General features: G+C 47.0%; 2 protein-coding genes and 1 pseudogene across 3 annotated transcripts; 2 read left to right on the plus strand and 1 right to left on the minus strand.

The window, feature by feature from the left end:
• The first annotated feature begins 23,452 nt into the window (after positions 1-23,452).
• LOC149326109 (uncharacterized) lies at positions 23,453-26,210 on the plus strand. 2 transcript variants are annotated; one of them, XM_089563397.1, is made up of 6 exons: positions 23,453-23,778; positions 24,139-24,251; positions 24,533-24,589; positions 24,702-24,852; positions 24,969-25,119; positions 25,497-26,210. In XM_089563397.1, the coding sequence occupies exons 3-6, from the start codon at positions 24,544-24,546 to the stop codon at positions 25,518-25,520; spliced, it is 372 nt and encodes a 123-aa protein (XP_089419523.1). In that variant the 5' UTR covers positions 23,453-23,778; positions 24,139-24,251; positions 24,533-24,543; the 3' UTR covers positions 25,521-26,210. The 2 variants fall into 2 exon arrangements, with proteins under 2 accessions (XP_089419523.1, XP_089419521.1); XM_089563395.1 differs by lacking the exon at positions 24,139-24,251 and having other exon boundaries at positions 23,458-23,778.
• Positions 26,211-36,123: 9,913 nt separating this feature from the next.
• On the minus strand, positions 36,124-43,843 carry LOC149326110 (uncharacterized). The gene is made up of 10 exons (XM_089564480.1): positions 42,955-43,843; positions 42,128-42,187; positions 41,944-42,060; positions 41,761-41,860; positions 40,719-40,896; positions 39,121-39,484; positions 38,508-38,678; positions 38,221-38,407; positions 37,791-37,934; positions 36,124-36,353 (listed from the first exon to the last, which is right to left on the minus strand). Exons 1-10 carry the CDS (start codon positions 43,252-43,254, stop codon positions 36,124-36,126), a joined length of 1,851 nt encoding a protein of 616 aa, XP_089420606.1. The 5' UTR covers positions 43,255-43,843.
• A 12,476-nt stretch (positions 43,844-56,319) lies between these two features.
• On the plus strand, positions 56,320-57,268 carry LOC149326111 (uncharacterized; annotated as a pseudogene).
• The last annotated feature ends 14,180 nt before the right edge of the window (positions 57,269-71,448 follow it).

The raw sequence follows: 71,448 nt of genomic DNA on the forward strand, positions 1-71,448 counted from the left end.
GACTTGTTTTTTTTCACACAAATTCCTTCGTGAAGAAACATTCCGCAAACAGTTCTTGATTGCCATGAAGGAAACTTTGTGGTCGGAGAAATAGATGGATATATGCTCGACTTGCTGCACCAATGCCTGGTTCTCAAAGACGAGGTCTACGCAAGTATTTCGCGAGGTTGTCACAGCCGTGGAAGGCGTTACGAGCGAAAGGAACGCGATGTTCTCCCGCATAAGTGGTGAGAAATTCCTTTTTGTCTTTATTTCTGCATTGAAGTCCCCACCCACCTCCCCGCCCTGGCAGGTGGCACTTAATGGCTGATCGCGACAGATCGCTCGCCGTTGTCAGCGCAAACCCATGCAGCCCACGTCTCTCTCTCTCTCTCTCTCATCATCCCACGTACCTATAAGCGCGATTCAGGCGTCCACTGACCCAGGGAGCGCGCTTCCTTTCCTTAAAATTATCGGAGTGTAAAGCGCGTTGTCAACGCCAACGCCAATGCACGCAATGAACGTCGACAGCCTACGGCTTCAGCGCCGCGTTCCTGGCAAAACGTTGTCAATGCCAACGCACGCAGCGCACATCTGTCACTAACGCCACGTAGCTTAAAGCACGATTGAGGTGTCCACTGCTCAGAGAGGGCAGTTATGCGCCTTTCCTCTGTTTTCTAAACTCCCGCTCCATTGGTTTCGCAGCTTAAAGTGGGACTAAGGTGTCCACTGCTGGTTGCGAGGGGCAGAGGGACAACGGCGACGGCGACGCCGCGAAACGTAGGAACGGGGGCCAAAAAGCTGCGCTCTAAAAGGAAAGCGCACCACGTTTCACTGCTAATCCAGCTTTCATGTAAAAAAAAATAAAAACGTCCGCACAAATGCTTGAAGTACAAAAAAAATGGTTTTGAGGAAAGGAAACGACGCAGTAACCCTCTCGCATATCTCGGTGGACACCCGAACCGCGCCTTAAGGGAATTTATAGAGGGAGTGAAAGAAGAAAGGAAGAAAGGTGTGCCGTAGTGGAGGTCTCCGGAATAATTTCGACCACCTGGGGACCTTTAACGTGCACTGATTTCACACAGGATACGGGCGCCTTTTGCGTTTCGCCTCCATCGAAACACGACCTTGCCTTTTCCTTCCGAACCAATGCTGTCACGTTTGCGACGTCGAAGTGCGCATGCTCAGAACGTAAAGCCCGCCTTGCGTCTTGGGTTAACATGAGCGGCGTGCGCTCAAAGGCACGGTCGGTCAACATGGCGGCGCCCGTCGAAGCGGGGCCTCTTCCTTCACCACAGATTCGTCGTCGCCGCTAGCTACGCAGTGTCCCATGTTCGCGGCAAAGTAAATATGCACGAAGCTTTCGCTTTCTCTAACTTGCATGAACGACAAAATTTGGCGATAAAACTCGTCAATGCTCCCTTGTTTACACACTCCTAGGGTTAGCGAGTACGCGTCGTTGACGTCAGAAAGCGCGGGAACTTCAAACTGATCTCCACAAACAGGTTTGCGATTTTGTTTCAGAAACTGGTGATTAAAAATTGGCAAACGAGTAACGCACTTACTTTTCTTATTTATTCGGTAATTTTTGTTTGCGCCAACGTAAACAATACTAACAAAAATCGTTAGAGGCACTTAGATATATCTTAGGTGCGGGAAGGCGAAAGCCGTTCGCGACTCATTGCACTGATTTGAATTTGCCGCGCTTGAATTCACTTCACGGGAGAAGAGACAGCGTGGCGAAAGGAAGCCGTGACGTCCCGCTGCCATGCGCAGCGCGTCGGCAGTTGCTGCCTGGCGGAGGACCGCACTTCTTTGACATCCTTTCGTGTTATGTGACGTCATCATACAGTTTTCCTCGAATTTGGGAAATTTTACCCAAGTTTATTTATTTATTTATTTATTTACCCTCAAGGCCTAGGAGGCGTTACAGAGGGGGTGGGTACAGGGGTTGAACAAAATTTCAACAAAGCAATTTGGAGAGAAAAAAAAGAGAAAGCACACGCGTACAGGCACTCCTGCTTGGGCAGCACTGCTGCCCGCAGTATTTGGAAATAAATAAAAACTGAAACATGTTGCAGGGCTTAAGAAAAGAAACAAAATGCTCCAGACACAGCAAACAAGTGACAATGAAAAAACATGAAATAAGCAGGCTAGACAGTCAAAAAAATTTTTAGCGCGTTTTTGAATGCCACAGGGTCTTGAATATAGGCAATGGAGGGGGGAAGGTGGTTCCAGTCCGTTATAGTTTTTGGCAAGCAAGAGTCAGAAAACAGATTTGTACGGCAGTGTGGGGCGCGAACTTTATATGTGTGATCGACACGCGTTGATAGGTAAGTAGGTTCAAAAAAGAGTTCACTTTTAAGTAAAGGGTTATTGAAATAAATTTTATGAAACAGGCACAAACGGGAGATCTTCCTTCGAATATGCAAGTTCGGTAGACCTAGTTGTGATTTCATTAAAGAAACACTTGCAGTACGGGCATAATTAGACAGAATGAAGCGCACTGATCGATTTTGAATTGCTTCGATGTCGTCGGTTAGTGTCGAAAGAGCTGGGTCCCATATTGCGGAGGCATATTCTAGTTTCGGTCGAATTAATGTTTGATATAATATTACTTTGAGATGATTTGGTGCTTGAGAAAAGTTCCTACGCAGATAACCGAGAGTGCGATTAGCATTGCTGGTAATATATTTCACATGAACATGCCATGAAAAGTTGTTATGTAAACACCCAGATATTTGTAAGATGTGACATTTTCGAGAGCTATGGAGTTAACTCTGTAGCTGTAAGGTATAGGCAGGTTGGTACGGCGGGATATTGTCATGGTTTTGCATTTACTAGCATTTAAAGTCATAAGCCAATCGTTACACCAGTGTGAGATCGCGTCAAGGTCGGACTGCAGGAGTATGTTGTCATTAGCGTTTGTGATTTCACGAAAAAGAACACAGTCATCGGCATAAAGCTTTATGGATGAGGAAACACAGTCAGGAAGGTCATTAATATATATTAGGAACAATAACGGGGCCAAAACAGAGCCTTGTGGGACACCTGATTTTACAGAAGAAGTATATGAAGTAAAATTGTTAGCTGTAACAAACTGGGAGCGATTAGAGAGGAAACACTCAATCCATTTTATGATGCAGGGGTCGATGTTCAGGATGCTTAATTTTAGAAGGAGCAGGTTATGGGGGACTTTGTCGAAGGCTTTTGCAAAATCGAGGAAAATGCAATCAATTATTGATCCATGGTCGAGAGAGGAGGATATGCTGTTAGTAAGAGATAATAGCTGTGTTTCACACGAGTAGTGCTTGCGAAAACCGTGTTGGACAGGAGTAAAAAATGAGTTTAATTCGAGGAATGTTATGAGGTTGGAGTAAATTATATGCTCTAATAATTTGCACGGGATGTTCGTTAATGTGATTGGTCTATAATTAAGAGGGGAATGAGCATTACTGGATTTGAAAAGCGGAACCACCTTACCCACCTTCCAGTCCTGAGGCAAAATGCAGTGCATAGATCTTTCGGTAATCTTGAGTACTAATCACGCTTAATTACACATTTTTCAATCTAATTTGACACACATCCGGCGTTTTCCCGCCCATTCTGTGTTAATTTTCACTATGCTTTGACGACACCCGGTGGATGTGACGTCACTCCGTTCCCGTCGCTATATCGACGTCCGCGCTATATTTTTTTTATTTATTTACCATACAGGCCCATGTGGGCATTACATAGGGGGAGAACATCACGTAAGATATACAAAGAACAAAATACAATAGATAAATCAAAAGATCAACCTTTCGCACCTACTATATTTAGTATACTGAAAGAAATTGGTCGCGATCGGTAGTGCGAAGTCGCAATCAGTGCGAAGCATACCGCCGGCGGTATGCTTCGCATCCTAGGCTTAACCATAAGCTAAGCCAGGCAATTTTTTTTTCTTCCGCGCGAAAAAAAAAAACGCTGCTCGCCGGTGTCCGAAGGACATGCCGAAGTAGTGGTGAGAGTCGTCTGTCGTCTGCTTGCGATTTGGTTCGTTTGGCTCTTATCGGAGAAAAAAAAATGATGCGATCTCGCAAGCGGTGGAAAATGTTTGGAGTTAGTTTATTAACTCTACGCAACTCCCCAGTTTTTTCAGCGAAACACCACGCGTACAGCACCAAGACAAATATATATGAGCATTGAAAGCTACTTTTAAAGCCGCTGAAGAAATTAGTGCTGCAGTCACAGTATTCAGGCTAATATGCACGAAATAAATAAATAAAAATTCAACATATGTAGAGTGGTAATGAATTCCGTTACCAGTGGCTTGAGACATCGGTCTTTATATAACCATTCAAGAATTAAACTAGCAAAACAATTTAAACGGCTAATAAAAACAATGAGGCCTCAAGAGCTAGCAACTGGTGAACAGAATTTTGTTTTTTCTGCTCTTTTCGTTTTCTCCGCAGTTACCTCTCTCGCCCTTTTCTCCTTTCTTCACCTGGATGGTTCCCCTTTGCATCAGCCATCCCTTCACTTCACTTTAACAGTCTTTTAGTCCCCCACTTCGTTACCCTCCCCCCCCCCCCCCCAAAAAAAAAAAATCATTTGTCGTATATCCCACGCCTAGTGCAAACACAATGCTCATTCGGAGAGCCGTTTTGGCTCGAACACCTCGTATATTGCCATATGAAATAAAACTGTCATCCGCTCTCTGTTCCTCGACAGCGGGCGCTTTTCGGGGCGCAAGACGCGTGCATCTCCAGGCGGAGAGCCACCCTACCCGCGCATCGCCGCCGCCGCCGACGACGCTCGCCAGCGCCATCTCTTGGTCGCAGCAAGCAAGCCGCGGGTGACGTGGAGCGAGCTCGCGCTATGACTGGTACGTTTTCAGTGGGGCGGGGCTCCGTCGCCGCCGCTCGACGGAAACGTAGAGCAGGACCCGGCGGCACCGGCCGCCCGATTTGGCGGGGGGGGGGGGGGGACGGTCCAAAACCAGCCCCCTCCGTCGGCTGCCGGCGTGACGGAGGCGACGGAGCAAGGGAAAAACCGGCTGTGAGAATGTGGCCCAGTGATTTGTGAGATGTAATTGGGTAACGGTGAGGAGTTTATCTGATGTCAGGTGATTGCGCTGTGAGGAGTTGTATTCATTGTTGCGCGGTTACGCTGCTTTAGAAACAATTTAAAGCCGCTGGCAGGGTGAAAACTTCAATATTACAGAGGAATGGTCAAATGTTTAGGGGAATCCCCCAAGGTGGAGTAGATTTGTAATAAGGGAGTAATTACTCATTGTCATCCACCCGAACGCAGCCATACGGCTACAAAGGAAAGCTATACAGCTTTCTCAGAAACTTCGTAGTTAAAGAAAAATTCGTCCTGGTCCGGGGTTCGAACCCGGGACCACCGCTTCACCGGAGCAGTCGCTCTACCAACTGAGCTAACCGGGACGGCAAGTTATGGTAGGGCGAGAGCGAATTTATCAATAACTCGAAGTGGGAACAGTGTTGGTCAAATGTTTAGGGGAAGCCCCCAAGGTGGAGTAGATTTGTTATAAGGGAGTAATTACTCATTGTCATCCACCCGAACGCAGCCATACGGCTACAAAGGAAAGCTATACAGCTTTCTCAGAAACTTCGTAGTTCAAGAAAAATTCGTCCTGGTCCGGGGTTCGAACCAGGGACCACCGCTTCACCGGAGCAGTCGCTCTACCAACTGAGCTAACCGGGACGGCAAGCTTATGGTAGGGCGAGAGCGAATTGAGAGAAATTGATCAATTCGCTCTCGCCCTACCATAAGCTTGCCGTCCCGGTTAGCTCAGTTGGTAGAGCGACTGCTCCGGTGAAGCGGTGGTCCCTGGTTCGAACCCCGGACCAGGACGAATTTTTCTTTAACTACGAAGTTTCTGAGAAAGCTGTATAGCTTTCCTTTGTAGCCGTATGGCTGCGTTCGGGTGGATGAAAATGAGTAATTACAGAGGAATGCGGGGCACGCCACTGGGTCCTCGCACTGCGCTCGAGTGTTCATGTTCCTGAAGTCCATATTCTCCAATGCGAGCACCCCATCTTCCCCGCACGCCTATTTTTACCGATCACCGAGAAGCGGCGCTTGCAGCCTCGACGAAAAGTGCGGCGGTCGGCTCCCATTGAGCTTGGCGCCGAGTTTGCAATCTGCCGGTGGGGGGGCAGTAAGCAGCCTCTCTCTTCTTCATTTGCCCTCGCCCCACTTCCGGGCAAGCTCCTTGGCAAGAGATATTCATATATTGAAGCGAAAGCTTCACTATGCTACGTAAAGCCAAGCTCACCGTGTCTAGAAATTTCGACTTCGTTTGACCTGCAGATAAAGCAAAGGAAAGGCAAGGTGCATCACTGGCCCCCTGAGAGAGAGAGAGAGAGAGTAAACCTTAGTTGGATGTTTGAAGTGGAAGGCTCCCTTCTGGCGCAGGTGGGTTGCTGTAGCCTCGTTTACATGAACCCCACAGCGGCGGGTCGAGTGAGGGGATCGAGTTGAGCAAGGTCAGCCCAACTCGACCACTGCGTGTTTACATGAACTCGGTTTTAGCGAGTCGAGACCGGTTCAACTGCAGCGACACCAAGCGTCGAGCAGCGCAGCGCGAGAGGGCAGTGGCAGCCTTAAAGATTGTGGCACGGCACCGCTGTCTTGGAAGCGCGACGGCGCAAGCGAAAAACAGGTTTACGTTTATCATCTCTCATTCATTAAACCGACTCTGACTCGATCCGGTTTACATGCCATCTGCCCGTGGGGTCGAGCGAGTCAACCCACCCCCTGCAACGGAGTTGACTGGACTCGCTCCTTCGACTCCCGGACCCGACTCTGCCATGTTTATATGAACGGACATTGCGGGAATCCTGGCTTTCCGCCGTCGCCTTTGCGCGGCTGTGCCGGCCTCCCGCGTTGTTTCGTTTCTCCTCTTTCCCTTGCTCCCGCCTCAGGCGGTGGAGAGGCGGCTGGGTGACTAATCACTGTCATTTAGCCACAGCTCCGCCCCGGCTCCCCAAGGGCCTTTGCCATTGGCGCCTTTTGGCGGGAATTTGGGACCCGCTTTGGGCGGCCGCGCGCCGCGCGACCGTCCGAGCGGGGCCCAGAGAGAGATCCCTCCGAGACAGCGTAAGGTGCGTACGTTACTGTGTTTGTCCGTGCCGGCCTCTGCCGTTCGCACCAGTGCATACTCGAGCTCGCCCGCACGTGTCCTCTGACCTGCAGCGGCTCGAGCCTGTCTAGCGGGGTCCAGCGACCTCCGACAGGCGTACCTTGCGTTGTTTGCCCACTCTCTCTCGCAACCAGCCCAACGGCCGACACGAGAGCGAGATCACAGCACTGCCGCGGGGACATTCTCCTGCAGCGGCGTGCTAGCGGCGCGCATTACTCGAGTCGCTTCGGGCGCGCAGCGGAGCCTCGCTCCTCGCGCGCCCCCGGGACGGGGTGACGATTGAGTGTGTTTGTACTGCTGAAGGACGACGTGAATAAACGTCTCCTTGGTGAACTTGGAGGCCTATTTCTTTGCGGTGAATCGCTCTCCTCCCAGCGGAGGTTGAGTGCACCGCATCGGTGTCCCAGTGTGTGTGTGGTGACGGCTGATCGGGGCCCTTGGCTCGCGCGAAGCTCGAACCCGCGGTGGGTGGTGGCCTGTGTCCACATAGAAACCCACAACATCTTCGACGTGTTTTAAGCTACGAAACCGATGAAGAGGGATAGCTTCGAAAGCAAAGGAAAGCCGCATAACTGGCCCCCTGGGGTAGTGGACACCTCAGGCGTGTGCTGAGATATTGTCAGTAGTGACATGTGTGCGCGCATGCGTTGGCATTGACAACTTTGTGGGTGGTGGTGGTGGTGGTGAAAACATTTATTACGAATGAACAGGAGGTATGTTTGGATCAGCCCGTAAGGGACCGATCCTTACAAACACTAGGTGGAGGTCCCTAGTATGGGACCCCAGTGGCGGTTGCCGCCGCCCGGGCGCGCCCGACTAAGGCTTGTTGGGCCTGTAAGTCGTGGCAGCCGAGCAGGGTCGCCTCCCAGTCCTCCCGGGTTGGGTTGGGGATGGGGGGAATAGCGGGGTTGGAAGGGCAGGCCCACACCATGTGATAGGTGTCACAAGACACCGCACTACAGTGTGGGCAGCTGCCGCTAAAGGAGGGGTCAAAATGTTTTAGCGCTGCCGGGCACAGAAATGTATTGGTGAGAAGGCGGAGAAGGAGCCGCTCATCCGCCTTCTTCAGGCCTTTACATGGGCTAGGGTAAAGGCGATGACAATTTTGATATGTTGTAATATCTTTTAATGTATAGATCGGATTAAAATCGGGTTCCTGATCGGATGGGGAGGAGAAAACACCCCGGTGAGAGAGCGTGCGGGCGGCTGCGTCTGCTGCCTCGTTTCCTGCCAACCCCTGATGAACAGGGGCCCATTTAAGGTAATGGTGTGCGAGGTCCGTATCCCGTATGCAATTTTGGTATATTCGATAGGCTAGGAAGGAAGTGCAGCCTTGTTCGACGTGTCCGTGATTATGTATTTTGAATTGGAATGTGAGGCCGCGAGAGCAATCGCGACCTCTTCTGCTTGTGTTGCACTGCGGGCTCTGAAAGTTAGGCCGTTAACTGTGTTGCTGTTGTGAACTACCGCGGCCGTGTACCATCCCCCGTGGTGAGGGCCGGAGGCGTCCACGTAGTATACACCTGTTTTGTTGCCATAATATCGGGCTAGCGCTTCCGCTCGTGCCAGGCGCCGACCATTATGGTCTTCATGTGACATGTTTGCTGGAAGAGGCCGCACGTGGAGGGCACGTCTCCACAGTTCCTGGATGCGAAACCTGTCTTCCATTGGAGGGGTGTGTTGGATATGGAGTCGAGCAAGAAGGCGGCGATCCGACTCCGTTAGCGACAAGCGCGTGTACTGGTTTGTAAGGTGCGCCTCCCGGAGCTCCCGGAAAGTATTCACCACCCCAAGAGCCATAAGCCGGCTGTTTGAAGTAGTGATGGGAAGGTCAAGGGCACGTTTAACAATTTTGCGAAGGATGACCTCAAGGGCGTCCTCCTCTTGTTTCCGTAGGTGGAGATAAGGAGTCGAATAGAGAATTCAACTAGTTACGAAGGCGTTTGCCAGCCGCAAGGCATCCTTACTTCGCAACCCTCCGCGTTTGTTGGAAACCCGGCGGACCATGCGGCCCACGTGGTCCCCCACCTTACGGAGTTTGGCCAATGTAGTGTCTGGCCGCCTTTGTTTGTGGATGTAGAGTCCGAGTACCCGTATCTCATCACTTTCGCGTATGGGACCACTCTCATGAGAGAGAGATATTTTAGTTGTGCACTTCTGTGAGGGGCGGAAGTGCACAAATTCCGATTTTTGAGGGGAACATTGAAGACCGCAGCGGCGGGCGTAGCTGTCTACTATCGTCGCCGCTGTTTGCAGGCTGGTTTCAATGTCTCCTGTGCTGCCCTGCGTGGCCCACAGAGTGATGTCATCGGCGTACAGGGCGTGCTGCACGCTGGCGACACCATCCAGTTGTGCCGGCAGGTGCATCATAGCCAGATTGAAGAGCAGCGGGGAAGTACCGCGCCTTGAGGGGTTCCCCACGTGCAGAGTAGGTAAGGACCATGGTCTCTATCTTGAATTCGAATGTAGGATTGACGATCCATTAAAAATTGGCTTATGTATTGGAATGTGTTGACGCCACAGTCGGTGTGACTTAGGTTAATGAGTAGGATCTCATGTGTTACATTGTCGAATGCCCCTTTAAGATCCAAGGCGAGTACTACCCGGTCATTATGGGGGCATTCGAGGGGGTCAAGGACTTCCCGATTGAGTTGCAGGAGGACATCCTGTGCGGATCTGTGTGGGCGGAATCCGAACATGGTGCTCGCAAACACCTGTTTGTGTTCAAGATATGTAGATAACCGATCACGCACCATCGTCTCCATTAGTTTGCCCACACATGAGGTGAGAGAGATGGGGCGGAGGTTATCTGTGTCAATTGGTTTGCCAGCTTTAGGAATAAAAGTGACCAAAGCCGTTTTCCATTCTATTGGCAGGGGGGTGTCCCCGCGCCAAATCGCACTGACGTATTCCAGGAGGTACTGGTATGCCAAGTCGGGCAGGTTCGTCAAAAGCTTGACGGTGACCTTATCCCGTCCTGGCGCAGTGCCCCGTTTCATTTTGGCGAGAGCCGCCCGCAGATCATGGAGCTGGAAAGGTTGATCCAGCTCCGTGTTCTCTCTGCCTGCATAAGAGTACGCAGATCCACGGGGGTCTTGGGCTGTACACAGATACTGGTCCCGAAGTTTCTGTGCCAGTTGAGTCGTGTTGCCAGGAAAAGCGTGCATGGCTCGCTGCAAATTTTTTTGTGTTTCGGTTCGTGTTTGGGTTGGGTCGATTAGGGCTCGAAAGAGACGCCACGTGTTTCGGCTGGACATTTGTCGCGCGGCCGTGTTGCATCTATCTACCCAGTTGGAGTCGGCGAGTTGGGCCGCGTACTCTGCCGCTTTCTGGGTAAGCTCGGCAATTCGAGCTTTAAGCTTTCTATTGTGTTTCTGGCGTCGCCAACGGCGGACGAGGCTGCGACGGGCTTCCCAGAGGTGTAGAAGGTGGTTATCCATGTCCGTGACCGCCTCTGAGAGCTGGATGTGTTTTTCATGCGAGGAAAGGTGTGCCAGCAGCTGTTGGGACCATGCTGTGTAGCCTTGTGCGGAAATGGGTGTATTATCAAGTGAGTTAAAATTTTGCCTGAATTTCGTCCAATCTGGGATATGGGCTTGTGTTCTGGGACGTTTGAGGGGGCGTGTGCGTAGTGTAGTGTTAATGATGCAGTGGTCGCTACCGAGGGTCTCCTCGGTGTTGAGCCAGTCTGCGTGTCGTATGTTGCGAGTGAAGGTTAAGTCCGGACACGTATCCCGTGTCACGGAATTTCCTAGCCGGGTTGGGTGGACAGGGTCCGTGTGGAGGGTGAGGCCCAACGTGGACGCAAGCTCCGCCAGCTTACGCCCGCGAGACTCCTCCTTGCGATACCCCCACTGCTCACTGGGAGCGTTAAAGTCGCCCACATTCAGCAGGGGATCGCGGCCCGCTACTCTTAGCGCGCGGCTAAAGAGGTCCGCAAAAGTCACTCGCTTTAGTTGGGAGAGCAGTACACGTTGAGTATATGCAACGGTGGGTCCCTGCGGCGGACTGGTAGGAGGGTCACCAATACATAAGAGTACTCTAGTTGGAGGTCGAGATCCACTAGGTTGGCTGTGTAGTCTTTGTGAACGAGAAGACAAGACGCGGGATCCTGTTGGAACGTAGTGTAATTTGAAATTGTGGCGCCCAGGCCTGGCTCTTGGACGGCAACCACGGCTGGTAAGGACTCGAAAGTTTCAAGGTAGAGGCGGAAATTGGCCCGCTTAGTGCGGTCCTTAAAGCCTCTACAGTTCCACTGTGTTATTGAAATTGACATGGCCGAATTGGAGATGGCGGAACTCCTTTGATTAAGGTGTCTCGCCATAATTTAAAATTTTTGGGGGGAGGAGGAGGGATTGGCTGCCTCAGAGCCAGCTACTTGCGCCATTAAGGGGGTGATGACGGAAGGAGCGGGGCAGCTGTCCTCATTGTCCGAATCAATAATCAGACGGTTGAATTTTGAAGGGCGGGATACGTCCCTAATGGGTCCCGTCCGACGGAGGAGGCGGGGGTTGTCCGAGATGTGTTTTGAGACCACCGCGGGGACGGCAGATTTGACCTTTGTCAAGATCTGGTCCATGGCGGTCTCGATCATATATCGCAATTTAGAGGTTAAGCGCTCCTCCATCGCAGAGATGGCTGTCACGAGGGCAGGCGAGATCTACGCGTCGCTCTCCATTGCGTCCGAGTTCTGCGGGCTCGGTGCGGCGGACGCCAATTTTGACTCTAAATTTTGAATTTTGTTCAGCAAAAGCTCATTCTGTGCCCGGAGCACGTCTATCTGTTTTTTGTATTCCGCGTCGAGTGCGGAGACGGTTACGGGGGAGGGTGAGGGATGGGAGGAAGAGGAGGCGATCTCAGCCCAGCTGCTCACCTGTTTGTCGTGTTGAGGCGCTGATGCCCGGACGTCGGCAGCGCCAATTGTCTTGAGGGACGGGAAGTGGCCAGTGTCTCTGCCGCTGGGCGGTGGAGGCGCCGTCTTCTTCCCGGGCGCTGGCTTCACCGACGGTGAAGAAGGTGACGATGTCTTGTGGTCGGTGCCGTGAGCACCACGCAGCGTTCCGCCACCGGCACCTGGTTTTGGATGACTTGGCTGCTTGCCAGGTCGCTGGTTTTTTGGCACCTCTGGGCGTTTAGCCTTGGGGCCATGCACCTTGAGCTGCCGGAATTTTCCCGTGCAGTCGCGGGAGTTGGTAGCGTGGGCTTGCCCACAGACTGCACAGGACAGAGTACATTCATGCGGCGCCTTGACTCCGTCGACGGTCGGCGCCGTTTGGCCACACAGGCCGCACTTTTCATCCGGGCAGGGGCAGGTGTCTGCTCGGTGACCCACAGTGCCGCACCGCACGCAGGCCGGAATGGTTCTCTTGTACGCACGCACAAGGGTCACCTCGGAGTTGTAATGCACATATCGCGGCACCACTTTTCCCACGAAGGTGAGCGACGCTACGTCGGATTTGCCAAGCTTGCGGATATCGGCAAGCTCTCCAGCACGCCACTGGATCTTGTTTTGGAGGGACTCACTCGTCTCGTGCTTGGCCATGGTGATGACGCCGCGGCACACGTCTCCAGTGAGTTTTAACTGGCCGTACATGGAGAGCTGGCCCTTCGGTGATGTTAGTTGAAAATCCCGCAGAAGCTTGTCCGCGACGTGCGGCTCTCTGGTGCCTGCGACGATCAAGTTTTGCTCCCATGTGGGGAGCAGGCTGAGGGATGCTGCGGCCTTGGCGCCCAGGTAGGCCGCGAACGAAGCTCCCAGCTCGCCATGTTGGTATACATCTCTGAGAGCGACGGTCACCCGGGGCTTCAGGATGATGACGATGTCTTCTGGATGAAGACGCGGCAGTGGCTTTGGTTTCCAAGAGGGTCCGGTCTTAGACTGAGCCCCTCCGTGAAGCGCTGCAGCGCGCGCAGCAGCATCGTGCCGTGTTGAGCGGCCTGCCGACGTGGCGTCCGCTTTCTTGGAGGCGGCGTCCCGTTTGCGGGAGCGGCGTTCCACTAATTTGAAGAGCCTCGGGTTCTCGATGGGCGCAGAATCCGGACTCTCAGGCGTTGGAGCTGAAGGGACCTCGGACCAGGCCATGGCGTCCGGGTCGTAGCCGCGTTGTACTTTTTGGGCAGCCATCTTGACACGGGTGGGCGACTCACTCACGGCCGAGCGTCGGCGTCGGCGTTAGGCCTAGCGCCGTCGCCACGAAACGCAAGTGAGGATCGGCCCTAAAATGCGTAAATGTTGCCCCACCTGTGTGTGAGTGGTGTCCACAGGTAGCTGTCGACTTCGCGAAGACAGACGCGGCTGCGTTGACGGGGTTCCGGCCGAGGAACCGTGGCTCCAGCCAAAAGTTGGCGGAGACGATGCGCTCAACTTTGTGGCAGAAACGCGGCACTGAAGCCTTACGCAGTCGGCGTTCATTGTGTTCATTCGCGTTGGCGTTGAAAATCTGTAAGGCTCCGATAATTTTAAGGAAAGGAAGAACACATAACTGGCTCCCTGGGTCAGCGGACGAGGTCTATGCAAGTATTTCGCGAGGTTGTCACAGCCGTGGGAGGCGTTACAAGCGAGAGGAACGGGATGTTCTCCCGCATAAGTGTAAGAATTTCGTGTTTGTCTTTATATCTACATTAAAGTCCCCACCCACCCTGCCACCTTGGCAGGTGGCAGTTAATGGCTGATCGCAAGAGCTCGCTCACCGTTGTCAGCGCAAACGCATGCAGCCCACATCTCTCTATCTCTCATCACCCCACGTACCTATGAGCGCGATTCAGGCGTCCACTGATGTAGGGAGATGCGCACTTCGTTTCCTTAAAATGAACGGAGTGTAAAAAATTGGCAGTGGCTTATCTGTGGTTAAGCCTGGATATACAAGCGAAAAGGTTCAGTTACTCTTGGTTCGACGTCATGGCTGTCGCAGTTCGCGCACAATGCACTGGGAGCACCACGATAACGGTGGATGCGTTCGGCCGTTCACATACTGCCTGTAACGAGGTGGAGGAGGAGACGTGCGTGTAGTGAATACGGTGCTGTCTTAGAAGGTTGCTTTGGAGACAAGTACTGTGGTATATCCTGGACTCCCTCGGCATCAGAATACCGGCCAACGACCCAACCCTCCTCGCCATCCCACGACCCCTTCACCGGGAGCTTCTCATTAGGCCGCTCCCGAGGAATATGCACCCGTCCCACCATGAGCAGCGCCGCAGAGCCCGTGCGAAGGCACTCAATCGAGCGTACGGCCCCGAGCCGGACGCCGTATGGGTGGACGCTGCCTGCACGGGTGATGAAGCGATAGCAGCTGTGGTGGACTCTTCATCCACCCACCTCACACTACCTCTCCCTCCAGACACGTCCCCAGAGGCTGCAGAGGAAGCCGCCATTGCACTTGCTATCACTGGCACGGAAGCCCGGTATATTTAAAGTGACTCTAAAGCTGCGTTTTTAAATTTTTCTCGAGGCCGAGTTCATGTCCCTGCTTTTGGCATACTGGACTCGCCCGATGCACCCCCGCCCCGCCATGTGGAGCTGATATGGGTGCCTGCGCACTCCGGGCATCCCGGAAACGAGGCTGCCAACCTTTTAGCCCGAGGTTCTTTAAACCGGGTTCAGGTGGCCTCGGATCGGGGATTCACGAAGGAGCGCATGCACACATTCAGTAAGCTGACCCAGACATACAGAGCCTCACTCCAGCTCTACCCCCCGCCCCACCCCTCCCTAGATAACAAACACGCAACACTCTGGCGCAGGCTACAGACACGCTCTCTCCCCTCACCCCTTACCCTAGCCCACTATCATCCATCCTTTCCCACTCCCGCAAGTGCCCTATGCCAAGAACCCTTCGCTTCTTCCCTCCACATCCTTTCCCTCTGCCCGGCGGACCCTCCCCCGCGGGACCTAGAGAGCCTCAAGACCTGGGAGGACTGGGAGACCCTGCTGCGCTCGGAGGACCCGGCCGTGCAGACCATCGCCACCGGCCGTGCTGCCAGTGTTATGGACCTCAGGAACATGAACACTTGAGTGCAGTGGGGTCGTGCGGGGACCCTGGGGCTAGCCCCGAATTCCCGTTGAAATAAAGTTTTCTCTCTCTCTCTCTCTCTGTCCATTCCTTTCGGGTGTACACCAAGATATGAGAGATAGACATTTCCTTTCCTTAAAAGCAATTTTATTTCATTTCATTTTCCTTGAGGCCCTTACGGCGCGTTTCGGGTATCCACCGAGACATGAGAGAGGCAGGCGTTTGCTTCCCGTAAAACCAATTTTATTTTCATTTTCCTTCCCTTATGGTGCGGTTCGGGTGCCCACCGAAATATGCGTCTTTCCTGGCGCACTGTTTGTCTTTTCTTTCTTTTTTTATTTGCGCCGCGTGTGACATCACTCGGTTTCGCGCATGGGCAGCCGTGGCAAATTTTGGCTTTGACGGCTCACGCGAAGCGCGGCTATGGTGCGAGTAGTGAAGCTTTTCGCTAAAAAAAATACAAGCTGGACGTCCACAAATGGTGATGCTTTGCAGCTGGCGCACAAAGTGAAAAGAAAAAAAATCGGTGCTCCAACATCTGCAGGCAGTTCGCCTCTCTTATGCACCACCCTATCACAAGTTGTGCATGCACTGCGCAATGAGTGCATGCTGTGTTCATCCTGGCACCTCACGCCGCCCCATCACAACCCCTTACGTTTTCAGACAAACCGCCCACACGCCGTATGTCAACAGCTCACTGAGATGTAAAAACACAGCAGTAGCCTTTGCTGACTCTGCATGCAGGTGTTTTCAAGCAGCATCATTGTAAAAACGTGCCTCACCTGCTCTTCAACACCCGGAAAGTCGTTTGGTATAGCAACACTGACGCAATCGACGCCCACAACCGCGTGTGACACTGCAGGCAAAAAAAAAACTCTGAAGCGTTTTTTAATTAACTGCATCTTCTTATTTGTATTGAAACACTGGCGTTCAACCATGACTTAATTGTTTAGCAACAAGAAGATTGTGCGCTTGAAAATAAGGACATTTCTTTTGACGCTTGCTTCCCTGGCGTTCAATGATAATAGGTGGTGTCCAATCTGAACGAGCCGCAAGGCATGCTGGGTACTCCGACTTCCGGGTCTTTCGGCAAGATGCGCGTGTACGGCGCTCTGCTTGAAATGCGGATTTGCCAAGCTTAAAATCACTCCTAATAAGATAATACGCGCGAATGAAGTCGTAAAAAAGGTCAGCATGCTCTAGTGCATTATTATACCCACGCTCGACGTTCCGTATTGGAATTAAGGGCGGAAAAGCGTTGTAAGTGCGAACGTTTCGGCATGCGTCGTCTGTTCGTGCTGAAGTTTAGGACGCTTCATTCACTCGCTGAAAAGTCCGCTTCTTGTTGCGGTTATCATATGGCTGCTACATAGTTCTCTAATATATATTAGAGTACATATTTCCTAGAGGTTTCGCGCTTCCAGGCGCTGAATATATGGACTACCAGCAACCGCAGCCTAGCATTACGTACGAGCGCACATTGTAGCAGGGTGGCTACGACGGCAAGGAGCTTGAACCGTGCAAATCCGCGGAGGACTTTGGGTACTTTTTCTATAGACCAGATTTTTGAGCCTCTCCTGGGCGCGGCCATTTTGCACCGACTGGCGCGCCGCGGTGCGGGCGTTTCGTTGGGGACTGCGGGGCTGCGGCAGTTCCGCGGCCGCGCCTGCATATAGCCCTGCTTCGGGCGCTAAAAAAACATTGTCGAACATACTTCCGCTGCGTGGCTGTGTTGCAGGAAGTATTTACGTTATCAAAGCGATAACATTGACGCGTTTTAATGACATTTAGTTTTACATTGAAGTTAATTGTGCCGGCGCTTAGGACGCGCTCGTGCTTAATCGAATTCCGTCTTGGTGCTCCACCGCAAAGAAACTTTTTATTCAATATCAAGAATTAGGTGTGCGGCTAGTATGCAGTTGCAATTCCCATGCACTCTTATTCCTTCCTGCCGGCCATAAAGCCCCCCCCCCCCTTCCACAAACGGCTTTCTTGTCGCCGCGCCAGTTTATCAACAAATTACCGCTGTGAGCTCAACTGAGTCGCAGCGCCAACAGAAAACAAATTTTGTCATGGTTTATGCAACCTGGTGCATAAAAACGTACTTCCGCTTAATTTATAAAAGCTTGAATAGATATGAGCAGCTAATCCAGCTTTCACTAATTCTGAGGTCCGAAGTCGCGTTATTTTATTCAGGAGCTCTCGCCGTGTGTAAGAGCGTTGCGTAGGCGTTTGGCTAAGTGTGGAAAATGTAATGAAATCGTGCATATTTTCCTATGAATAATGTAGATACCGCACCGCTGCGGTGGCTCAGTGTTTACGGCTCTCTGCTCTGGCCCAAAAGACGCGGGTTCGATCCCGGCCGCGGCGGCCGAATTTCGAAGGAGGCGAAATTCTAGAGGCCCGTGTACTGTGCGATGTCAGTGCACGTTAAAGAACCCCAGGTGGTCGAAATTTCCGGAGCCCTTCACTACGGCGTCCCTCATAGCCTGAGTCGCTTTGGGACGTAAAACCTTAATAAACCAAACCAAGCAAAGGTCAACAGCAGAAAGATATTATAGATAAACCTTTCCCCAGATACCTCTAACATGCGTGCCGAAAAAGCAGCTGAAATCGGTAGCGGTCGTGCTTACAATCCTCTGCATGAAATGTGTTTAATGGGAACAAGAGCAAGCTCAGCGCAAGTATGCCGAACACGTACTGGTGATTGAAAACACGCGCTCCGTCGGGACAACCTTCAGTCTGCAGCTCGCCCATCCAGTTACTACTCCACTGAGTCAAATCAATAGATCTACATTCTGATGCATAAAATTATCATAGATGATATCGCACGTAAAAGGCGACGACAAACGACACGACAGCGCAGAAATCTGCTTAGAAGTGCCGGTTTCCAGTCCGTACACTATACCTGGTCGACTACCCTCGGATGTCACGTTAACGAGTAACTACGCACAAGATAACCGCAGTACTGTCTGGAAGAGGGAAAATGTGAGTAGTGACGCACAGCACACACCCTCATACGTTAGCTGATGGAGCACAGCAACGGCAGAAGCGAACACGTAAACATGCGTTCTACGCGCGGCGCCGGCGCGACCCGCAGTCCCTCGGGCCGCGCGCGCCGACAGATGGCGACTGGCGTCGAGAGTAGGCGCGCGTCCGCAGCCTGCGTGCGAGGGTAAAAAAATCTGGTCTATAGACCAGATTTTTGAGCCTCTCCTGGGCGCGGCCATTTTGCACCGACTGGCGCGCCGCGGTGCGGGCGTTTCTTTGGGGACTGCGGGGCTGCGGCAGTTCCGCGGCCGCGCCTGCATATAGCCGCGCTTCGGGCGCTAAAAAAACATTGTCGAGCATACTTCCGCTGCGTGGTTGTGTTGCAGGAAGTATTTACGTTATCAAAGCGATAACATTGACGCGTTTTAATGACATTTAGTTTGACATTCAGGTTGATTGTGCCGGCGCTTAGAACGCGCTCGTCCTTAATCGAATTCCGTCTTGGTGCTCCACCGCAAAGAAACTTTTTATTCAATATCAAGAATTAGGTGTGCGGCTAGTATGCAGTTCCAATTCCCATGCACTCTTATTCCTTCCTGCCGGCCATAAAGCCCCCCCCCCCCCCCCCCCCTTCCACAAACGGCTTTCTTTTCGCCGCGCCAGTTTATCAACAAATTACCGCTGTGAGGTCAACTGAGTCGCAGCGCCAACAGAAAACAAATTTTGTCATGGTTTATGCAACCTGGTGCATAAAAACGTACTTCCGTTTAATTTATAAAAGCTTGAATAGATAAGAGCAGCTAATCCAGCTTTCACTAATTCTGAGGTCCGAAGTCGCGTTATTTTATTCAGGAGCTCTCGCCGCGTGTGAGAGCGCTGCGTAGGCGTTTGGCTAAGTGGGGAAAATGTAATGAAATCGCGCATATTTTCCTATGAATAATGTAGATACCGCACCGCTGCGGTGGCTCAGTAGTTACGGCTCTCTGCTCTGGCCCAAAAGACGGCGTCCCTGATTGCCCACGTGTCGCTCCTCCTCTCGAAAGTCTGTGAACTTATCAATCTTTTACAACCTTAGCAAGGGGCACAATCTGTTTTATTGTCGGTTCCTGTACTTGTCAGCTTAATTGCTTTCGTTGCATATTTGCTATGCTTTATGAAATAATTACTGCAGAAGCTGGCATTCTTAACAACTCTGTCATGTGATTTAATTTTAGTTGAACTGTAATGCAAAAATGCAACTGCATTACAAATGTTTTGAATTTTCAGCACTACTGTAGTCTTTCTGCCTGTATGAATTATGCCCCGACAAGCATGCACCGAGACTTTGTGGCTGAAAACCTCCACTTATGTGCGCCAAGAGCCCAGATGGGAAGTTATATGGCAGCTATTCCAGTAGTGAGAGGCACCCACTTATTGCAGCTTTGGTGGATGCACAAGAACTTTTCTCACGAACAAAATTAGCTATGCATAGTTATGCACTGCAACTGCACTGCAATGCATTTCACACCCTGCATGGTGGTGTGGGACATTACAAGCCATTTACATTTAACTTGCACCTCTGAATGTTAAGAATTTCTGTACTCGATTTCCCGATGCTGGTTGCTGCTTTAGGTAGATGAAAAAAATGTACAAAAATAAATGCTTTGTTTTGTGTCATCTCTTGAACATTCACTAGCTTCAAGGATGTAAAATCAATGCTGCTTCCCATGAAAGCAGAGGAGAGCCTGTAGCCATTTTGCTGTCGTGTACTTCGTGCTCTGGGCCTAGTTGAAGGAGAACCACCAGCCTGTGTACAGACAGATGTCGCCAATATGATTGGCACCTCAGCTGTTGATGCCTCGCTATGTATAGAAATGTGGAGATGTACAACTTACGCACTGTATGCACAATGTTCGAAGTAAGGTAGGTAAGTAACAACACTAGCAGCTAGGCAAAAGATGAGCTTGCCTTCTGTTTTTCCTAATAAAAACCTAAAGCCAAAGCAAGGCATCAAAGCCTGCTACAGAGCTTCACTACACGCACTACAGCACTTGTCTCTTCTCATTTCTTTGCTTGTGTTGGCATGCTTTGGTGCTGCTCCTTTTCTTAGATTCAAAACGCACCAACTAGCCCCAAAAGAAGTTTTATTGAACGTAAACAAAGTCAGGCACAAAGACAAAACAGTAAGCAACAGGAGCCAAAAATGTACAGCTTAAGTGCCAAATGTTTTGCGCTTTATTTCACACGCAAATCTTATTCGTGTTCTTTTTTTTTGTTTTGTTTTGTACACGTGTCCCCCCGCGCTGCAAGTCATGTATACGGGGGGTTCAGGCTGTTTCAAGTGGAAGTTGTTTCCACTTTTTGCCTGAACCAACCCTCATCAATTTGTGATGAAAATAAAAACGTTTGATTGATTGATTGATTGATTGATTGAAAGCAGAACAAGTTCTTGACGTGGGCAGCTTTACTGTTGAACTGCAAGAGGAGCAAGTTTCTCAGCTATTAACGAGAAACTCTTCTTGTCCTGTAGGTATAACATCATATCTTTGTCTTGCAAAACCTTTCGCAGCGCATTTTCTACAGCATGTAATAAATGAGTTTAATGCAGGAGATCTTTGTGACAAATAGTAAATTATAATAAATAGTATGGTCGAGCGTAAAAAAAATATCATGCTTCAGCTTTTACAGCACACACAGAAGCTTGATACGAGTTGTTTTCAGAATCTTCTACAAGTCCCTGTTACAAAGTCGTGTGCAATGTTGAACAAAAGGCATTTGCATCCAGTTTTAGCTTTGGCGTTAACAATGCGGCACAGCTTGCACATTGATAAACCATCCCTAAGACACTAGTGATACCAAAAAGTCTGGAATCACTGAACACAATGCGTTCCTTGGCTTTTTAATAAAAAAAACGTAATTTTATAGCATGATTATTACTCTTGATCGTTATGAACCCAATGACCACTAGACCAGCCTCTGCCTTCCTTGTAGCATCTTGCACTTCTTGAAATCACCAATGTACCTCTCAATTAGTCAATCATTAAGTGCAATATTACTACATGCAAGCATGCAATGCATCACATATGCAAGCTATAGACGTAGACATTTATTTACTTCATATGCATGCTCAGCACATAAACAGTGTGCGAATGACACTTTGCTGCACAGTGAGAGTTCAGTATTATAGCATTTGTCTCAGATGTCAATTCTACTAAGTTCTGTACAATGAAAGGTGAAAAACAGCTAGGCTATGTTGGCTGCCATTTATTTTTAATTGTGTTATCCTGAAGTGAAGCTTTTCCCAACTTACTGACCCAGAGTATGAAAAGAAAGGCGGTTAATAATTCTTATCACTTTCTAATGCGATCACCTCGTCTGTCAGCCTCCTTCTCTGCACACAGGAAACGAACAAACATTACTGCAACATGCGGGTCCACACAAACAGGGAACTTATGTGTAACAGGTTGCTTAATTATAATTTTCGACACTTGCTGCGTGCTCATGTCGGCTAGTGTTCTGCCCACGAAACACAAAACGTCTTACAAACGTCTCGGAACAGCTAAAAATGACTACAGACGTCTTGCGCTGCGTTCAAACGTCTCATAGATGTCGACAAGAAGTTTCCTCTGCGACGTCTCTTAAACATCTGCAGTCAGATGTTTGCTGTGAAACTTCTGTGAAACATCTGAAGTCAGATGTTTTCTAGACTTGTTTCTAACATGTGGAACTTGAGACCACGTCAATGAGACGCGCCTAGCAATCAGCAGGAAGTTGCCGCCGTGGGTTAAACATGCTGTAAATCACGGCACATAAATTAGGTGGCTCTCCTGCTTGACGTTTCGAAGAGCAGGCGCGCCGGTCCACAGACCGCTCTTTGTATTCGAACACTGAAAGCGCGTTTTCTCCTACGGAGCCCGAATCACGTTCCACATCGAGTGCAGCTAAGCCGCCACTCGTAAGGCTGGATTTAGGTAACATATAATGGCCCTGAAAGCCGACGGTAGTTACGCGAGCGAAAAAATTTGCTTCATGTTGCGAACGCCTCTGTTACCCCTCGGCTAGCTGGCGGCAGCACGCGGATTGACAGGCGCAGCGTACGCTGCCTACGCCGCCTTCCCATATGCCTTCCCGCCGCCTTCGCCGAGCTCGCTCGCGCGCTTGTCACCCGCGCGCTATCGTGTCGGCAGATCTTGGAGGCAATAATCTTTCTTGAGTCACGCCGCAGCTTGCTGCTTGGTGTCGCTCCGCATGAACAGGCTCTTAGGGCAAAAGGACGAAGAGACGCCGGGATAATGAAACATAGGGCATTATGGGGGTACAACAAATATGAAGTACTAAGAGGTATTTGGAAAGGAATAATGGTGCCGGGACTTACTTTCGGCAATGCGGTTCTGTGCTTAAGGGCAGAAGTTCAGTCGAGATTAGACGTAAATCAGAGAGCTGTTGGAAGATTAGCACTAGGTGCCCACGGCAAAACCACAAACGAGGCAGTACAAGGGGATATGGGCTGGGCATCGTTCGAGGCACGGGAAGCTAAGAGTAAAATACTATATGAAGAACGCCTGAGGAAATTGGACGATAACAGATGGGCAGCTAAGGTATTTAAATATTTATACAGAAAGAACGTTGACTCACAGTGGCGGAAAAGAACTAGAAAACTAACCAGTAAGTATGCCGGTCATGAGGACGGACAAAAAAAGAGCATTAAACGACAGGTTAAAAACGCGGAAGTTAAAAATTAGATGAATTCAATGGAAAAGAAACATAGTGTAGAACTATATCGATTCTGGAAAAGGCAGATCAGGAAAGAATATTTCTATGATAACTCAAGAGGCAGTGCCCTACTTTTTGAAGCTAGATCAGGGTGTCTTAGAACGCGCAGCTACAAAAAGAAATTTAACGAAGAAGATGACACATGTGCAGTGTGTGGTAGATCTGTGGAAACAATTGAACACCTCATACTCAAATGTGATGGTATCCATCCGGACGTCGATGCAGGCACAGTCACTCTTCCGGAGGCCCTAGGGTTTAAAGATAACAATGGTCATGTAAATAAATCTGCAGTGGAAGTCAGCAAAAAGCGATTGGAGGATTGGTGGCTGAAAAGCAGAGATGTGGCATAAGGTTAGAATAGTAGGAAACCGTAGGCAAAGGTGATGGAGAATCTTAATGAGAATTGCCAACACAGTAAACAAAAAAATAATAAATAAAGAAAAGCTGAGCATGGTGCCAATTGCCACCACCCCGTTTCAAAGGGGGCGCTCCTATCCATCCATCCATCCATCCATCCATACATCCATCCATGCAGGCTAGTTCATATGGCTAGTTTGCCAAAGTGGTTTTAACCGTTTCAAGCGGAAATAAATCTTAGTGCAAGCTGCAAGTGCTTAGTTTTACATGAAAGTATTAGATTCAGTTTGTTTGTTTTTTTTGGTTCTTTGATGATTTGTTTATTTTTACGTTTAGAAATTTAGTACTTCATTTGGCGTTGCAGAGGCTAGCGATAGCTACGCGCGCGAAGTGGATGCTGCGTACGTTGTACGTTTCGCTGCGCACTTTTTTCCGCGCTGGTTGGCACTTGACGCCGCTGCAGTTCGCAGTTTCCCCTTTTTCTGCGGTATCGTTCACTACCAGTTTTGCACTGAGATGTGAGCCTCGTTTTCCGCAAAAGTAAGTAACCTTCCATTTCTTTTCTGTGGTGAAAGTGTCGGCCTTGCTTTAGCTAAGCCTCTGACGCGCCTGATTGAACGGTCGGCTAACGCGCCTGATTGAACGGTCGGCTAGTGTGTCACTCCTTTGGTTTACAAATCACAAAACAGTATCAGCCAGTGCTTTACATACCAAAGTGCTATTTGAGCTTTTGTTAAGTGGATACAGCTAGGCTATGCGAGTTACTTTCTTTACCAAGGCGGTGACAATGTGAACGTGACAAAGCTTCAAACCAACCAGCTTTGTTTAAGCGTACGTTGATAAGGCGCGATTTTTTTCCTAGACATTGATTAAAGTCTGTGCTCTATTGCATTCTGGCAGGGTTTTATTCTTGCCAAGGACTCTCATCTGGCCACCTGTGTGCTCCAATTCTCCTTGCTGTGATTGCCGTCAGTGAAACTCCCGTTAAAAAGGCTTTGGTTATCTTCACTAAGGTATTTGTTTGGGCTAGTCGGTACATTGTTAAAACTGAAGGCATAGGGCACGAAGGACCTGTCCTGTCCTGTCAAGCTTTTATTTCATTACGATTGAGAGCCCCGGCACAAAGGTAGTTTACTCAGTGGTGCTGCTCTGTATGTGTGCCGGCTGTTTGACAGTGCAGTGAAGTACTACGGCTCTTTGCAGGCGTGGCAGCTTTTATTTTTTGGGAAACCATTGCGCCATGCACAGCTGGCGTTGTCCCTGCTTCACTGTGTGCATTTCGTTTTGGGTACAGGCTGTTCAACAATGGTTTTCAGAGGACCTCCTTGCCTGCTCAACTTCTCAAGTTTTGGTAAGCACGCTTTGCAGCTGACACCTTTTCTTTCACTTCATGATTTCTTGTATAGGTCTAGGCTGTTTGCTAATGTTCATTCCACAAGCCCCATTATGTGTTTGTCCTTTAGGACCCCAACTGTTGGCCGGAGGAGCAAGGACCTGGTCTAGTTTCACGCAAATTAATCGCAGCACCTTGTACTTGGTTGTTCAGAAGACTTGGTCTGGAGATTGTTTCAGTTCTGAGGTGGGAATCTGGACAAATGCTTCTTGTGCAGTGGTGTAAGTAATCTCTTGCCCGCTGTTTGAGCTTCATCGTACAGATTAGAAAGGGCTTGTTTGGCAATGCAGTGTTAAGAGCCTTATATACACGCACTTTTATTTGTCTTATCTTTCAGATGTGCCCCTGTGTGGCTGTCAAGGTTAGGTCCAAGATTTAACGCATCTCTTGTGTATACTGAAGTGATGCAGGTATTACCAGGACAGCAGCATCTCTTCTATGGTTTCGTGCGACGGTGCAAGATGGCAACCATCAGCCACTTCTTTCAGGTAAGAGAAAGCCTGTTTGCGAGATGCAGCTTAGGAGGTTCTGTGAGTACAGTGTGCATCGCAGTAAGGCAGTGCACTTGCTATTGACTGCTTGGCTTTCAGTGTCCATGCACGCTGTTTGAATTTTGCTTCTCTCCACAGTGGTTGGCCTCCACAGTGGTTTACTTCTTGAGTTTATGGTGAGCCGTAGCACTCTGCTGAAATGCCGCTTGCAATGACATCATATGCATATATGTTTTTGGTTAGCTTATTTTATTGCCTGTTCTGTCACTCCTTGCCATTTCCTGGTCTTATTTGCTTCCGACTCCTCATTGGCCATTCTACATGCACCTGACTGACTGTGCTTTTGGTTACTCTAATATTTTTCACTTCTGCAGGCTGCTGAACAGAGCTGGATTTGACTTCCCCTTGTATACCGTCTAGTTGGCATCCTCCTTGCAAGAAAAGCGATGTTTGGAACACCTAGCGATCTCTTCATTGCCGTCCACATCACAGCAACTTTTCTCATCAACGCATCCGTTGTGAACAAGGCCCGGGGCCGAATGAATTTTTGATTTAACAATTGGTTGCTGCTCGACACTTTCCCGCCATCCAAGTGCTTACCGTTGCAACGTCAGCCAAACCAGTGAAGCTACCTCCTCCATGGCTTCTAACATTAATTTCCTGGTCCCTTTCTTTTTTTGTGTGGGTGTATGCACTGGATTCAATAAAGAGTAATGCAGTGACTGAAAAGTGTGCTCATTTTTCGGGTGTTTGCAAATCAGCTTTGAGTTCATTTTTGAGTGTATACAAGAAAAATGAACTATAACATTTTTAAAGCTTTAGAGGGTTTAAAGGCAGCACTAAAAATCAGTCTTGAAATGCGTAAGATATTACAGGCACCCATTTCGGAAAAAAAAGGAACGTCTAAAAAAATTCTAAAAAAGTTCTACCTCAGAAGTTTTCTAGCCGTATACAAGCGTAGCGTTAGCAGAGCTAATAGAGGGCTAGTAGACGTCTAAGTCTAAAAAACTGCTTAGATGAAACTTCTTTTAGATGTCAAACTTTTTCTTCCGAGACTTTTTTTAGACGTCTATTAGCGCTTTTCGTGTTTCGTGGGTGGTGAAAACGTGTTTCAGTTTGAGCATGAAATTAGCGAAAATGGCCTCATAGAACAATTTATAACTCTTACAAGTGCTCGTAAACATGCCTTAAAGGGGCACTGCGACGTTTTTTAGCAGCTCATTTTTGCCTTCCACTAGGTTCTTTGTACCGTCCCGATGTCAGTTCAAAAAGAATTACAGAAATCAGTGCGCAGAAACGGGAGTTATTGAATTTACAAAATTCAAAATACAAGCAAACGAAAACACCCCGTTTGGGAGGGATTCCCTTGCCCATTTCACTCGCCCAGTGGACGAAATGAGCGCTTCCAATGGGAGCACGACCTGACACTGACGTAGCGGAAGCTTCGGCACAATAGTGGCCTGTCCAGGACAACCGACATCCGCGCTTTTTGACGGCGTCGTTTCCATAGCAACAACAGACACGTGGGTTTGTAGCAGACGCCCTCGTTCCCTACACCCTCGCACTGTTGTACGCCTGTCGCCTGCACTTCGAGACCTCAAAGGGAAATGAGCATTTCCGACCTATCACCCATCGAATGCGAGCTCCTGCGACGCAGCGATGCGCTGCGCATCGTACCATACTCGGATACACCGACCGAAGAGCCGACATCGCCTAGTCCGGTACACCACGAGGCTGGCGGCTTGGACGTTGAAGCAGGCCCAGCACCCTTTGTTTGGCGATGGCACGGATTGGTGAGTATCAAATAACAGCTCATAAATTTCGTTCTTGGGGCCGGCCGGCATTCACACGATTTCTCCGTGACTGCAGGTGTCAATGCGGGCGGTGCCTACGGCGGCTGTGCTGCCGGGACAGTGCACAGCACGCAACGCGACGTGCGAATGTTTTTTTACTCTTTGTTTAGATGCGTACTGCGAGCTGATCGAGAGGGGCGAAGAGCAAGTAGGTTATCTTTTCTGTTGTCATATTTATTGCGGCCGCATCACATGAGAGCATGCGGTCAGCGGGCGCATAGGTTTTCTTAACTGACCGCCCCATGCGAGTAACGCTTTTTTTTAAATAACTATAGCGCACGTCGATGGTGTGCATTTAAAGCTAGGGTTGCAGAAAGCTTGTCGACAGGATCTGGCTTGATGAAAACAAACATAACAGGTGTACAAACTGGCAATGATACGAGTAACTAAATTCGCAGGCAATTTCATCAGATAAAAATATGGCGGTAGCGCGGCAGTTATATGTACCGATCAATCACATGCACCACTGGCTGCACAAAAAAAAAGTTCCTGGGCCAGTGGCGCATGTGAGTGCATTAATCGCTTGTGTGTGTTGCCGAAACGGCTGCTCACTTGTTTGCTCGAGCAATAACGAATGCCGCGTCCAAATTTTTTACGACCCCAGTGTACAGGTCCCTGCACAGCCACGCGTTTAGTTCACGGGTGCCCCGCGCCGAAAAGTTCAGCAACAGCTGACACTGATTAGTCAGACAGAACACCTTTATTTAAAGTGATCTGTCGACTCCAATTCTAGGTAGGCTGGCGGTTTCAGACATAAGTTTCTTTCGCTGAATATTTTCTCTGCCCTGCATAGGCAGCTGCAGTGATAAAGCATAGCCTTTCTGTTTTGCTGGCCTCAAACTGTACTTTAGGTCCTCACAACTGAAAAGGAAATCCAAAGAAAACATTGCACATGGTTGGAAAGTAGATGAAATTTTTTATTCATACATTTTAAGACACATAAAGCAACAGTGTACTTTCAAAGCAAGGTAGTTTCATGTTGTTAACAACAGACACTGTTATGCGCTGTCAATGCCTTGAAAAGTCACATGTGCCAAATGTATCCTTGAGCTGTAACCTAGCAAACAGGGCAATTGCATGATATATATTTAGACTAAAATACAGCACAATAATGGTTGCCACTGCCCTTATGCACGTTCTGACCTCCATGTTGCAGAGTGAAAGAAAGCACATCATTTTATTCATTACAGGAAATATCGATACACGGCATACCGGCAATTCACAAGATGGATGTGGGGCCGGCTTGGCCAGGGAAATCGAAAAGTCATACCATCATGTGCTGTGTGGATGATCAGAAAAATGTTTCCATCGCCACAATACCAAGGATTCAAATATCCTGAATTGTGAGCGGAGTGCAGAAAATAAATTCTTTTCTTAATTTACGTACAGGGTCGTCCACTCTTAGTTAGAATGCGCTAGCGCATGGCCATGCTCTTTGGAGGGTCACTGCGTCCGAAACGACTGCGCATCGAAGCGAAGTGCCAGACGACGCGAAGCACCGCGTACAGGTACACCTTCTCCTGCGTCACTTTGCTGCGATGAGCGACTGTGTCGCACGCGGTGGCCCTCTGAAGAGTGCGGCCATGCGCTAGCGCATTCTAACTAAGAGTGGACGACCCTGTACAATGTAGAACTACCTTGATGTAGAAGTAAAATCCTTTCCAACAGCATTAACACACAAAAAAATGTTGTAGTTGTAAGAAAGAGAGTTGGGGTTTGCTGCCCCAGCGGCTAGCGCCGATGAAGGAGAGGAAGAAGACAAAGTTGACGAAGCTCCAACAAGCTCTGGTGCGCGCTTGCGAACGCCGGCCTGCTGAGAAGCACTGCTGGAACAAGGACTGTGGCCGTCCACACTACCTGTGCGAGTCGTCTCATTACACTTGGTGGAGGTGCTGCTTGCTCTTCTCCTGGAGCTACGCCACGATGCCCAGGCTACCAGGCTCTACCACGACAACCGAAACTTCGGCCCAACCTGTCCCCACCGCTGTCGTCTGTTCCGGTGCCGTCCGTCAGCGCGACCCTTCGATTTTCAGCGGCACTGACGACACCGATGTAGAAGATTGGCTGGCCTCCTACGAACGCGTGAGTGCTTACAACAAGTGGGATGACGTCGTAAAACTCACGAATGTCATCTTCTACTTGACCGATGTCGCCAATTTGTGGTTCCGCAACCACGAAGCGGATTTTACTACCTGGGCGGCTCTAAAAACCAGCCTGACTGACGTCTTCGGCCGCCCCGCTGTCCGAAAACTTCGTGCTGAACAACGGTTGCGCAGTCGTGCCCAGCAGAACGGCGAGAACTTCACAAATTATATCGAGGACGTCGTTGATTTGTGTAAGCGGCTCAATCCATCTATGAGCGAGGCTGATGAAATCCGACATATTCTGAAAGGGATTGAGGACGATGCATTTCAAATGTTGTTGTCTAAAGATTCCCGAACCGTCTCCGACGTGGTGTCTTTGTGTCAGAGCTACGATGAGCTCCGCAAGCAGCGACATGTCACCCGCCGTACCACCAAGGGCGTCCGCAGAATTTTTTGCAGGGGGGGGTCCCGTTGGTGCCCCGGGGGGGGGGGGGTATGTTCGTAGCAAAAAGGCGCTATTTGCGGAGTAAATTTATTTATTTATATGTAAATAAAAATTAAACAAAATGCACACATGAAAGAAAAATTACAAACAGCAAATTAAAGCGCGGCTAGGAGAGGTACATTGGAGTTTTTCAACGAAGAAACAACTAAAATTAATAAAAAAATGCAAAAAGATGCTATATCACTTCGTGGAGAAGAGTGCTCAGTCTTTCTGCATACGGGTTCTCGACTCACCCGGATTGATGACCAGCACACAGCACAATATGTTCACAAACACGCAACTACAGTCACTCAGTCAGTCTTCCTTGAACAGCAACTGTAGGCGCCTCGGATTTTTCTGGGCGAATTGCGTAATTACACGTGTGATAAATTCACTTCTGTGCTTCATTACACGCTCTCGGTGCACACTCATCATACACATGGATTGGAAAAGCTGTTGAACGCGTACATTGAAAACATAAGATGACTATATATACAACGAAAACTTATTTACAAGATAAATGCACGCTCGCAGCTTCATACACCTCGCTCCATCTTGCTTGCGCATCCGCACAGTCGAGCAACCGCACACACACTGCTCGCCGCTCGTCGTTTTCTCGTCCGCTGTCTTGGTTGTTCTCAGCTTCGCTGACAACCGGCCACTAAAAACACCCAAGCACAAACACAGAGGCGCGCACACGTGCAAGGGCTTACTTGCCGCAGTATCCCCGAATGCGCACTCTGGGGGTGAAAGGAACGCCGCGCAACTTCCGAGGGGAAGGGACACTCGCCACTCCGGTCGGAAAATTTGTTTTTGTGTTTTTATGGGGTTCAGAGCCCCAAAACGACTCAGGTTATGAGGGATGGAGTAGTACAGAGTTCCGGGTAATGTCGACCACCTGGGTCTCTTTACCATGCACTGACACGCACAGTACATGGGCGCTGTTGTGATTTGAGGCCCAGCCAGAGGTGACAGGCGAGCCAGGCAGGCGCCATCGGGCTGCGTTGACCAAAGGCGCCGGTTTTCGCAGAAGACGCAAAGAACGCTGGTGTGGGGGCGCCTCGGGAGACTGCGTCGCCGTGAACAAAAGCAGCTAATCCCCTTTGCCGGAGATTCTGAAAGCGGCGCTTCTACCGAACTGCGCTACCCGTGGATCGGAGGAGACAGCGAGCGGCGGCGGCGCCAACTCATCGCCCGCTTGGCCCGGAGCAGCCCGACAAAGCGGGGGTGGACACGGCTGATTTGTCCTTCCCTCCTTAAGAATTCATCGGTGACCGGCGTAACGATAGGCGAAAACAAGATGCCCCGTGCACTGTCTGCCTCCGTGTCGCTATCTCTCTAGAGATCAAAGAAACAGACACCCGTCTCAAGGCGGCTCGAAACACATGCTCGCCGGTGCCGCTGTATGTCTGGAACAGGTCGCCCTTCAGTAGAGCTAACGATGGCGTGGTTTGAAAACGGCGTAACGACGCACGCCCGGACGCGGCATTTCGCAGATGTGACCATGCGGGGCTGCTTTTACCCTTTTGACTGAGCGCACCACCGCCCCTGGCGTGCGGCCATCACTCACGGTTCGAGTGAGTGATTTTCCAGGGGGGTGCAGCCGCCCCCCCTTGCCCCCCCCCCTCCGGACGCCCATGCGTACCACTTGCTCGGACGACACCATTTCGAGCTTGGCAGCCGGCAGTCCTGCCCATGATCAGCCGACACTTCTTCAGCACATCAAGCAGTTTGTGCAGGAGGAGGTCGCTCGTCAATTATCGTTAGTTACCTGCCAACCCGCTCCAACGCCATCGCTGTCGCCCTCTATTCAGCGTGTCATCCAGGAGCAGGTAGCTGAGGTCCTGCCGCCTGCTAATCCACCCCCTCTGGTCACTGCACCGCTGACATATGCTGAAGCAGTCGCCCGGCCACGACCTCAGCCGGTTATGCCTGCTTATGCGCCACCTGTCAACGTACACCCTCAGCAGCAGCTCGCCCCTGCACTGCCACTCACTCACCATCCTCTGCCTCACACTGGTCCCCGCCCTGTGAATCCGTGGCGCACCCCAGATAACCGCCCGATTTGCTATGCCTGCGGCCTCGCTGGTCATGTGGCCTGCTGGTGTCGCACACGCGGATCCCGTCCTTACGACTACGGGCGCCCACCGACGTACGACGTTCCGTTGCCTTCCGTCCCTGTCACTTCTCCTCTGCCGCCTCAGAATCCCTCTCCGCCTCGCTCCGACTCCTACAACCGAAGCCATCGGTCACCGTCTCCTCGACGCCGTTCGCTCTCTCCTATGCGCCGCCGGTCCCCACCACTTCAAGCGGAAAACTAGGTGCCGCAGTTCCGGAGGCAAGAACTGCGCCGTCAACGACCGTCTCAAGCACTATCGCCGGTCCTATGAACGTTACTGAAGTGATCGTTGAAGGTGTTACTGTTGACGCGCTTATTGACACTGGTGCTGCCGTGTCCATCATTAGTCGCAACTTGTGCCGCAAATTAAAAGTGATGACGCCGCTTTCTGACCTCTCGCTTCGCACCACCAGCGCTGACCCCATTCGCCCTCTCGCAGCGTGCACTGCCCGCCTCGTCATCCAAGGTCTCGCCTACACCACTGAGTTCTTCGTTCTCGCCCGCTCCTCTCATGACATCATCCTCGGGTGGGACTTTCTGTCCGCGCATCGCGCCATCTTTGACTGTGCACGTGCTGAAATTGATTTGTCGCCGCTGTGTGATGCTCTTGTGGACGCCGCCCCTGTTACCGCCGCTGACGACGTCGACGTGCCAGCTTTCTCTTCTGTTCTTGTGCCGCTGACTTGTGCTGCCCTCTCTGACGCTACTGTTTTTTATTCACCCTCTCCTCTTTGTGCGCACTGCAAGTCTGTTTTGCTCCCTCATGCCGTGCTCACCCTTTCTGGTGGTTGTGGCGCTCTGTACGTCGCGAACCCGTTGCCTTTCCCCACAACTTTACTTCGGGGAGAATCGCTTGGCACGGTTGATGTCATCGATCTCGACGATGCTTCTCCTGTCCTTGATGACCCTGACGCCCATGACATCAACGCCCTCACCCCTCCCGCCGACGTCGCCGACCCGTCCTCCCCGGATATGTTTTCCCATTCTGTCGATGCCGCTCTACCACCTCACCACCGCGCCCAGCTCATCGCTTTGCTGCAGCGCTTCCGCGCATCCTTCGACTCTCCTCAAGCACCGTTGGGTCGTGCAACAGCGGTTCGCCACCATATCGACACTGGCACCCATGGACCCTTGCGCCGACGCCCCTATCGCGTCTCCTCCGCCGAGCGCCGCATCATTGATGAACAGGTGAGCGATATGCTAAACCGCGGCGTGATCCAGCCCTCTCACAGCCCGTGGGCCTCTCCAGTCGTGCTCGTCAAGAAAAAGGACGGCTCCATTCGATTCTGCATAGACTACCGCCGGCTAATGACCACAGCAGCAGTCAAAACCATAATATGCAAAGAAAGGGTTATTTGTATTGCTGGGTATAATTGCATACTGAGACCGAAAGCGAAGTGCTCTGTGAACACAAGACATCGAATATGGTCAGTAGTGCACTGAACTGTTCACACCGAGTACAGGTAGCCACTGATGAGTTATTTTTGCTCCACTGTGGAGATAAGTACCACAGCATACAATGATGCACACATCCTCATGTTCAAATGGGCCGCCATGGTGGCTCAGTGGTTATGGCATCAGCTGCTGACCCAAAAGATGCAGGTTTAATTCTGGCCGCGCCGGTCGAATTTCGATAGAGGGGAAATTCTAGAGGCCCGTGTACTGTGCGATGTCAGTGCAAGCTAAAGAACCCCAGTGGTCGCTATTTCCAGAGCCCTTCACTACGGCGTCCCTCATAGCCTGAGTCATTTAGGGACGATAAACCCCCGTAAACCATAAACCAGCATGTTGAAATGGATAAACTGAACTTGCAACTCATGCATCAAGTGAATTTTCTTGATGAGCCAGTGTGTGCCTTCCAAACCGGGACCGGTGCATAGTCACCAGCTCGGCCTTGGATCGTCTTGCTTGCTTCAGCTGCACCATTGGCAGCTTTGCAGCACAGCTCCTCCTTTGCTCACTGCAGGCCTTTTTGAAGGAAGCAGATGCTGCACAATGGTGCAGCATCTCTTCAATAAGCTTGTCAACGTAAGCTGTAAAAGGCTGCCGTTACTAACTGCACAGTGCACTTTGCTCTACATACCATAGGTTGTCTCTGTCTTCACAGGGCAAACAACTTCTTCACCCTTTTTTGCTCGTAGCATCTTTCGTTTCCATTTTGCCTCGCCCCTTGCTTTGAGTGCTTGTGCGCGGCCTGCATTTTCATTCTGGTGTAGAGCTGCCAGCTGTGTTCTGAAAATCACACAGCTCAATTAATGTTCTATTTCTAGACAGGACAAGCTCTGCTTGACCTTTGTGCATATTGAAATCTCATACTTTGAACATACCTTGCACACATCATCTCGGGTGTGAACGCTACGGACTTGGGGGCAAACCTGATGATAATGCTATGGTATGATTCCAAGCCAGATGTCTGGCCGAAAGAAGACAGCTGCTCGATGTCTCTGAGCAGCAACTTATCCATGGTTACTGCCACAAGACGTGCATAGGCTGGTGTACCTGAAAATTTTTCTTTTTGCAGTAGACTGCATAATGACGTCACAAGTGTAACTTTACCTGGCAGTAACCACTTCCCATTTGGTATGTCACCATGCAGGCACCTTGGGTATGCATCACCATGACCGTTGTGCACATTGATGACATGATTGAGCATACCAAAAAAATTTTTAGGGATAAATTTCATCACAACACACTGGGTGTTGCAAGAGAACTTATGTTTACATTCCCCCACCCCCTCCCCCTCTTCCCGAAACCTGGCAATTAAACCTTTTGAAAAAACGCATAAGCATTGCCATTTGGGCACTGGGCTGTGCTCGTAATGCAGGAAAAAGTTGGATTAAGCTCCCTCACTCTCTCCCCCGTACAAAAAAATGAACAGGATAGGAGCTATAAAAAGGACAGCAGTCAGTGCAAGTGTAGGTGATCATCAGAACAGGCATGATATTCATAGGCATTCTAGAAAGCAGAAAAGCATTTTCAAGCACTTGTAAGAGCGCAACCAACCTATACATAAGCGCACATTTCAGCAAACAGGGGCTTAATTTATCTGTACAGTGTGGAAATTTCATGATTTTCTACATCCTGGACCCGTATTATCACTTATATCTTAACTGTCTGAAGAAAATCACTGACACAGTTTACACTGCAAGCCTCACAAAGAAATTCAAAAGCTATGTAAAGCCTATAAAAACATACTGATCGCATTCATGCAGAAGCTGAATTAAAGCATGTTAAATGCTGCACATCAGAGCACTGCAGAACCGGAGCCTGAATGAGTTGGTGCATCATTGGAGAAATAAAAACTGTGAAGCAATGACGGACAAGAGAGAACGAGGACAAGCGCTTACTAACAACTGAAGGTTGATTGAAAAAACACAAATAATACAGTACAATCTCCAACCCAACCATGACGCTTGCAGCTCCCTAAACACATCATCTAATCGTGAGAATCAAGACATTCAACCTTGCAGACATGAAGCAGCACTGAAGCTGGGCTTATGCACGAGTCATGATTCACATGGATTTAAGAGGCCTCACATATTTCTCTTGTTATTTTGTCCCTATGCCTGCAAATAACTCTGATCTCTTTGAAAACAGCTGAGCGATAACCAAGCAATGGCTTCTCTGAGCGCTGCTGAAAAGACCAGCAGACTTGATCATGGCTCAGAACCAATGTTCAATCAAAATTGGTTAAATGTGAAATAGCCTTCGCATGTTTGGGGTCGGCACTTTCAAAAACCTGTGTGCATGGAATGGAGAATAGTTTTCGCCAGCAGGTTCAAAGATTAAAATTGGCAGTTTTTTCCGGAAGAGGTTGGTAGGTAACTTTATTGGTTCAAGAAGGAACCAAGTGAGGAGGGGATGGAAAAAGAGGAAGCAGGACGACAATGGGCCCTCGGGCCGCTCTAGTTGGCCAGGCACTGTTGAGTTTTGGCGACTGCTCGGGCACAGCCTATTGTCAGAAGCTGTACCTCCGGCAGCAAGCTGCGCAGATCAGCCTCCTATCGCTCCTGATGTCCTGATCCTTGCCACGATGGCTTGGGTTTATTTGGGCAGTTCAGAAATATGTCTGGTGCTAGGATACATGTGGCAGTGAGAGATTTCACCGCAGGTTACAACTGAGAGAAGAAAAGGGGCCGTGACTGCGATGGATATGGTGCAAAGCCGCCCCAGGGCAGCCCATACCTCCGCCTCTGTGATGGGAGCGAGTCTGAATTGGGAGTTCCTTTGTAGGTCGGTAATTGTTCCTGCTTTAGGTCGGGGAAGTACGCGGCTTTAAGAGCTGCTTCAAGGTCTTGCCCTTGTTTCTCCACCTCGTGCAGGAGTTTGGTGATTTGTTTATTATTTTCCGACCAAAAGGAACACTGGTTTAACATACGGTGGAGGAGGGACCACGAGTTCTTCATGCGGAGAGTGCCGTCTGGTCGGCTGCATAATTGATTCTATTGCTGTGAGGACAGCTCAGCTGCATGTTCGGCGATGATCTGGAGCGTTTGAGCCATTGTTTCTCCAAATTCTGACAGACCGCCACAGGTGGAGTAGCATGCTGTCTACTGGGTCGCCAATATGTTCTGCCGGGGCCACTTTTTTGCCAAGAGCTATGTCCCGTTGGAGCTTGGAAACCCAGTCCATGTAGTCCTGAATTTCTGGTTCCGGGTTTTGGTCTCTAATTCTGTGAAATTTGTCCCTGTCTACAATAGGTGTAAGGTGGAACTGTGGCCGTAAACTGGCACACGGCAGTGTAATTCATAGGACATAATGATCGCTGCCAACGTTGATTCCCATGCAAGGCCAGTTAGCTTGACAGACGTTCGTAGTAAAAGTGAGATCTGGGCTGGTGTTTCTGCTCACACTGTTGCCACTGCGTGTGGGTAGTGTGCAGTCAGTGACTAGGGTGGGCCTGTTTTGCTGAGTGCATTGAAAGACGCTGGTGCCCTTGCGAGTGTTATTATATCCCCAGTCTACGTGTGGTGCATTGAAATCACCCGTTGCCACTATAAGAGCAGAGCCTGCTATTTGGATGGCCCCGTCAATTGCTTCAAACGCAGCAGTGAGGTTATCTCTAGGATGAGAATAGATATTTAAAATATGTGACTTGTCCTGTACAACACGGAAGGAGTTCGAGAAGAGTGCAGTCGGTGTAGAGGTCAGAGAGATCGTGAGCTACATACACAACATTTCTCTGGACATATGTGGTAACGCACCGGGAAGTAGAATGGGAGTGCACAGACTAATAGCCGAGAAGCTTGCATGCTTTTTGGAAGAGGTAACCTTGCTTGCATGCAACAGATATCTTAAAGGAACTGAAATCTTTCAAGAACTGCCATTCACAGAGTCATCTGGTACGAGGAGGCATGCAGTTATCCCCTACATTCATCAGTTGTCCCATAGATTAAAAAATGTAGGCACCAGATATGGTACTCAAGTGCTGTTCTCAGCACCAAAAAAACTTGGGGAGATATGCGCCACCGTCGATAGGAGAGCAAAGGCTAAAAAACAAAACAAAAAAAACACACGGTGCCTGCAACATAATTCACCAGACTATGTTCGTGCCATGTGCTGAAAGGCTAGTGTATGATGTTGAATTTTTTTGTGGTAAGAGATGTATCGGGCAGACCGGAAATTGTGTAAACACCTGTCTGCGGCAGCATAATAAGTCGTTAAAATGTTCCCTGTTGTCTATCCCTTGTCCTACATTACAGGGATTGCCACTTGAATAATATCCCTGATTCCCCGGATAAGAAATTGTGCACACCTGTTTTCAAAGAAATCAAAGTTATGTGCAGGCATAGGGACATAATAACAAGAGAAATATGTGAGGCCTGTTAAATCCGTGTGAATGATGACACGTCTGTAAGCACAGCTTCAGTGCTCCTTCATGATTGTGAGGTTGAATGTCTCGATTCTCATGATTAGATAATGTGTTTAGGGAGCCACACGTGTCCTGGTTGTGCTGGAGATTGTACTACATTATTTGCATTTCTTCAATGAACCTTCAGTCGTTAGTCAGTGCTTCTTCTTCTCTCTAGTCTGTTGTCGCTACGCTGCTTTTAGCTGCTCAATCAGAACACTGCTTCCACAAATACTTCAGTCTTTAGCCATAAAGAATTTCACCAAAATTTGCTTACTTTTCCACATGGCTACCAACAACTGTCCATCCCCCGCACTGACAGCTGCACACCAGTGCAGGTGGTTTACCACTGGCTGTATCCAGTCTTCAAGGCCAGCACAGGCAGCTTTCTTGCTTTCGGTTGTAAGCCGTTTTTTGATCACTGTGAATAAGATCACAAGAAATTATTGCAAAATATCTTCAAATTGTTTTCGATAAGCCACTGTGGTCTTTGGCCAAAAAGCACAAAACTGTTACAAGGATGGAGCAGCTACAATCCTCACTGCACAAGATATTCAGCAGGGAGGTTACTCTATTGCCACCGCACCATATGAACACAAAATAAAAACTATAAGCAATGCAGACATTCTTGCACAATGCAATTCTAAGGGTTAGGGGAAATTTTCGTGCAAGGGACTGAAAAAAACGATATCAGCTTCATTACTTACTCTTGGCTACATGCCATGTGTCAAATTTGTGGTCAATGCCAGGCTCATTGATGCGCATATGTTTTTTAATTCCTGGGTGCCTGTCAGTAGTGAGGGTTGTCACCATTATGTCGTGTTTTTTCAGGTCCTCAAGCCCCTTCACCAGGCCATACTTTTCCATGCAACTGCTTGCTTTGACCTGGTCATTCTGGAAAGTATTTACAGCAGTTCAATGTTTAGCAAAGATAACATGAGTGAAATGTGCCAGTCAGAATGTTTTTGAAAATCACAAAAAACTGAGAACCAACCTCTCCAAGCTGCACCTGGACAAAGCGAACGACTTTGCTGGTCGAAATGTCCATGAAAGTATAAGTCAGGAATTTGGCGCAAAATCCAGGGGAGTCACAACGGCCATCTCCTGCCAACTCTACTTGGCCACTCAGGCTGCGCAGAACATTCTTTTGTTCAGCCTCCCACACCTGGAACATAATTAAATTGCCTGTGCATACCCGAAATCAAAAGTTCATTTCACTTAATGACCCGAGTTTCTGGAGACATACAACAAGCACCGCCTCATGTCTCATTAGTCGGCTTAATAATCAAGCTTATTTCGTTTGGAATTACAGCAACATGCAGAGCATCACAAAAAACCTAGATGGACAACATGACTGGTGGTGTTGTAAGTTCTTCTGCAACTGGGGCGCTGCTACAATGTGCAGTCCAGCTTCACTGCACTAGTGAGCAGAAATTACATTCTCATGCCCTGTGGAGGTTTGGAATGCTCAGGGGCTTGTGAACTTTTATAAAAACAATATCCCACACAAAAATGCATTCCACAAGTCTTTTTTTACATCTTTGTTTACAAAGTGAACAAAAATTTGTAAGCCAAGGAAAGAAATGAATATTTTTTTCAGTACATACATGCTCGATGGCGGGCTGGAAGAGTACCCTCTGATATGTGTAGTACATTCGGGTTGATGGCACCTGAATGTTAGCCTGCCTCAGCAGCCTCAATGTCTTCTCTGGACTTGCACCAGAGAAGCATATAGCAGCACAGAGGAGCAGGCTACCCACAGGCTTTCGTTTCAGCATTGGTTGGCTATGCCAGCTTATGCTGTGTTTGTATGGGCAGATGCCATCAACCCGAAGCACTGAACCAGAGACAGCAGTGGAAATTTTGCAGGGTGCCTGGCATACACCGCACACTTTGAAGAGCTGAAGAAGACAGCTTTCAAAAACAATGAATTTTCTTTCTGCTGCGGATGTTTCAGAAGCAGCCTGGTCTCTGTAAATGAACAGCAGTGTATTTACAGGCATAAGAAATATGCTGTGGAAGCACACAATTCACACAAGCTAGCAGTGCTCCCCAAATGGTACCATAACATCATCTTTGTCAAATGATGAAGTCTTACATTCTTGATTCATAACGGCAGCAAGGAAGCACAAACATGAAGGGAAGGAACAAGCAAAAACATGGACAAACACTGCTCTTTGTATTTGTGCTTCTTCGCTGCCGGTATGAAGCAAGAATGTTACCAAATTGCCCCAAAACTTGTGTTACTTACATGACTGATTCAGCCAATGAAGGCTCATAAGTCAAATCATTGTGGTCTCTTGAAGTTGACATTGATGGCTCAGAAGCAGGCTCCATTCTGTAATCGAAGTGTTGGATACAATTAGCATCACTGCTACATATTTACTTTGTTTATTTGTTTGTTTATGGGGTTTAACGTCCCAAAGCGACTAAGCTACATATTTACATATTTACAGGTGCCAGAAATTCATTAAACAAGCACAGCTTAGTAATACGTCCATCACATGGGCAGTTTCAAAGCCCACCAAGTCAAGGGACATCGAACTCAGTGGGGATCGGCCGGTTCCACATGGCGATTTTCAATGACCATCGGAATCTCCAGGGCCATTGAGAACAGCCTCACGCTCGTCAGACTACACTAACCAATTCTGAAAAAAATTTTATTCTGTAGTCAAAATGACAGCTTCTTGTATTGTCCGGTGGTCGGATATAAAGAAACTGGCGGTGTTTTTGTCTTGCCTTCCACTCTGTTTTGCTCATTTTCACCTTCAGCATGCTTTGTGGCAACCCAGGCCAGGAAGCCCTACAAGTGCTGAAGTGATAGTTGCTTCGTATGTGATGTGTAGTAGCTTCGAAGGCGAAAAATTAATGTGTATGAAATGAAGGTTGCATAATTGCCCTGTTATAGCTGTCTCTGGATTGTGCTCATCTCTGAAGTATTTTAAGTGTTTACGGAACAAACTTTCAATTAAATACAGCGCTTACTCCAATATTTCGCTCATTTTATTATGCGTGTTGCTAAACCTAGCACCATTTGCCTTCTCAATGGTCATTGAAAATGGGCGTGTGAAAGTGATGCATCTGGATGATTATGAAAATTTCGATGGCCAGCGACTCAATAGACACTGAGACTGCCTGTGTGACAGGGGCTAACTTTTAACAAGTTGTACTGTTATATCAATAAGGTACAAATACCAAGCCTTACATGAAAGAACCGAAGGAGGGCTCATGAGTTTCGGCACCTTGAAGAAGACCAGCAGCATTTGGTGTAGAGCACCTAGGAGTCTCATGGGTGTCAGGCACACCAGAATCATCGTGTGTTCCCTCCTCCGTCTGTGTCGCCTTTGAAACCACCCTCTTTAAAGAGAGCCCAGCTTGCACACCTGCAAATAAATGAAGGCGGCACAATTTGTTTTTAAGGTAATGCAACTAAACCACATTAAAAGCTCCCTCTGATCTTTCCCTCAATACTTAACTTTGAGCGATGAGCTGCGGATCTTTTTTAGGAACACACAATAAAACGGGAAAGCAAAAACATTTCAGTTAGAAAGACTGAATGTCTTATAAAAGGAACAGTGGATGTTATTGGTTAGGCACCGTAATGCTTCACATTTCTCACAAATGAGACATGTGCAGCCTCGGTAAAGACAAATTATTTGCACCCGCCCAATCTACAAACAATCAAAGACTACCCTCTGGTTGCGATGCACTGAATTTGTGAACACAGACATCTCACTGAGTTTGTTAAGACTCGCAACTTTGAAGCATCTTTGCTACAAAATCTAAGTATGATGGACCAGACAAGATTATTTCTTTTAGCATATTGTGATTCGCTCTTACAGATGCTCCCTCAGTGCCAACTATTCCTGAATGTGCTCATACCCAAACTATAATCTCAACTCAGCATCTAATGCAAACCTCCAATCCACTTTCTAAAGCTGTAAAACACACACTGCATTCAAGAGATCTGGAGATGAAATGATGTCTCTGTGCAGTTTGTTCTCTGATGCTCGGTAATAACTGTACTCGTATACATGCACACTGTCAAAATTTACTTGTGTGTAGACCGTCTTGTTGTCCCTAAAACAATGACATCAGTACGACATGTGGTTTTATTTGATCCATTCAACATTTACTCGAAGGGTACTTGTATTGAGGCACTGAAAAGTTCTATAAAAAAATTAATTCCTAACAATGGCTAATTATAATCTGCCAATCCAATACCAAAGATTGGAATGAGTACCTACTTTTGCACTGCAGCTCTCGGGCAGGCACTTCATCAGTCTGTACACCTTTATCACTGTACGTTTTATAATAAGTGTGGTCCCCTGTGGATATTTCTCCAAGCTGAAAGCAACATAAATCAGTGCAACAGAGGGTTAATATGATTCCTTCTTCTTTAAAGTTACTCTGCCACTGATCCTACGCACCTGGCTTGCATCAGGTGATTGTGAACATGCGTCACGGCTTGATATATGGTCCGCTGCAATTTCCACATTGGCAGCAATACCCTGGTCAAACGTCAAGGAAATCTCAAGGCCACTTTCCTGTTGGAAAAACAACATGATGCAAAATTGTATTGCTCTAGAAATACCCTCTCATAGGATAACTCACATCGTCAGCTGGTGACATAACAGCATCTTCATCTCCATGGAGTTCAGCTGCCAGGGTGTCCTGCAAGGTGACACCAAAGGTGTTGATCAACCACACCATCCAGAATAGCATGCGTAAATCTCGACACTTCAATCTTGAAACATGTGACCAGCACGTTTCATAATGGTAATAAAGTTCTCAAAGATTTATCATCCCTTAAAATTAGCCTAGAACAATGTTCTGTTCCTGAATTATGACTTTAATATTAAGTTATTCTTATTAGTACTTTTATTTTACACAGCTCATACTGTTAGTGAAATTTCTGGGCATGACTGAGGGTTTCAAGCAAACTACCGCAAATAAACAATAAAAACTACATGCTTAATCTACGTCGCGGTCTTTGCGACTTCTTGTGAGAATGAAGACTTCAACCTGCGCTCTTCCCTAAGGCGGCGCACAAGCGTATCTTTATAGCGCCACTGTAAATTACGTTGTTGCCCCTGCACCAAGCATTACGAAGAAATCGTAATACAGACCCGCAGCTCGGCTACTGAGCCAGAGTTCCCGGGTTCGAATCTGGCCGCGTTTCGATGGAGGCGAAACGCAAAGGCGCCCGCGCGGTGTGCGATGCCGGCGCACGTAAAGATCCCCATCTGGTACAAATGAATCCCGAGCACTCCACTATGACACCTCTTCCTTTCTTCTCTCATTCCCTCCTTGCTCCCTTCCCTTACGGCGCGGTTCAAGTGTCAACCGAGATGTGAGACATTTCCTTTCCTCAAAAACCAATTCTCAATTTTTAACAATCATAACACATTGTCATCTTAATACAAGAGCTGAGTACTCACCTCGCGCGCTCCAGTAGGTTGCTCAGCAGCAACAGCATCAGGTGGGCCTTTCGTTGGAGCTGCGTCGCAACGAAGCCGTCGGCGTTTTGTTGAGGCATTTACGAGAGGACTGGGCGCACTTTTGAAGGCACTCTGGTCAAAGTGGAGGGAGCAGACCCTGCGCGCAGTTAGGCTGGGCGCACCAAGGGCCTCTAACCACAGTCTACGTTGCTCGCCGCAAGCCGGGAAGCGATGAAACGAAACTCCCTCCGAATTGTCGGTGCTCATAGAGCCCGGGGCTGCGCACCGCCTTTTAGACATCGCACGCACACGTAGAGAACCACGTATGCGCGATCGATGAAACAAGAAAACAACGACGATAACGAAGAGCGAACTGCGGAGCAGCGGGGATGGATGAAAAAAGAGAGCCGAGAGAGCTCAGAAGCGTCAGTGTATAGATCAACCACCTCAGGTACTTTCGAAATGCATAGAGAAATATGTGACCTCTACTGATTGAAGCGCTTGAAGCAAATAATAGATCAGCGCAGGTAAAGTCACGTGAATTTTATTGATTTTTAAATATGTCTGTGTCAGCAATAAACGAGCGCACACAACGATAAAACATCCTTTGTTTATTTTTCTTTCAACACCTTGCAGAAAGTTAACTTGTAAAGCACAGGGAGTAAGTTCAGCCAATCACTGAGCCAGCGCCCAAAAGAAAAAAAACGTCACATCCGTTTCCAAAGATTGCCGTTGGATGCCGCACGCGTCAGTGCAAAATGTCGACTTCTGGGTCTGAATAAAATATTAAGCGTCACAATTTCGCCTTTCTCACTGGTCGTTGCAGCATCAATATGAACCATCCACCGCAAATAAACAATAAAAACTACATGCTTAATCTACGTCGCGGTGCCCCTTTAACACTGCGACCAGAGCAGTGCCAGTGAACCAGATGCCGCCGTACGTGGCCGCGGTGTCGCCGTTTCGACAGCTGACGGCAGTGACCACACACGCCTTAAGTATTAGCTATGAATTCCAGCTACTCGCATTCAGCGCAAATGTCTAGGAATAATCGTCCTGTCCTTTAACATCTTAAGTTATCACGCTGTACTGACGGAGGCCGAACAGCATATATTTGCAAACATAGCCCGCGCGGTGCTGCCGCCGTCATGTGAGAACGGTTGTGGCACATAGCCGAAGTCTTCCGAGCGAGAAATTGGTGCTCCTCAAGGAGACAAACAACCTACTTTACCGAATTCTTCAACTTCCACAACGCTCTCAAACTCTGCCGCCAACAAAATGCTCGAAGCACAGCATAGGGTTGACCGTCGCAGGCAGTCTGCCGGCGGATCGCAACGGCGCACTGTTCTTGCCGTTCCCTGTACTTGCTGGCACTCGGAACATGTTGCATTCCGTTGCAATGAAGTTTCTGCAGGTTGCGGCAGCGCACAACATCCTTTTTCCAGCAATGTGAGTGCCAGTATTAAGAAAAGAAAGACCGAAACCGCACGCCAAACCAAACGACAGAAAAGACCCGGAAGTTCAAATTCACGTGACAAAGCTGCGCCGTGACGCAATGTCCGCCGTCAGTTGGACACCACCTATACATTATGCTTGCGCAGTCGTGAAGTACTTCCCGAGGCCAGCCGCAGCCAAGCGACCCCTCCACCTTATATTCTTTAATGCCTCATAGTGTCATTAGTAATAAGGGAGTAATTACTCATTGGCATCCACCCGAGCGCAGCCATACGGCTACAAAGGAAAGCTATACAGCTTTCTCAGAAACTTCGTAGTTGAAGAAAAATTCGTCCTGGTCCGCGGTTCGAACCCGGGACCACCGCTTCACCGGAGCAGTCGCTCTACCAACTGAGCTAACCGGAAAAAAAAATTCGCTCTCGCCCTACCAAAAGCTTGCCGTCCCGGTTAGCTCAGTTGGTAGAGCGACTGCTCCGGTGAAGCGGTGGTCCCGGGTTCGAACCCCGGACCAGGACGAATTTTTCTTCAACTACGAAGTTTCTGAGAAAGCTGTATAGCTTTCCTTTGTAGCCGTATGGCTGCGCTCGGGTGGATGCCAATGAGTAATTACTCCCTTATTACAAATTTACTCCACCTTGGGGAATTCCCCTAAACATTTGACCAACACTGTTCCCACTTCGAGTTATTGATCAATTCGCTCTCGCCCTACCAAAAGCTTGCCGTCTCGGTTAGCTCAGTTGGTAGAGTGACTGCTCCGGTGAAGCGGTGGTCCCGGGTTCGAACCCCGGACCAGGACGAATTTTTCTTCAACTACGAAGTTTCTGAGAAAGCTGTATAGCTTTCCTTTGTAGCCGTATGGCTGCGCTCGGGTGGATGCCAATGAGTAATTACTCCCTTATTAGAAATTTACTCCACCTTGGGGAATTCCCCTAAACATTTGGCCAATAGTGTCATTAGCAGCCGTGTCAGCAGATTTGGCCGCGTTTTGGCGTCACTACTTAAAAAAAAATTCGCTGTGGCTTAGCTCTCGTTAAGCCTGGATATACAAGCGAAACGCTGCATTTATGCTTCGTTTGACGTCATGGCTGTCGCAGTTCGCGCACAATGCAGTGGGAGCACCGCGATAGCAATGTAGATTTTAAGGCGAAAGCCTTTAATGTCTCATCGTTGTAAGCAGCAGTTGTCGACAGATATGTAACGCTTTTCAGTTGGTCCAAACGGTCGTGACGTTACAGTGCGCGAATTTCAAACGGGGCCAATTGTACTTTGGCTAGTAACCAGGCAACCAATTGAAGGGATCGTATAGTGATGCTCCAAGTAAGTGGGACTGAGTTTAGTTAATTGCTTAATTACTCGATTAGCCTAACTGACTTTTCTAGTCAGGCCATATAAATAAATAAAACCGAGTAAGGAATTGGTCGAGCTCGGGATTAGAACCCCGGTCTTCGGAGTGTGAGACGAGCTTGCTATCCACTCCGCCATGCCAGCTCGATGGTTTGAGAAGAACAAAGGTGCGTCTAGTGAATACGGTGTCTTCGCTCACTCCCATCCTCCTCCCTTCCCTTCCGGCGAGGTTTAGGTGTCCACCGAGATATGAGAGACAGATACATTTCCTTTCCTCAAAAACCAATTTACCGACGAGCGAGGCATAGAACCGAATGGGCTATGGCGTTCTATGGACTCCTGGAAGCGTTGCAAGACGCTGTCGCGTTCCACTCTTAGAGGCGAAGCTTAACATCTTAACCACACATCAGTGACCGCACTTTAGGTCAAAAAAGTGCCCCCCTGAATTTTGACGGGTGTCCACCGAGATATGTGAGACAGTTACTGCGTAATTTCCTTTCCTCAAATACAATTTTCATTTTCTTCATTACGGGCCGTCTTTGTCTTTCTTCTTTCACTCCCACTTCCTCCGTTCCTCTACGGTGCGGTTCAGGTGTCCACCGAGATGACAGAGAATTACTGCGCGCTTTCCTTTCCTCAAAAGCGTTCAAAGGGCAAGGCATCGCGCCGAACGGGTGGTGGCGTTCCGTGGACTCCCTCGCAGCGCTACAACACGCTGTCGCGTTCCACTCCTAAAGGCGAAGCTTAAGCGTCATTAATTAGCAGTTAATTAGTATTCAGGCACAAATCAGTAATTAACCAATACTTAGTGATTTGTCGTCACTTAGCAATTAGTACTCAATTACATGTGACGCCACCAGTGCCACAGAAGCAGTCAAAGTGGTGCGTAAAACGCTTTCGCCTCTACGCACTTTAGACAGTCAAAGTGCCCCGTGAATTTTTGACCCAACTCCCTCGCTATCACTTCTGGGTCTTCTTTTCTTCCTTCCATGGCGAATGTCTGCGCCTCTTCTACAGCCGCCGCCGCTCACGCGTTATCGCAACGCCTTGCGAAAGAACCTTCTCTTGGGACTGCGGCGGACACCGCGCGGCAGCGGCGAAGGGTAAACCGGTGGCGAGGAGGAGAACGGACGGGGTGGCGAGGAGGGAAAGGGCGCGCCACGGCGGCGCCCAGGGGTGGCCCACGCGAAGCGCGGTGTTGACGAGTTTAGTCAAGCTTTTCGCTTCAAAACACTGCGTCGAAGCTGGGAATCGAACCACGGCCTTCGGCATTTGAGGCGGCAACGCTACCACTCCGCCACGAAGGCTGAAGTTTGAGCATGAATAAAGGCGCATCTAGTAAATCCATGGCTTTCATAAATAAAATAAAAGGAATAAAAATAAATACAGGAAAAATAAACGAACAATTAAAATAAGAAAGGAAACAAAAATGAAATGTGAAAAGTAGCAAACTACGCAAATAAGAAACAAACAAATATAAAATGAAGAAATAAAACGTGAAAAAGTAAATCAACAGTTCTCGCTTTGCAGCACTTCAGGGAGCCAAAGTGCGCCCCCAATTCTTTTTCTTTCTTTCTTTCTTTCTTTATGGAGCATTTAAGCGAAGTTTACTTGGACTCTCGATCAAAAAGGGACATCTGTCCCTCTACAAAAACAAAGATAGATTGCGGCAACTGATGTCGCCCTATACACACACACTCACAGGGAACGTAAGTGTCCAAAAACAAACTCTCCAAGAAAGGAGCAAGCCTTTATCTACGAAGTCAGTGCTTTGCACGTCACCTCAGAGGAAGCAGCTTTGCGAAGATGCCACATTCTCAAACACGCAATGCGGCGCTACTTTGTTGACAAATTTGTGAGAGCACATATCTATTTGGGCAAATGTATTATTGTGAAAGTAATAGCATTTTTCAAAGAGAACGTGTGTAGAGATCTTTTAAAACATGCGTGCACACATACACCTTAAAAGCCTTTTGACATGTTTTACAACACCTTTAAGCATGTTTCTGTTCGCTGGCCGCAGCAGCTAAGCGGCCACGGCCAGTGTTGCCCACGCCCGTAATGCTTCCCGCCCGTTCGCACCCGGTGGTGGTGGTGGCGGTCAACGTTAAGAACCTAGGTTGGTGGTGGTGGTGAAAACATTTAATCGGAAAGGACAGGGTGTGTGGGAAAGGGCATCCAGTCGGTGCAATGGTGCAAGCGGGCATTTTTGGCGCAAGATGGAGGCAGAGGTGATTCGTTGGTGCTGCAGTCCCTTTCACGGAGGTCCTGACAGCTGTGTACCGTGAGTGGAGTCTGCACGGGGGGCTGAGTGCAGCCGGAGAAATCCGGAATTAATCTTTTTAAGCGTCACAGAGGTTTCTGACAGCTCCGCTAAGACACTTGCGTGGCTCTGTTTCATTCCACCTTGGCGGAGATGTCATATATTGCCATATTGTAACCTAAGGCAATGCCTTTAAGGAGAGTTGATGCAGGTGAAGACAAATTTCTTTCACTGTAAACATAACTAGTTTTGTTTGTGCAGATATATGTTATACATTATTGCTTTGTTCATTCTTCCAGCGTACGTGTTTCTGGATATAATATTGGTAATTGCTATGTGCTCTAGTATCTCAGCTGGTGCCATGCATCTTTTTATCTGGGTTTTCAGGTTCTTTTTTTTTCTTTACATATCCGGAGGGGTTTTCCTTCTGGCTGTAAAAACTTTAGAGCGGGCTACAGGCACATTCGCTCCGCATGATTTGTTCCTCAGTGGAGCAAGGATTTATTGCAAGGTGAATGGCGCGCAATATGAGCTCTTTATTTAATTATTTTTCTTGTCTTTTATTTGTAGTGTTTAACCCCAACTGTAGCATCTCCTTATGTAACGCCCTCGGGACTCTAAGGATGAAATAAATTAAATGAAATCAGTTAATTGCCAAATGTGGCATGTGACAGTCATTGAAACCAGTGCAAGCAGGTCTTTTATGGTGTGTGATTCCAATAAATAAGCATAATTTAGAGAGACCATGCAAATATTTTACAAGGTAACATGTAACAAATATAAAGGGAATTTCTCATGTGGTGGTTCAGAGTGCTAATTGAGAAGTCATTATTTTTTTTTACTTCAATACAAAGACTGCTAAGGCCTTTGTAAAACTGTGCAGAAAAAATAAACTCTCGTGTGGTTCTCCTCTTGTCCTTAATCAGTTTCCCCAGTTTTCTTTCAAAATGCACCCGTACACCCTAGGCTGTGCAAATGCATTACTTCAATTTATTTTATGTGTGGAAGAATCTTCACTTCAGTGTATTAGTATGACTTCATAGTGCGGGCATGCAGTTTGTAGATGGCAGGAGGCTAGAAAGTGCATGCTTACTTTGGGAACGCCTCCTAAATGCGTCTTCCTTTGCTAGCTGTGGCACCATTCTACAGTTCTTGATACTGCAGTGCTCTTTGTCAGTGTGTTGCAGCAGACTGGGCTGTATGAGAGACTGCATGGCCTTTCAGGTGTTCTGTATATATATAGAAGTTGTTTGGTACTGTAAAACACAAAAAGAAGTAGCGGGCACACCTTGTAGCAGCGGGGCAGATGGGGTAACCAACAAAATGCTAAGGAACCTAGATCTAGTCTCGGTCACGGCAGTCACAGATGACCTAAATGAGATCTGGAAACGAGGTAGTCTACCTTCACAACGGAAACATGCTAAAGTAATCTTTATTCCAAAACCCGGGAAGAAACTTGAAGTGGGCAACCTCAGGCCGATATCGCTAACGTCCTGCCTGGGGAAGCTGATGGAACATGTCATATTAAACAGACTGCAGGAATACGCAGAGGAAAGGGAGGTATTTCCTGAAACGATGCTAGGCTTCAGGAGCAAGTTGTCCACGCAGGACGTCATGCTCCAGCTCAAAGCAGACATCATATACCCGCCGAACAATGGGGGCGCCAAAACTATACTGGGCCTAGACCTACATAAAGCCTTCGATAACGTCAAACACGAGGTCATACTAACTAATCTGGCGGAGATTGCCCCTGGAAAGCGGACCTACGATTACGTAAGAGACTTTCTAACCGGCAGAACCGCAGAAATAAATCTAGGAGACATCCAGTCAGAAAATATTAAGCTGGGAGACAAGGGAACTCCGCAGGGCTCAGTGCTCTCTCCTTTCTTATTCAACCTGGCGTTGAAGAACCTACCGCCGCTATTGAAGACTGTCGAAGGTATAAACCATACGCTATATGCGGATGACATAACAATATGGACGCATACAGGAAACGATGGGGAAATAGAACAAAATCTCCAACACGCGATCGATATTGTCCAGGATTACGCGGAATGGGCAGGACTAAAATGCTCGCCAAGCAAATCCGAACTTCTGGTGATCCAGGGGGCTAGGAAACGCGATACCAACGCAGGAGACATTCACGTACTGGTAAATGAGACTCCGGTAGCCAGAGTTGACAAAATCAGGGTCCTAGGACTTATAATACAGGACAATAGAAAGAACACAGAGACAATAAACAGGCTTAAGTCCACAATTAACATGACAACCAGGCTCATATGGCGAATAGCTAACAAAAGACGGGGAGTCAAAGAGAAAGATCTCTGCCGAATGGTTCAGGCTTTCGTGATAAGCAGAATAGTTTACGCCGTTCCCTACCTCAAGCTAGGGCTGGCGGAACAGAACAAAATAGATGGGATCATAAGGCAGGCATATAAAGCAGCATTGGGGCTGCCCCACTGCACTCCTATGGAAAGACTTCTTAAACTGGGGATCTACAACACCACCACGGAACTATGCGAGGCACATATATTTGCGCAATTAAGGGCTTGCGACCTCACCCCCGGGGAGAAAGATCCTGAGCAACCTAGGATTACATGACAGAATTCCGGAAAGAAACGCGCAGGCAAAATTACAGACCAAAGACCAAAAAATTACTCACTATTAAACCACTTCCAAAAAACATGCACCCTGCTTTTCACGAAGGCAAAAGGAGAGCCAGAGCAAAGTCCCTTGAAGCCAAGCTCGAAGGCTCGGAATACACAACCTATGTAGACGCGGCGGAATGCGAAGGCGACTCCTTTGTGGTCGTGGCCGTGAACGACTCGGGTGAAACATTAACGGCCGGTTCGGTCAAAACAAAAAACTCAGGGACAGCGGAAGAGGCGGATATCGCCATGGCAATGGCCAGCACCAAAGCATGTCACCATAATTAGCGACTCCAAGGTGGCTATCAACAATTTTGCGCGGGGTATGATCTCCCAGGAGGCAAAACGAATCCTAAGAGATAAAGACTGGGACCAAAGAGAGGTGGAACTAATATGGGTGCCGGCACACTCGGGGAACAGGGGAAACGAGTTGGCTCACAGTATAGCTCGAGGTTATGACAGCCGAGCAGTGAGCCGGGTTGAGTCCCCAAATTTCACGAGAGATGCATTCATATCATTTCACGAATACACCAATCAGTTTAAACTGGAAAGGAGGATCTATCCGCCACCAGACAAAAAGCTCGACAAAAGCCAGGAGGTAACGTGGCGTCGGCTCCAGACGCGAGCCTTCTTTAGCCCGTCGAGACTAGCACACATGTATCCAACACAATACAACGCTACTTGCAAACAATGCGGCGAGATAGCCGGATATGACCACATTTTATGGAGCTGCAAAAAGGCGCCGCCACCGGCGGACCTACTACCAGTCCCTTCTCTAGAGCGGTGGGAGGCTATACTGGCCAGCTCAGACCCGTTGACGCAAGTCCGGGCCACTGAGTGGGCTCACAAGGTCGCCAAGAGCCATGGGCTCGAAGCCACCTAGTATAATGCCCACTAGGGCTCAGTGCTGACAATAAACGTTTTCCAATCCAATTGTAGCTGCATATTAGTCCTTATCTAGTGTGCTGCTTGGATGCAACGCATTGAGGTTCTGTTATACCATATAGTTTTTATCGACCACACACAGCCTCACTGTGGCCGCATTTTAATCAGTTTCATTTTTCAAAAACTGTTCTGGAAATATTTTTGCATTTCTCAATGTAGTGGACATGGGAACAACGCTACAATGCAGCCGACCAATTTGTTCCGCTTCTGCCTGTTCCAGATCGTGACCATCTCCAGCACAAGCACCGACGCGGCGCCTTATCGGTGTTGCGAGGGTTTTCTGCCACACGTGCTGCAGCAAGAGAAGCCAGCGCGAAGTGACGTGTGTTCTGCCCATCTTCTGGATACCACGCCGGCGCCAGTTACCGCGGCTTTTCCTGGACTGTTGACCGCAACTGCATCGACATCATCAAGCCCGCTCTACTTAAGCAACAGGCGACGCCCGCAACAGTTTAGTGGGCATGGGAACAACGCTACAATGCGGCCGACCAATTTGTTCCGCTTCTGCCTGTTCCAGGTCAGTTACACATCTTCTAAGCGCTCCAGTAATGCATCCCGTGCCCACAACTGCTTTTGAATCATGTGCATGAGTGTTTCTGCGTAATGAAATTGCTGCTGTGTGGGGATGTTGAACTGAATCCTGGGCCGAACAAAACTGGTGCCGCGAAGAATGCCCAGTCGGTTCAAGACGCTCCGGACAGCGGAAGCGAAGCGGTTTTAGCATTGCTTCATGACCTTAGGGACCGTTCCGCTAAAATTGAGGAAGGACAGGAGCGTATATTCAGTTTCTTGCAAGACCTCACAGCCAATCAGAGGGAATTGAGTGGAAAGATTGCAGACCTTTCGATACGCCTTAATTCTGTTGAAGATAAACTAGAGCTTCTAGATGAAGTTCGTGAAGATTTGGCGATGGTGAAAGAAAATGCTGAAAGGGCACCGGACGAAAATGAGAAGCTTAAAATGCGTTTAAACGATTTAGAGGATAGGTCTCGAAGGGAAAATCTGGTGTTTTTCAATGTTCCAGACGTATCGACTGAATCATGGGCTGAATCTGAGAAAAAGGTACGGGAAATTATTGAAGACGAAATGTCTGTAACCTTAGCTGAAATGGACAATGAGCGCGCCCATTTCATTTCATTTCATTTCATTTTAATACCTTAAAGACCCACTGGGGGTACTACATAAGGGGTGGGTACATACAGTCATATGAACAAGTGTTATGTTGAAAAATGGTTGGTAACAGCTTCGGCGAATGTGGATGGGCATGAGATGGTAGCGATGTCATTGGAGAGGTCGTTCCAGTCTACAGAAACACGGTGAAAAAAAGAAGCGGCACAGGTAACAGTACGGGCACGGGAGCGAAACACTTGGAAAGGATGACGAATGTGGTGGGATATGCCGGCTGGCGGGGCAATGTAGGGAGCGCAGCGCAGCGAACTATGGAAAAATTTATGGTATAGGCAGAGGCTAGAAATACGACGACGAAGTGAAAGGGGCGCTAAACTGGATTCCGCTTTTAAAGATGTTACACTGATATCGTACGAATAAGAGGAATGAATGAATCTGGCTGCTCTGTTTTGAAGTGACTCGAGTGCATTGATAAGGTAAACTTGATGAGGGTTCCAAACTGGCGATGCGTAATCTAACTTTGACCTGACAAGAGATTTATATGCTAGTAATTTTACCTGTTGTGGGGCGTGGCGAAGATGACGTCGTAAGAATCCGAGAGTTTTATTAGCCGAGGAAATGACGTTAGTAACGTGTGTAGCCCATGATAAGTTGTTACACAGCGTGACGCCTAGGTATTTGTATGATGAAACGGACTGCAGGTGAACGTTAGCGACTACATATGGGAAATCAAGCGGGTTACGGCGGCGGTGGAAGGACAAACGTTTACATTTATGACGGTTCAGTTCCATTAGCCAACGGTCGCACCATTCCTGTATGCGGTTTAGGTCATCTTGAAGGTATGTTGGGTCGGAGGCGTTAGTAACTGTGCGATAAACAACGCAGTCGTCAGCAAACATGCGAATATTAGAGCACACATTGGTCGGTAAGTCATTAATATAAATTAGGAATAGAAGCGGGCCTAGTACAGAACCTTGAGGAACTCCTGATGTTACTGGTAGCGGATTGGAATTTTGATTGTTAACAACGACAAACTGTGAGCAATTAGTCAGGAATTCTTCTATCCATTTTACTATGTCGGGGGGCAAGTTCAAACGGGAAAGCTTTAGGATTAAGCGTTTATGAGGTACCTTGTCGAATGCTTTTGCAAAATCCAGGAAAATGGCGTCGGTCTGTAGGTTAGAATCGAGATTAGCATGTAAATCATGAATGAATAGGGCTAGCTGCGTTTCACAAGAAAAACCTTTCCGAAAACCCTGTTGAGACGAATGGAAAAAATTTTTCGAGTCGAGGAAGTTTATGATATGAGTATAGATGACGTGTTCCATTAGTTTGCAGGGTACGCTAGTAAGGGAAATGGGTCGGTAATTTAACGGCGAATCTTTGTTACCTGATTTGTAGACTGGAACGACCTTTCCAGTTTTCCAATCGTCCGGTAGTTGTCCTGTTGAGAGTGACTGGGTAAAAAGTAAGCATAAGAACTCGGCACAAATATCACTAGTGTTCTTTAAAAGTTTCGAGTTAATATTGTCTACACCAGATGAAGATGAGATTTTCATGTTTCTAATTAAGGACGCAATACCCAGAGAGGAAAATGCGACTACCGGCATAGCATGCTCAAAGAGTAAATTAGATGTATGAAGTTGCGTTTCGGTTTCATTAGTAAAGACGGATGAGAACGCTGCGTTGAATAAAGTAGCGCACTCAGAGTCGGTCATAGCCGCGCCTGATTCGTCTTTGAGGGTAATCGCGTGTTCATGATGAGGGTTAACGGCTTGCCAGAACTTCTTGGGGTTATCGCTGAGCATATTAGGAAGGTCTTGATGAAAAAAGTTGTGCTTGGCGTGATGGATAGCAGTTTGATACGATTTTTCCGCAGCGCGGTACTTCGCCCATGCGCTTTGCGTTCCATGGGCTCTTGCTGAGCGGAACAGGCGCTTCTTATTATTTTCCAACCTTTTAAGACCTTTAGTAAACCATGGTCTGTGTGGATTAGCGTGGAAAGTTATTTGGGGAATGAATTCATTGACTAGGACATGAAGTTTATTCTTAAATGCTAGCCAGTTCTCATGAATACTTCGTGAATGAAAACTTGAGGAAAAACTTACGAAAAACGCTGTCAGTTCGGCATTCATTATATCATAATTACCTTTGTTGTAAAGGCGGATTGTTTTATTGTATTTTGGGCGCCTAATTTCTTTAAGGTCGATGTTGACATGCATAGTTTTGTGATCACTAATCTCAGGGAGGTACGTAATGGGCTGAACGCTATCTGGGCAATTAGTCAGTAATAGGTCTAAAATGTTCGCACAGTTTTGTGTTACGCGCGTAGGTTTGGATATTACTTGAGTAAGGTTAAAATTGTAGCAGAAATCTAGAAATTCCCTTGCTTCGCCATTATTAGTTGTCGGTGCGGGCTGGTGCTGCCAATCAATATTAGGAAAATTAAAGTCGCCAAAGAGGAAGATGTGTGCGTTAGGGTGCTTCGTGATAACTTTACTTACGGAATTATTAAGCTGACAGGAAAAATCACGAGAGGTATGTGGAGCCCTATAACAGACACCGAGTAAAATCGTGTGTGGTACAGCGTGGCAGTGGAGCCATAAGATTTCCAGGTCGGACGAGTCGTCAATTATCGACATTGATAACTGCTGGCTCACCGCTATCAGTACTCCCCCTCCTCGTGAGTCCTGGCGGTCTTTCCGAAAGACTTGGAAGTCTGGCAAGTCAGTTAGTACTTCGCTGTCTGTGATGGCACCGTTCAACCAGGTTTCGGTTAGTATCAGTAGATTGCTGCTAGATGACAAGACAATATTGGAAATAAGTTCGCGCTTGGAAAGGAAACTACGTATGTTGGTGAACACAGCGGACAGGGGAACATTTTTGGGGCGGGTTTTTAGTTGTTTGCGAAGAGATGATTGCTAATCTGATTGTGGTGTAGCGATTGTTATTTCTTTCACAGTTTGCGAGATCTCATCAAAAACGTAGCGTCTGGGACCGATATGCAAGGTTTTGTAGCGTAGGGCAAATTTGTCGGAATTAGCTTTAGCAAAGGTGACTAGCTGCTTGCGGACGCTACGAACTCTGTGGGAGAAGTCTTCGCCGACACTGAATTTCGTTCCTTTAAATAGAATTGGTACGGCTGGACCAGAGAAAACGCGACCAATACTGGTCAAATTTTCGCATCATAAAATCAGAGAAAGAGTTTTCGGTGCAGAGACCGAATTGAAAGATTCAGACGTCTCAATTAGCGAAGATTTTTCTCAGGCCACCAGGCATGTGCGGAAGAAACTTGTTCAATTCGCAAAACAAACTGAGCCCGAAGAATCATTTAGCCTCCGCTACAACAAGCTTATTCTTAAGAAAAGATGTTACGTGTACTGCCCTATAACTGATAGTGTCCGGGAAAACAATTCAACACGTGTTGTAACCAACTCAAGCCCTTCAAGCCCTTCTTCTCCAAGATAACTAGATAAAGATGAGCATCGACCTTCGCAAACACTTCGAAACATTTCTATCCTTTTCCCTAATATACGCAGTGTTTTTTGTCATCGTGACAGCTTATCCTGCACCGCCAATACCATGGGGGCTGATATTATCGTACTAACAGAGACTTGGCTCAATGAATGTGTACGCAATAGCGAAATATTTTCCTCAGAAAAGTGTTACCATATATTTCGTTGTGACCGCCCTTCTGGCTGCGGCAGCACTTTAATCGCTGTATCTGAGGATTTAGAATGCTTTGAAGTTAACCTTGATACTACTCTGGAGTTCATTTGTGTCCAGATCAGAATTAACAACAAAGCTGTCCTCTTTTCTGCCTGTTACCGTCCACCATCTACTACTGTTGGCTTTTGTAATGACCTCCATGACATTCTTAACATAATTCAAACAAGGTTTCCCTATCGGCCTATTTTTCTTTTTGGTGACTTTAACTTTCCTGCCATTAACTGGTCAGACACTCATTTAGGCAACGATGGATCATCAGAATCAACAAGTTTTTCAGCACTTTGCTCCACCTTTTCATTAACACAGGTAGTCACACAACCTACAAGGGTGACATCTACAAGCTCAAGCATATTAGACCTTTTACTAACTAGTTCTCCAGACCTTGTTTCCGACGTAAGCTACTTGCCAGGTTTAAGCGATCATTGCCTACTCCTTATCGAATTAAGCTTGCCGTCTAACAAATCGCGAAATAAAACTAAAACCGTTTACGACTATGCTAAGGCAAATTTTACGTCAATTAATGATGGCCTTAAACTATTTTTGGATGACTTTCTCATAAAGTCTGACCAAAGGTCTGTTAATGAAAACTGGTGCTTATTTAAGAACAAACTACATGAGCTAACTGAATTGCATGTTCCTCGGAGAATCATCACTACTAATGGCAGGTCACCATGGTTCACCCGGTCATTAAAACGCCTTGGTAACAAAAAAAGACTGTTATATTCCAAGGCAAAGTCATCAGGAAAACCTGAACATTGGACAGCACTCAGAGGTGTGGTTGAGGAGTACAAAAATGCGTTAAAAATAGCCAAGGAGCGATATTTTAACGTTACTCTGCCATCACTTTTACTAACTGATCCGAAAAAGTTCTGGAACGTTGTCAACGGTTCAGACCAGCCATCAGTATCTCTTCTCGATGCACAATCAAATCCCATCCCTATTAGCGACAGTGCTAAGGTGCTTAATGAAACTTTTGCTAAGGCATTTTATCTCTCCTCAAGCACATCACTACCGGATTATAATGGTAACATCACGTTCCCAATGGATCCCATTCATTTTGATTTTGAAGGCATCATAACTATCATAGATCACATGAAACTATCCTCTTCTTGCGGTCCAGATAATATCAGCAGTAAAACTCTGAAAAACACTAAAGTATATTCTCCCATAATACTGTCAAAATTATTTCAGCAATCCCTACAAGACGGTGAACTCCCAGATGACTGGAAATTGGGTAAGGTGGTTCCACTCCATAAATCAGGCGACAAACACCTTTCACTCAACTATCGACCAATATCATTAACCAGCATTCCTTGCAAGATAATGGAGCATGTCATCCTGTCTCACCTAGCTAACTTTCTTGAGTCATCTTCGTTCTTCAACTGTGCACAACATGGTTTTAGAAAATACTTCTCTTGCGAAACACAATTAATAAGTCTTACGAGCAATATTAACTTCATACTTGATCATGGCAATGAGGCTGACTGTATTTACTTAGACTTTCGCAAAGCATTTGACACAGTGTCGCACAACTTACTTCTTTACAAACTAAGTAAACTTAATATTGACCATAATGTACTAAGGTGGATTGAGTGCTTTTTGTCTAACCGATTGCAGTATGTACACGCTAATGGCTTTAACTCGTCATCCATTCCTGTGACCTCCGGCGTCCCCCAAGGTTCTGTCATAGGTCCTTTGCTGTTCCTTGTATATATTAATGACCCGCCTAACAATGTAACATCTTCAGTAGGACTCTTTGCGGACGATTGTGTCGTTTACCGCGAAATAAAAAATACGAATGACGTTGAATTACTTCAGGCAGACCTAACCACTATCTCTAACTGGTGTTCACAATGGCAAATGACTCTTAATACGACTAAATGCACAGTAATGCGCTTTTCCCGTCGCGAAAATTCCAGTCCCGTTGCCTACACTATTTCTTCTTCCTTGCTAACACCCGTGGAATCTTATAAATATCTCGGCGTCATTCCAACATCAGATCTAACTTGGAAAGCACACGTCAGCTCTATCATAGCTTCCGCTAACCGCATGCTTGGATACCTTAAGCGCAATTTTTACTTAGCACCAAGCCCTGTCAAGCTTCTTCTGTATAAGTCACTTGTGCGCTCAAAATTAGAACACGCTTACTCTGTATGGGACCCTTTCACTAACACACTCATCGACGCCCTAGAAGCTGTGCAGAATAGAGCAGCGCGCTTTATTGTGCGCAACTATGATCGTGCTTCGAGTGTCACAGAAATAAAAAATAGTTTATTGTTAACCCCTCTTGCTCTGCGCAGAAAAGTGTCCCGTCTGTGTCTGTTTTTTTTTTAAATTAACAGCATGAACTCTACTCTGAAAGAAGCATTGATCACAATACCAACATACGCTTCATCCCGCATCGATCACTCACGGAAAGTTGGCGTTCCTCGTTGCCGGACAACATCCTGCATAAATTCCTTTATCCCGAAAACATCGTCAGAGTGGAACCACCTACCACCACATATTGCAGCTGCAAAGGACGTTGATGAGTTTAGGACACTGTTGTCATTACAATATGGTTTACCATAGCCTCAGTTGGTTCACTTTGTTTTGTATATTGTGTATTTAGCCCCGTTTCTTTTTTTTTTTCGCATGCACTTTGCTTTGTTAATAGCCTTCTGCTATCGTACCCGTTCAATGTTTCTACGAAGGGTGATGTTCTAGTTCATATCTTTGTGTTTACATGAAATGTTTTTTGACTGTTTTTGTGAATTTATTCGTTTTGGTGTTGGTATTCCTAATTACTGTATTGTTTCGCTTTTTTGAATCATGTATTTTCTTGCAGCTAGTTTTCTTTTCGCAATCATGCGTATCATTTTTTGTAGGCATGTCTATGTATGCGTTAACCCCCTTTTTGTAACAGTTTCATTTTATATCTATGTATCACTCCCCTAAATAATGCCCAGTGGGCCATGAGGGTATCAGAAATAAATAAAAAAATTCCCTGATGATCATATGCATGCAAACACTTTTATTTTGCGTAGTTTTGATTTATTTCCTCAAAAACTAATTAGTCCCTCTAGTGTACTGAACCCTGCAGGGGAGAAAAACTCAGTATTCAAAATTTCTTACCTCCAGGACATGATCGGCTGCAGGAACAGTTGAGTAACTGAAGGTAGTGATCCTTAACTTTTGTGCCCTTTCATAGCTACCTCCACAAGCTGTGGCACACTCGGTGACAAAAAGCTGTCTCTCCATTTCAGGAAACTAGCGAATTTCTACTGTCATGCGTTCACGCTAACTATTTCTGCTGGAAGCTTCATTGTCACCATGGTGTCATACATTTAGTGCAGATGTAAGCCTCCACTTCACCAGGACGCTGACACTTCCAATTCAATATTGGGAAAACCCATTTTGATCGCTTAATAATAGTAGTTATAGCTTTTTTTGGAGTTCTGGTATTCTTTGTAATTTTCTAAGCAACCCTGTGAGCTCCCTCAGTGGCCGGTACCTGCGTCAGTGGGTCTGAGTCAGCCAGTATAGCCTCCCACCACTGCAGAGAAGGCACTGGTGGTAGGAGGTCCGCTGGTGGCGGTGCCTTTTTGCAGCTCCATAGAATGTGATCATATCCGGCTGTCATGCCGCATTCTTTGCAAGTTGGATTGTATTGCACTGGGTGCATGAGTGCTAGTTTCTACGGGCTAAAGAAGGCTCGCGTCTGGTGCCAACACCACATTACCTCCTGCCTTTTGTCCAGCTTCTTGTCTGGTAGCAGATATCTTCTCCTTTCCAGTTTAAAATGATTGGTGTCGTCAAAGGTTATAAAGGCATCTCTCGTGAAATTTGGGACTCGGCCAAGCTCATTGCTCGGCTGGCATATCCTCGAGCTGTACCGTGAGCCAACTCGTTTCCCCTGTTCCCCGAATGTGCTGCCTCAGTGGTTGTGGCGCTCGGCTGCTGACCCGAGAGACACGAGTTTAATACCAGCAGCAGCGGTCGAATTTCGATGGAGGTGAAATCCTAGAGGCCCGTGTACAGTGCATTGTCAGTGCATGTTAGGAAACCCCAGGTGGTCGAACTCTCCGGAGCCCTTCACTATGGCGTCCCTCATAGCCACAACGAAAGAAGCGGTAGAGCTGGCTTGAGTGACTGCACTACGGTGCAGCCATCTAATCCACTTACCTTTTCGATGCAGGCGACCTTCCTTGCGTTTGCCAGCCTGCTGCTGCCGACTCTGGCATGCTTGTGAGCCTGGGCGTCATCGGTGGGCGCAGTGCCGTGCACCGGAAACGGACGGGGCTTTTGCCACCCACCGCCCGTCAGCTGCTCGTCCCCGCTGAACGTGCCCCCAGAGGAGCTACGCTCGCCGGATATCATCGCTGCATCACTGGCCACACAGGAGCTCTGCAGCTGCTTTGTGGTTTTGGTGCTTATAGCCGCCTTGAATTAACAGAAAACATTGGGTACACTTGCCCATTTGTACTCGCTTTAAGACAAGCTTCATGGTTAACTTTGAGTAACTTCATGAGTAACTTTGTTGATGCCACTGGCACCTGTGGGAAAGCCATTATAAGGTTGTACTAGCAAGCATAAGTGAAAGTTGTCAGTTTGTATGAGCTGACTGGGGAGTTTTGCATGCACTGGTTGTCCTTGTGATGTCTTTGTGTTTCTGAAAGATGGTCACATTATGTAGCAGCTTTCATACGCACTGGCATCAACATATACTGAGCGAAAATTGACAGTTCATTTCATACTACAAATTTATTGTCTTAGACATGACTGCACACTGTATCAAGTTGAAAAGTAGCCACATAAAAAAATATATTGAGAAATGCCAAATGATGGGTGCATAAATGCGTGCATGCTTTACTAGTACACAGGTTTTAGTGAAACGAGTATTCAAAATTGCACTTTATTTCAAAGTATCACAGCAACTGCAGTCCCAGTTCAACGATTAAGATATTGCCACTAATGACCAGTAAACTACCATTTAGGAAAAGGCACAAAGCATTTCACAACGCAAACATGAAGACATGATGGCCATGCGAATACTCGCAAGGCACAGTACATAAGAAACGTACGTTCCTAAGAATGCAAAACTGGCACCAAAAAAATACAAGAGCATGGCTTCCAGGCTTGCTGAAAACAAAAATTGCACTCTGACTAGTGGAACCAAGACAAGATTAGGTGAACTGCCTACATAGTACCCATTATATATGATCCACAAAAAGCAAAAACAGGACATCATTTAAAACAAACGACTAGTATCATCAACCAAGTGCACAATAAACGCTTTGTTATTGAAGGAACACAATACTAAAAGTTAATAAACTAGATGCACCTGCAACAAGTTTACTGGTAAGCAACAAGCATTGAAACAAACTAAAATTGGTAAGCAACAAGCAGTAAAACTAAAACAAACTTGAATAAGCATTAAAAGCTAGAATAAGAAATACGACTAGTATTTCGTTTATTACAGAAACACCACAGCTGGTTGAGCAGCTATGAAAAGTTGCCTGGTTGTGCTTAACACCCAGCACAAACCATGCAGTACACATATACCTGGATATTATTTGGTGATGTCTTACAAACAGGGCCAAAAATTAAATGCACTTTAAAAATAAAATACCAAAATAACAGACAATATCACCGGGGAATTATGGTGCAGCTGGTCAAAGGTGGCCATTACAACTTCAAAAGAAAAAAATCCCACTGATAATCTCAAACAATGTATCAAGAAACACTCATGAAACATGACTTGAAAGATCTTACAGCAAAGCATGATGTACATGAACCATAAGCGAATGGCTGAATCTACGTGGATAACCATTTCAACATCAAAAGGAATCAGTGCGCCTAAAACTTGAGAAAGAAAAAAGGTGCATCAAACAATGTGTGTGAAATTTAACTAGCAAAGTGCACAAAAGCACAATCGCCAAGGATTCATTTGTTTTTACCGCTGATGACAGTGCCTGGTGCAGAGTTCTGTGCACTGTGGTGTCAGCAGTAGATGGTAGAAGTCACGTGCGCTCAAAAAAAAAACCATGAGCCTTTTGCTGCTCTGTCATATGTTCCAAGTGCACTTAGCTTGTAGTGGCTCTGAGTAGTATCAGACGACAAAGCAGCGAATGAGTCACTGCCTGTGACTGCAAGTGACTGGCAGCAGTTTCGCATACAGACCACAGATGTCTGAGCTCACAAGAAGACACTCCAAGTGGTAGACAGCACTCTAGAGAATCATCTGAGGCACCCTTAGGCACCTCCAGCTTTGTCTTTCATAATGCCCTGCACATCATCCCTACCAATAAGCCTGAATATAATAGAACCTGAATATTTGGCATCTGTACCTCTTTAGGTTGACACCAAAAAAAAGGCAAAAACATAGGGTGTGCCAAGCTTCTGCAAAAAGCACAGGTGAATAAAAAAGCAACATCAGTTCGTGTGGTGTGCAGACACAATACTGTTAAACATGAAGGTTTATGTGCAGCTCCTGTGAAAAATCCGGAGACTTCAGTGGCTGACTGCTGTGACATCCCGTTGCCCTTGCCCAAAGGTAGCACTGGCTGCTATGGGTTACAAAGGGACTTCTACGGCTCACATTTCAGTTGCCATCTGCAAAACAAAATAAGTGAATAATGTTCTGTTAATGCACAGTTAACATAAAAAGTGTACTTTTAGGAAAGAAAAAGTACCAGAAGAAGAATGCAACAAAGAAACAACACGCCGTGTGCAATCTGCCAGCTATGATGAAGTAACGTTCAGCTCTACTGGCAGCTCCCACTTTTCAGCGCACATGCTTCTCTCCTTGCTTGTAAAAGAGTAAAAGAATTGAGGGCAGCACAGTTGCTTTTGCACGGAGCCTACTGCGATCTACGCATGCACATGCGGAATCGCTTCCGCGCAAACAGAAGAGATTCATTGTAGCAGAATGAGGATCATGCTTTGCTAAAACTGTATTTCAAAATCTCATCCTGTGGGTAGGATCAAATAATCCTGCAACAACCGAACATAATGCAATGGCGACGCGAATCGCGCTGCCGCTGCATTCAGGCCGGTCACATTCTCGAAAGTTTTGATTCCAGTGTCATATGACATGAAGTCTCGTGTGTTCTTCATGCTCAACATGCCGCCTGCGAGGCGAAAAAGCTACGATGCAAAACTCAAGTTCCGTGCCGTTGAATATGCGCTGGAAAGCTGAACCAGGCAGCAGGAAGACAGTCGAACGTGAGTGAAGAAACTATCCGGAACTGGCGCACGCCTGCAAGAATGCTCCGGTCGATGAAGCCAACAAAAAGGCACGCGTGTCAGAGCTCGGAAATCACCTAAGCACGGCAGCTGCTGCACGTGTGTATTTTCACCATACCCACTGACGAAGTGATCCTCAGCACATTATTATAACGCTTACCAATTTTGTTGACACCACATTCCGCGGGATCACAGAGGCTGCACTCCACCACCATACCCTGCAACTCGGCAGCATCGCATCCTTTTCGGTGAGGACGTCACGAGTTTGAGTCGACAGGCGGGAAGAATTTTAAATACAATTTTCTCAGCGGTAAATCACGATAAATCAACGACTATCACTTTTTCATAAACTGTATCATCATCAGTCACTTCATAACGACTCTTTTTCTTTGCATCTTTCAATTTTTGACCACCGTGATCACCCCTTTAAATTTAGGCATTTCACGTGCAGAACGTTTAACTATGCGCATTCATTCTTGCCACGCACAATATCTGACTGGAACACTCTGCCTTCCCATATCGCAACCACCACTGATCCTGATAAGTATTTCAATCTTATATCTTCATAACTACTGCTTAACTCTTTGCATACATTGTCATTTTATTTGTTCATGGCTTCTTTTTTGCAGAATTGTTACTACTACAATGATTCTTGCATTAGTGTTCTGTTTGTAAAATTTTAATACTGTAGAAATTGTCACTCTTTGCTGCGCTGCCATACTTTTGATTCTTTTGCTTGTTTATGTCATGCTAAGTGTTTTATTTGTGTTTTTTGGTTTATATTTGTGGTTTTGTTTTATTTTGATCAATTACCTTTACCCACCCCCCCTACGTTGAAAATCACATTCAGCAGCTGTCAGCCGACGACTGCAGAGTTCTTGGAATGTGAACAGTCGTAGCAGCAGAAACTTTTATCATGCCATAAGGCAACATCACGAGTCGCATGTACCTCTAGCCACTTCAAATGCACCATTCATGTACCACGGCGTTAATTTAAAGTCTTTGTGATTACAATAACGCACTACGAGCTTCCAAGATTCTCCAATTCCCACTTCACGGCCCGCCACTATGCACTGAGGCAGACCGCAACCGCAGTGTTTTTCTTCACGATTCACTGCAATGAATGAATCGCTCCATACATTTTTGGTCAGGAACCGAAGTGTCCATATTACCATCAACGAGGCACGACTGTACATACGAGCCAGTAAGAATGCTATATTATGAGACTATGCATGGGAGGGGGATTATAAATTTTGAAGACTCACACAACATTTCCCTGGCAGAGAATAAAAGGAACTAAATATTAGGAATTTGCCAAGGCACCAATCATGCCCATGCGTACCACAGAGCTAGTTTTTCTTGAAGAATGCTCAAGCAAAGTATATATCTATGTATATACGCACACAACTGTTAGCACACTTTTTTTAGCAACTTTATAAGCTTCAAAGCTTTTAATAGAAACTGCCACTGTAGAACTGCAGTGGAGCAATGAACAAGGATAGCTTCCTTCTTTTTTGATCTCAATAGTGGAGGCTGACATCTTAATCCAATCCAATGTAATGTAATCTAATCTAATCCACTCCAATCTAATCCAATCTAATCTAAGGCCGCCGGTGGTAGCACCGCCGCTACTCGCAGACGGCGCGAGATGGTCGCCCATCTCTTCGGCGTGACGTCACACAGAGGTCATGCGAAAGGTCAATGGTGGCACCGCCGCGTCACGGCAAAGGCTTGAAAGTGCAAGTAGTAAAGCTTCCGCGTCAAAACACGCCTTGAAGTGGAGGTAGTTTTCCGGTGCACAAAGCTAAAGACCTGCACGAAAATTAGCAGATATCTTGCGCTCAACCCAGAGTAGAGAAAACTCACCTGGATCACCAGGCCCCCTTGTTAGTGAGTGGACCCTGCCACCGGTGTCATTACCTAAGATCAGCCATGTGATCAGTGTGATGGTTTAGACGTAACCAGAAGCTTTAGGCTTGCGGGCTGTTTTTCAGTGCTAATGCCATGCACTAGTGAACTGCTTCGTAAGCATCGGGACTGAGTTTAGGCAATGATATTGAAGGCAGGGTTCACCTTAGGTATACATAAAAAGGCAGGAATGAAAGGAAGCAAGATAATTATGCCAGCCACGTTTTCCAGCGCCCTATAACAGCCCTGGCAAGAATATGGCTGGAGCCTGCCCAGTAATTAAAAAGCACACCACACTATGGAAAGGCAATGATGAAACCACGCATGTGACTGCTGAACTGGGTTGAACTGCTGTGTTTAAAGATGTAAAAACCTTTGTCCCATTCTCCTCAGCAATGGCCTTTGGTTTTCAGTTATTCATAGCCAGTGTGAGTAACAGCTATGGCACGATTTTGTTGAAACCTTATGTACAGCAACATGGCAGTTCCAACATTTGGCTATGACTTTTGCGTGTCCACTTGTTTGCGCGCATGGTAATGCAACCCAAATGAACTGCTTTACTACACATGTCACAAAGCTATGTAACTTGCCAAATCAACACTGTGGTAATAAAGCATGCCATACAGGAGAGCCCAAAACTATTTCAGTCACTCGGGGAGTTCATCAACTAAGCAACTCACCGATCAGCACATGCGTGCTAAGCAAACTGAATGAGATGTGAGGGAGTAAAGGACAGGTAATCCAACATCCCGGTACTTATGTCCTTCCCCGAGACGCTCACAAACCTTACAAAGAGGAATGAAAACTCTATTTAGGATTCTGCAGGGAAAAGTATCAACGACAACTCAAAAGAATCACGACTACATATGAAATGTTTTTCTGAGAGCCTCCGCGGCCCTCATCACTCAGGTCTACCAGCATAACTTTTTATTTGGCCATAAGTTGAACAGAGGTTAACGCAACACCAGTTATTCTATAGCAAGTTCCTCATATAGCTATCACTGCAAGAGGCAAGCACTGAATTGATTTGCAAAAATCCATTGCATGCTCATGTGTGCAGGAAAAAAATTTGTAAATAAAAGGGGAGAAATGTCTTTTTTTTTCCAAGTTTCATTCTTGCAATGAGGAGAGAGGTACAACATTTGCTGCTGCTACAGGCAACCGAAATTCAATTTTCTGCAACTGGCTCTCCGTTCCCGCTGAAGTTTTTAAGCAAGCAGCAGCCTTTGGCTTACCTATAATTACACTGGACGTCTTCAAGGCTGAAAGGTCCAGCTTGGTTTTCCTCCCAGCCCAAGAGAACTTTGCTGCCAGCTGATCGCTTGTATGCCAGCATGCGCTTAGCAGCGACATTTGAATTTATCCACCCAAGCTGCACAAGTTCTCGCACCTGCAAAGAAAGCATGCGCGGTTTTTATGGAATGCATCTCCAGTACATGAAGAGGAACAGATCATTTTGCAGAACATTTTACTTTTCGATAGGTGTATGGGCGCAAAAGGAAACACAGGTACTGAAAAGTGCGTACCACATAAAAAAAACAAAACCAATGCTCAAAACAGGTTCAACGGGGCACAACATAATTGCCGCTAAGCATAAAACATAGACTCGGGTTGCATTGCTGCTAACACTAAGCACATACTCAAACACAAACATATCGTCCTCCAGTTAAGGATTTCTTGCAAACATTGATCGTATATGTAATGTGGCGTTGGAAATCACACAAAAATTACCCCTGGAGACTATTTGCATACTGTAAAACCTGGAAAGCGCATAAAAACAACGGACAACAGAAAGAGACAGACACACGAGCGCTTACTTCCAACTGATTTTTATTTTCATGCGAGAGCAGAATATATGTACACTTCAGATCACCTGCGCATGCGAAGAAAACTCAAACAAGATAAAATATTATCTGGCTGCACATGCAAAAGAAGAAAGATATGCAATCTCTTTCTCAGACAGCAAAATCGACGCACCACTTACACATTCATCGCCAGATCGTGCTATCTCACTTGCCTCAACAATTTCACGCGTTGTTTTACACTTACTTTTATACAGAACTTTACATTGATGAAAGAGAGGACGACAATTCCTGCTTTTGCACTTAAGGCAATGAATGCTCAAATGCCCACCTTTTCTGTTTTCGACAACGTAATTGTGTTCACCTAATCTCTCATTCAGGCATCTACCAGTTTGGCCTATGTAATATTTACCGCAAGTCAAAGGCAACTTGTACACAACCCCTTCTGTGCATTTTACAAATGGTTTTTGGTGCTTGATCATGCAACCTGACTTCAGCCTGTTTTTTGACGTGCTCTGTTTGCTTAGCGCACTCAGCTTACTTGGGGCAGAGAACAACACATTTACATTCACTCGGTTACCAATTTTTCTTAGGTTGTGTGACAACCTGTGCTTATAGGGTATGACTGCAAACTTTCTTTTATCTTTTGTCTTATCCGGCTCTTGCTTTGAGTTAGCATTCCTTTTGTTTGTTTTTACAAGTCCTTCTGCAACAGACACCAGCATGTGCAATGGGTAGCCAGCATCTTGCAACTTTCTTGACTGTAAAAAGATGCTTTCTTCAACAGAATGTGGGCATGACTTTTTCAAACAGTTTATGAAACCTAAACGAGCTATGTTACGTTTAATGAGTTTAGAATGCGCGGAGCTAAAAGGTAAAGGCAATTTTCCATCTCTGGGATGATAAGTCCAGCAAGTATGATCTGCAAAAAATGTTAAAATGATGTCAAGGAAGCGTATGCTATTGTTAACAGGGAGCTCATGTGTGACAACAAGTGGAGATAAACAATTCGAAAAACAATCTAAAACACTTCCAACGGCCTCATCGAGGGTGATTACAGTTGTGTCTAACAAAATTAAAAAGTCGTCAACGTAACGAAATACATTTACCACCCCTACGTCTTTCAGGCAGGCAAAGAGCCTTCTGTCACACTCGGATAAAAACATGTCACTTAAAATGGGAGCCACACTGGACCCTATACAAATACCTTGCTTCTGTAAAAACAGGTCATCGCCCCACCTAACAAAAGTAGAATCAAGATATGTACCTAAAAGTTCTAGAAAAGCGCCAACACTCACACCCACTGAATTCTGAAAATCAATTACACCAGAGTTCTCGATACATCTTTCCACGCACTGCAGCAAACCATTTTGGGGCAAAGAGTAGTAGAGGTCCTTTATATCTACCGAGAAAGCACTGAGACTTCTTCTTTCACTTTGCTTAAGAAAAGAAGTCACGCAATCGGAATTTTTTATTAAGAAGGGGTCATCAACAACTAGCTGTTTTAGGCTCCTTTGCAGGAAGTCTGAGACTGATTTTTGCCACGTTAAAAAATTCCGATTGCGTGACTTCTTTTCTTAAGCAAAGTGAAAGAAGAAGTCTCAGTGCTTTCTCGGTAGATATAAAGGACCTCTACTACTCTTTGCCCCAAAATGGTTTGCTGCAGTGCGTGGAAAGATGTATCGAGAACTCTGGTGTAATTGATTTTCAGAATTCAGTGGGTGTGAGTGTTGGCGCTTTTCTAGAACTTTTAGGTACATATCTTGATTCTACTTTTGTTAGGTGGGGCGATGACCTGTTTTTACAGAAGCAAGGTATTTGTATAGGGTCCAGTGTGGCTCCCATTTTAAGTGACATGTTTTTATCCGAGTGTGACAGAAGGCTCTTTGCCTGCCTGAAAGACGTAGGGGTGGTAAATGTATTTCGTTACGTTGACGACTTTTTAATTTTGTTAGACACAACTGTAATCACCCTCGATGAGGCCGTTGGAAGTGTTTTAGATTGTTTTTCGAATTGTTTATCTCCACTTGTTGTCACACATGAGCTCCCTGTTAACAATAGCATACGCTTCCTTGACATCATTTTAACATTTTTTGCAGATCATACTTGCTGGACTTATCATCCCAGAGATGGAAAATTGCCTTTACCTTTTAGCTCCGCGCATTCTAAACTCATTAAACGTAACATAGCTCGTTTAGGTTTCATAAACTGTTTGAAAAAGTCATGCCCACATTCTGTTGAAGAAAGCATCTTTTTACAGTCAAGAAAGTTGCAAGATGCTGGCTACCCATTGCACATGCTGGTGTCTGTTGCAGAAGGACTTGTAAAAACAAACAAAAGGAATGCTAACTCAAAGCAAGAGCCGGATAAGACAAAAGATAAAAGAAAGTTTGCAGTCATACCCTATAAGCACAGGTTGTCACACAACCTAAGAAAAATTGGTAACCGAGTGAATGTAAATGTGTTGTTCTCTGCCCCAAGTAAGCTGAGTGCGCTAAGCAAACAGAGCACGTCAAAAAACAGCCTGAAGTCAGGTTGCATGATCAAGCACCAAAAACCATTTGTAAAATGCACAGAAGGGGTTGTGTACAAGTTGCCTTTGACTTGCGGTAAATATTACATAGGCCAAACTGGTAGATGCCTGAATGAGAGATTAGGTGAACACAATTACGTTGTCGAAAACAGAAAAGGTGGGCATTTGAGCATTCATTGCCTTAAGTGCAAAAGCAGGAATTGTCGTCCTCTCTTTCATCAATGTAAAGTTCTGTATAAAAGTAAGTGTAAAACAACGCGTGAAATTGTTGAGGCAAGTGAGATAGCACGATCTGGCGATGAATGTGTAAGTGGTGCGTCGATTTTGCTGTCTGAGAAAGAGATTGCATATCTTTCTTCTTTTGCATGTGCAGCCAGATAATATTTTATCTTGTTTGAGTTTTCTTCGCATGCGCAGGTGATCTGAAGTGTACATATATTCTGCTCTCGCATGAAAATAAAAATCAGTTGGAAGTAAGCGCTCGTGTGTCTGTCTCTTTCTGTTGTCCGTTGTTTTTATGCGCTTTCCAGGTTTAACATGTCTAACCAACTCGCCCAAATGCAGCCATTATTGTTGCATACTGTATTTTTTTTTATTATAGCACGCACCTTTTTACTGAAAAAAAAAGTCACCTAAAAATTGCATGCGTGTGACAATCGAACATGACTATGCCAGCAATGCTTTTTTTTCTCACCTTTAAAAATAGATGCGCGTTACAATTGAGGGCGCATCAGAATCGAGTAAACACGATATTCTGGTTGGCAAAGGCTAGTTTACATAGCTTCGGGACAAAATTTTGTCACTTCACTTACAAGCACAAAAATTTTACTCTTAGCGAAGCAAGAAACTTTACGTTTCACATGCACACAAATGGTAAAATTGAACGATATCATTACCAAGCTATTCTAGGCTCCAATTTTGCAGAGAAAAGTGGTAAAGATTTGTGCCAATGTTTTTGTTAAAAGAACTGCAATGAGGCGAGTATCCGTACCGCATCCCTTTTAACATATGAATATACCTGCATTAGAACTGAAAACTGCTTCAAGTACAAGACAGTTGACTCAGCGAAGATGTATACGAGCTTAAACGGCTTTTTTCCTACAAAATTTGCCGCGTCGAACTGCACACGTGTGCATGTAAAAACACAGAGCATCAAGGATGCTTATCAGCGACCGATAAAAACACTGAATGGTCTGTTTGACAGTTCGGTAGTTTTCAGCACACAAAAATATGGTAGACAGGTTAACCATTTTCCGTTCGCCAAGACTTGAAGCAAGTGAGACACGTGCCCAGCTGTCCTACAAATGGTCAAGCCAAGAAGTGTGTTCATATTAAATTCAGAACAATAAGAGATGAACAGAATACTGCTGGAAAATCCAGCCAGGTTACCTACCCAGAGCGGGTGTATTGTGACAAAAACCCCAGAAAAGAAAATCTTCTACAGAGGTCGTTTCCACTTTGCTAAGTAAACTGTGAGATGGAATGACGAGGGAAAATAGATTGTGTATCTAG

The sequence above is a fragment of the Amblyomma mixtum genome, chromosome 10 (assembly GCF_055824585.1).
Source record: "Amblyomma mixtum isolate Tamu chromosome 10, ASM5582458v1, whole genome shotgun sequence".
NCBI classification, from domain to species: domain Eukaryota; kingdom Metazoa; phylum Arthropoda; class Arachnida; order Ixodida; family Ixodidae; genus Amblyomma; species Amblyomma mixtum.

What these genes read in the sequence shown, in the direction of transcription:
- LOC149326110 (XM_089564480.1), bottom strand. Translation starts at nt 43,254, where the DNA reads ATGTCTAAAAGGCGGTGCGCAGCCCCGGGCTCTATGAGCACCGACAAT. An exon ending in AACCTACTGGAGCGCGCGAG is followed by an intron (nt 42,188 to 42,954) that starts GTGAGTACTCAG and finishes GTCACCTTGCAG; the next exon opens with GACACCCTGGCAGCTGAACT. An exon ending in CCCTCCTTCGGTTCTTTCAT is followed by an intron (nt 39,485 to 40,718) that starts GTAAGGCTTGGT and finishes GTTCATTTACAG; the next exon opens with AGACCAGGCTGCTTCTGAAA.
- LOC149326109 (XM_089563397.1), top strand. Translation starts at nt 24,544, where the DNA reads ATGGTTTTCAGAGGACCTCCTTGCCTGCTCAACTTCTCAAGTTTTG. An exon ending in GCTCAACTTCTCAAGTTTTG is followed by an intron (nt 24,590 to 24,701) that starts GTAAGCACGCTT and finishes TTTGTCCTTTAG; the next exon opens with GACCCCAACTGTTGGCCGGA. An exon ending in AATGCTTCTTGTGCAGTGGT is followed by an intron (nt 24,853 to 24,968) that starts GTAAGTAATCTC and finishes CTTATCTTTCAG; the next exon opens with ATGTGCCCCTGTGTGGCTGT.